At 44.7% G+C, this 72089-nt stretch overlaps 1 protein-coding gene across 1 annotated transcript; it reads right to left on the bottom strand.

Moving 5' to 3' along the window:
- Window positions 1–34106: 34106 nt before the first annotated feature.
- On the bottom strand, window positions 34107–58737 carry LOC117357711 (25-hydroxyvitamin D-1 alpha hydroxylase, mitochondrial). Its single transcript, XM_033938680.1, has 9 exons — window positions 58409–58737; window positions 53291–53481; window positions 46031–46227; window positions 41689–41889; window positions 40530–40693; window positions 39354–39520; window positions 38862–38943; window positions 38570–38767; window positions 34107–34743 (listed from the first exon to the last, which is right to left on the bottom strand). The coding sequence occupies exons 1-9, from the start codon at window positions 58610–58612 to the stop codon at window positions 34630–34632; spliced, it is 1518 nt and encodes a 505-aa protein (XP_033794571.1). The 5' UTR covers window positions 58613–58737; the 3' UTR covers window positions 34107–34629.
- Between the last annotated feature and the right edge of the window lie 13352 nt (window positions 58738–72089).

Raw genomic sequence — 72089 nt, 5'->3', positions numbered from 1 at the left:
CATGCTGGATTGTGCCCGCTATTTCTTGTCTTAGTTCCTTCAGAACCCTTGGGTGGATCCCATCCGGGCCCGGTGATTTGCCGCATTTTAACCTGTCTATCTGTTTCAGGACATCCTCCTTACTTACCTCTATGTGCTCCAATTTTTCTGCCTGTTCCCCACTCATGAGCTCCTCTGAGTCCGGTATATTAGATGTGTCTTTGCTCGTGAAAACTGACGAGAAGAACGTGTTCAACCTCTCAGCTATCTCTTTATCCTCCTTAATCACTCCCCATCGTCCAACGGCCCCACCTCCTCTCTCGCTGGTCGCTTCCCCTTTACATAACTGAAGAATGCCTTGAAGTTTACTGAAGAATGCCTTTCCTTTCCTCCCTCCCCTCCCCCCATGTACTGGCATATCTTCCTCCCTCTGAGATTTCAGCCTTTCTCACTCTTCCCCACTGCCTTATGTAATCTCTTTCCATGCCATCTCCTTCCCTGCCTGCCCTTTTGTAAGGCATCTTCCCTCCCCCCCACCCTCAAGATCAGCACCCTCCATCCATGCCCCCCGAGGTTTTATAATTCCCCAAGGTTTTATAATTCCTCAAGGTTTTATAATTCCCCATATTCCCTTCCCCTTCATCTCTCTTTCTTTCTTTTTGTCACCACCCCCACATTGTCAGCACAGCGTTCGTAACTTGCTGCTCTTCCTGGCGTCAGGCTTTCCTCTCTGCCAGGTCCTGCCTACTTCCTGTTTCCGCGAAGGCAGGACTTGTCAGAGAGGAAGGCCCAACACCAGCAGAGCAGCGAGTTATGAACACTGCAGCTGCCTCTGCTGGAAGGGGAAGGAGTTTTCTTGATGCTGGCCCCGGAGCACCCTCTTAAGTGCTGATTTGCCGTGACAATGACAACTCCTGATGCTACTCCCTCCCCCCACCAGCAAAACCCCAGACAAAAAGCCACCCGGATGCCTGATGGACTGCCTGGGAGGAGCCTGAAGTGCCTCAGCCAATCAGTGCCTTAGGTCCCTCCCCGTGCATCAGATGATGCGCCGGGGCAGGGCCTAAGGCCGCTATTGCGCAGTGGCGGCCCGGGGAGTAGGAGCAGGAGGACTTTCCTCCTGCTCCCAAAGATCAGCATAGGAGCAGGAGGGTCTGGGCACTCCTCCTGCCCCCGAAAATGGAGGAAGCACCCCTTCTGCTCCCAACTATTTTAAAGATACTGGGGTGGGTGGGCTGGGCCTGACTGCCTGGGCCGACCAGGGGTGGGCCGGGGGGTGGGAGGCCTAGTTGCAGGAAGGACTGAGCACTCCTCCTGCTCCCAACTTTTTGTTGCCGGGGTGGGTGGGTCATGCTGGGAGAGAGGCGAGGGCCGTGCCGGTGGGGGGTGGGGGGACAGCTGTGCTTGGGGCCGGATTTGTGTGTGGGGGGGGGGGGTACATTCTTTTGACAGGCCTGCCTGTCTTTTTTATTCATTTTTTTTTATGGGGCAGATATTTTGCGTGTGTAATACATGCAAAATATCTGTGCCATGGGAAAAAATAAATAAAAAAGACAGGCAGGCCTGTCAAAAAACCTGCAATCCTGACAGACTGACAGGTCTGAGCAGTCAGGTTTGCTAATAGTAAAACCCAATTCAAAATAGCCAAGCAATTGTTAGTGAATCAGTCGCTTGGCTATTTTCCATGGGGTTTTGCTAATTTGTATGAGAGGATCGCTAGAGGCTATAGTGAATGGGGTTGGAGGTAAATTTGGTCGCAAAGGGCTCGCAAACCGATCGGTACTCGATCGGTTTGCTTAGTGAATTTGGGCCAAAATACATGTAGAAACACATGACTAAAAAGTCCTATAAAAGTGATGTCCTTATTGTGAAAGGATCCAGTAAACAGGATGTGTAAAGTAGTTCAAAATGCAAAAACAAGGTACACACTGAGCAGGAGATCAGTGTGTACCTTGTTTTTGCATTTTGAGCTACTTTACGCGTCCTATATGCATTTACAAGTTCTTATTTGGAAAGTTTCCATAACATGAAGTAACTTTTCATAACTGAAGCATTAATTTATGCATCAAAAGTTAGATTACGATCTAAAAGGATGCCCAAAATTTTAATTACTGGGATAATAGGATAAACAATCCCATTCAATGTTATGAAGTCCTCTTTAATTTTGTTGTATGACGAAGCCAGGAAAATTTTTTTTTTTCTATATTGAGTTTCTGTTTAAAATCTTTCATCCATAGTTCCATTGCTTACATTATTGAATTTAGAATCTGCAAAATATCAGAAGATAATGAACTAAGGGGAACAACAATGGTTATATCATCAGCATAACTGTAAAATTTAATTTTGAAAGGAGCTAATCTGTTACCAAGGAGGCCAAATAACAATTAAAAAGAGCCGTGACAGTAGAGTACCCTGAGGTAAATATTTATTTATATTTATGCATATAAATAAATAGATACTAGCATGCACACATTTTTTGTGTGCTTATATGTAAGTATGTAGCATTTTAACCTAGTAAACATCAGCAGATAAAGATCTTTATTGGTCAACAATAGGCCTGATGTGGCCACATTTTGGCAGTTGCCTGCATTAAGGGTAGAGTTTCAGCTTTGTACACAGAAAGGACTTAACATGATAGATGATTAAACAAGACCACACAGTCTTATCAGTAAAGATCAACAGCTCATCGTCTTCTGCTTTGGGACTTGTTTTCTCCTTTTCTCTTTTATGCTAGGGCTCAGGAGAAATAAAGAAAATGAGGATGAAGAGGGCTGCAGGAGAATGAAAAACTAAACAAGCATATATTGGAAAGCACCACTGCTCTAAATACCATTTCCAAATTAGGGGTAATAGCTTTGATTAGGGACTATCCTGAAACTAGTTCTGGGTTGGGCATATAAATCCCTTCTGCTCAGATGAAGTTCCTTGAGCTGCCATAAGATGGCAGCAAAGGACAATCTCCTACAGTGCAGACCCTAACAGGCCTGTGTAGCCCACAAGGGTTTGCCTCTATATCAGGAGTTTCAACTCAGTCTTCAGATACAGTCAACTCCACCTAAGTGCACGTCGGTTAAGTGCACGCTTTGGTTTGTCTGCACCCTACCACCACGGTCCCGTTTTTTGTTACATTAAAGTCAATGGACGTAAACTCCGGATATTTGCAATTCGGATAAGCACACTTATGTCATTAGGTCCAACCTCTATTCTTTCACGTTACGTTCACTCCAGTTAAATGCAGTCATGATCTGAGTGGGAATGGCTAAGCTTCACACAGCAGCTTAAGCGATGGGACAGCTGAGAAAGTGATTGCTGGGACAGCCGGAAAAGTGAGTGCTCCGCTTCCACTCAAGCTGTAGGGCATAACTTTCCTGCACTTTAGACTCCAGCAGCCCACGCGCCATATTTAAACTGAGCTAGCTTAGCTACAGCCTCCCCCTCCCCCCACTCATATTAAGCGCACACTCTGTTTAAGCGCACGTGGTGACCTGGTCCAAGGAGTGTGCAATGAATGTACCTGAGAGAAATTTGCATGTGCTACCTCCATTTTGTGCAAATCTATCTCTTGCATATCCATTGTTCCAGGAGGGAGATTTCATGTCAATTTTGGATTTCTGACAAATCTATTATGAAGCATTATGGATCCTGCAGCAATGATCTCATTGGTTAGAAGGTTTGGACAGTTTCCTGGAGGAAAAGTCCATACTCTGTTATTGAAAAAGACATGGAGGAAGCCACTGCTTGCCCTGGATCGCAGGAATGTTGCTACTCTTTGGGTTTTGACCAGGTACTAGTGATTTTGATTGGCCACCATGAGGACGGTCTACTGGGCTTGATGGACCAATGGTCTGACCCAGTAAGGCTATTCTTATGTTCTTTAATCAGGAACTACAAACAGCATACTGCTTTAGGATGTAAGTTCAAAACCAGGCCTGGACAATAAGTCTCCCTTCTAGAGCTAGGTAATTTAGCATACCTACTTCCTTCCATTATTATGGCAATCTCATCACAAGTCTGTTTCTTATTGTAAGCAATCTTCTCATTCATCCCTTCCTTTCCAGTCTTCTAGGAACTTCCTCAAAGAGATCAGTTGTAGTTAAGCCATGCTGCCTAGAGCTGGATTGAGGACAGATTGATTTCAGTGGAAGTAAAAGCCAGATGTCTCAATCCATCCTCCTTTTTCTGGAGCCATATGGTAACCCTAGGCCTAGGCAAACTGGATGCATGCCTAGCCTAGGGCCCAAATATTTAGGAAGAGCCATCTTTGATGCAGAGCTATTGTTAGTAACTTGTAATTTTTCTCTAAAATCCAACATAGTACTGGAAGACTGGAGGGTGGCTAATGTGACGCCGATTATTAAAAAGGATTCCAGAGGTCATCCGGGAAATTATAGACCAGTGAGTCTGATGTCAGTACTGGGCAAAATGGTAGAGACTATTATAAAGAACAAAATGACAGAACATATTCGAGAAATCATAAGTGTCCACCCTAAATAGTCCATGTCATATTAACAATCCTTGTGATATAAAATAACAAAGTGGAAAGGAGACTTTGGTATTTTATATCACAAGGATTGTTAATATGACATGGACTATTTAGGGTGAACACTTATGATTTTCACTGGGTGATTCTCACTGGAATAGATGTTTATCCCTGACAGACACTTTGGGACGTTTGTACTGTTTAGAGTACCTTCAACTCAGCAGCACTCAGATAAGTACTTTATTTAAATTTTTTACATACTTTTTTGTTGATTATACAGACCTAAGTATCTTATCAGAGTGCATATTCAATCTTTTGCTGCTCCATTTAGTATGTTCTTATTGCTTTTGATTTTGGTGGTACTATGGAGAACGATATGTGCCATGGTAGTTCTCCAGTTCATTGGTCTATGACTGGTGAGTTTCAGCACATTCCGGTGAGTCTGAGCACATTAACATAAGAACATAAGCAGTGCCTCTGCCAGGTCAGACCAGAGGTCCATCCCGCCCAACAGTCTGCTCCCGCGGCGGCCCAACAGGTCATGACCTGCCTTAATCACCAGAAGGGGCCCCCTTGCCCCCTAGGTTTCTCATCGAAGTCCTATCTTCCCATCAATGTCCTAACCCTCCAGCCTTGCACCTGCACGACCTGGTGAGCTGTCTATACTTATGCAACACCCCAGCACCTCCCTCAGTACCCCACGATCTCCTTTTCCCTCAGGAATCTGTCCAATCCCTGTTTGAATCCCTGTACTGTACTCTGCTGGATCACTTCCTCCGGGAGCGCATTCCATTTGTCCACAACCCTTTGGGTGAAGAAAAACTTCCTTGCATTGGATTTGAACCTATCTCCCTTCAGTTTCTCTGAGTGCCCCCTCGTACCTGTCGTCCCTTTTAGTCTGAAGAACCTGTCCCTGTCCACCCTCTCTATGCCCCTAAGTATTTTGAAGGTCTCTATCATATCCCCCCTGAGCCTCCTATTTTCCAGAGAGAAGAGCCCCAGTTTATCCAGCCTCTCGGCATATGGGCAGTTTTCCAGCCCTCTTACCAGTTTCGTTGCCCTCCTTTGGACTCTCTCAAGAACTGCCATGTCCTTCTTGAGGTGCGGCGACCAATATTGAATGCAGTATTCCAGATGTGGGCGCACCATCGCTCGATACAGCGGCATGATGACTTCCCGCGTCCTGGTTGATATGCCCTTCTTGATGATGCCCAGCATCCTGTTGGCTTTCTTCGAGGCTGCTGCACACTGTGCGGATGGTTTCATGGATGGATCCACTAGCACACCCAAATCTCTCTCAAGTCCGGTGTCTTCCAGCAATCTCCCCCCCATTTTATACTCGAACAACGGGTTCTTTTTCCCTATGTGCATGACCTTGCATTTATCTACGTTAAAGCGCATTTGCCATTTGTTTGCCCAGTCCTTCAGCTTATCGAGGTCCCTTTGCAGTTCCTCACACTCCTCCCTGGTCCTAACTCTGGCGCAGAGTTTGGTATCATCTGCAAATTTTATAACCTCACACTTTGCCTCCGTTTCCAGGTCATTGATAAATATGTTGAAGAGTAGCGGCTCCAGCACCGATCCCTGCAGCACACCGCTCGTGACTCCCCGCCAGTCAGAATATTGGCCCTTTACTCCGACCCTCTGTAGTCTACCTGACAGCCAGTGCTTGATCCATCTGTGTACATCCCCGCCCACCCCATGGTTCCACAGCTTCCTAAGCAGCCTTTCATGTGGCACCTTGTCAAAGGCCTTTTGAAAATCGAGGTAAATGATGTCTATGGGTTCCCCTTTGTCCACCTGACTGCTTATTCCCTCAAAGAAGTACAGAAGGTTTGTCAGGCACGACCTTCCCTTACAGAATCCGTGCTGGCTTGTCCGCAGTAGGCCATTTTTCTCGATGTGCTCGCAAATGCTGTCCTTGATCATTGCTTTCACCATCTTCCCTATAACTGAAGTCAGGCTCACCGGCCTGTAGTTCCCGGGGTCTCCTCTCGAACCCTTCTTAAAGATAGGTGTGACATTCGCCAGTTTCCAGTCCTCTGGTACCTCTCCAGTTTTCAAGGATAGGTTGCAAACATGCTGAATTGCGCCCGCTATTTCCTGACTTAGTTCCTTTAGAACCCTTGGGTGGATCCCGTCCGGTCCCAGTGATTTGCCGCTTTTCAGTCTGTCAATCTGCTTGAGGACATCCTCCCGACTTACCTCTATATGCCCCAATCTTTTGGCCTGCTCCCCATTCATGAGCTCCTCTGAGTCCGGTATATTGGACGTGTCCTCGCTCGTGAAGACCGACAAGAAGAACGTGTTCAACCTCTCAACTACCTCTTTATCCTCCTTAATCACTCCCTTCCTATCCCCATCGTCCAATGGCCCCACCTCCTCTCTCACTGGTTGCTTCCCCTTTACGTAACTGAAGAATGCCTTGAAGTTTTTCGCCTCCCTGGCCAGCCCCTCCTCGTATTTCCCTTTTGCTTTTCTAACCTCTCGGTGGCATTCCTTTTGGCATTTCCTGTGCTCCTGGTGATTTTCCTCCGTTGGATCCCTCTTCCATTTCCGGAAGGACACTTTCTTGTGACTGATTTCCCTCTTTACTTCAGGTGTCATCCAAACCGGGTCTTTTGACCACTTGTTCTTGCGGCCTTTCCTGAAACTGGGGATGTACAGTTTTTGCGCTTCCTGCAGTGTGTCCCTGAGAAGGGTCCAGGCGCTCCCTACAGTCTCCATCCTAAAGCCGTTCCTGAGCTTCCTCCCCACCATTTTCCTCATAGCAACATAGTTCCCTTTCCTGAAGTTGAGCACAGTCGTTGCGGTCCTCCCCACTATGGGTGACCCCCTTTCTAATGTGAATCTGATCACGTTGTGATCACTGTTGCCTAGTGTCCCTCCCACTTCTACCCCTCTTGCAGGCCCCCCTAATCCGTTAAGGATGAGGTCAAGAGTAGCACCCCCTCGCGTCGGTTCCTTGACTAGTTGCTCCATGAAGCAGTCCCTCACAGCTTCTACGAATCCTGCTTCCCATGTGGAGTTGGAGTGTCCCGTTCTCCAGTCTATCCCCGGGTAGTTGAAGTCCCCCATCACTGTTACACTTCCAGTCCTGCATTCCTGTCTCAGTTCTGCTTCCAAGTCGTGTCCTATTGTTTCTGACGCACCAGGCGGGCGATAATACAGCCCCAGCTTTATGTCTGCACTCTTCTTTCCCGGCAATTTGACCCATAGCGATTCCAGGTCCTCTGCCTTTGTTGCCGTATCAATCCCAATCGAGTAGATATAGTCCTTTATATACAGCGCTATGCCTCCCCCCTTCTTGTGGGTCCTGTCCCTCCTGTAGAGCTTGTACCCTGGCAGCACCACATCCCATTGATTTTCCTCTGTCCACCAGGTTTCTGTAATTCCTATTATATCCAGGTCCTCCCTCTTGGCCATGACTTCCAGTTCACCCATCTTAGCCATGAGGCTTCTTGCATTTGCGTATAAGCACTGTAGGTCCCAGTGTTTGTCCTCCACCTCTGCCTTTACCTGGGCCGCCTTCCCTTGGGTCTTGGGCCGTTTTCCCGCTCCCGGTGCCTCTGCTGTGCCCTCCGCCTTTACCCTCGCAACTCTCTTCCTCCCCATGTCCCCTCCATCCCACCTCCCCGCTTTTCCCCGGGGAGTACCAGCCCCCTCCAGTGCTATCGTCCCCTGGGCCTTGGTTTGTTCCCCCTTGCCTTGTGGCTCCCCTTTTCCCTGTGGCTCCATCTTATTGCCTTCTGTTTGCACCCTGGTGCCATCTTGTCCTCCTGAATCTCCTGTTTTCCCCTTCCCCTTAGGCTTCTCCCAGCAAGTTGCTGTTACCTGGTGTTTCTCTCGCTGTCTGATCGCGAGTTCCATCGGACCCCCATCCTCCTCCCTGCAGTCAGCCCGTTCAGCATCTTTTCTGGATACTGCTGTCCGAAGCGTCATCAGGTCAGCTGTCGGCTTTCCCCCTCTCTATAGTTTAAAGCCCTCTTGATCTCCTTCTTTACGTTGGCTGCTAGTATTCTTGTTCCCACCGTGCTCAGGTGCAGGCCATCCCGCCTGTAGAGCTTGCTCTTTCCCCAGAAGGACGACCAGTTCCTCACAAAGTGGAAGCCCTCCTCCTTGCACCACCTCCTCAGCCACGCATTCACCTCCTGGAGCTCGGCCTGCCTCCTTGCATCTGCCCTCGGGACCGGCAGGATCTCCGAGAATGCTATCCTCTGTGACCTCCGTTTCAGCTTCCTTAGAACATATACATAAGCATGGATTAATGAGAGAAAGCCAACATGGATTTAGTCAAGGGAAATCTTGCCTCACCAATCTACTGCATTTCTTTGAAAGGGTGAATGAACATGTGGATAAAGATGAGCCGGTTAATATTGTGTATTTGGATTTTCAAAAGTAATTTGACAAAATACCTCATGAAAGACTTCTGAGGAAATTAGAAAGTCGTAGGATAGGAGGTAATGTCCTATTATGGATTAAGAACTGGTTGAAAGACAGAAAACAGAGAGTAGGTCTAAATGCTCAATTTTCTCAAAGGAGAACGGTACACAGTGGAGTTCCCCAGGGGTCTGTGCTGGAACCGCTGCTTTTTAACATATTTATCAATGATCTAGAGGAACCTGTACTACAGCTACATGATGCAGAGTTCCATGTAAGGAGTCACTGCCCAGGAAAAAGATCTAGGTGTCATCGTTGAGGCTAGAGAAGGTAGACAGGGACAGATTCTTCAGACTACGGGGAACCACAAGTACAAGGGGGCACTCGGAGAAACTGAAAGGGGACAAGTTTAGAACCAATGCCAGGAAGTTCTTTTTCATCCAGAGAGTGGTGGACACATGGAACGCGCTCCTGGAGGTTGTGATAGGGCAAAGTACGCTACGGGGATTCAAAGAGGGATTGGATAGATTCCTGAAGGATAGGGGGATTGAGGGGTATAGATAAAAGTAGAGATAGGTTAGGAAGAGTATAGATAGAAGAAAAAGGGGGATTACAGGGCTAAGTCAAGGAACACCTGACAGGTCATGGACCTGATGGGCTGCCGCAGGTGTGGGCTGCTGGGCGCGATGGACCTCTGGTCTGACCCAACGGAGGCAACTTCTTATGTTCTTATGTTGAAACCCTTAGCGGTAGCTAAGAAAACAAATAGAATGCTAGGAATTATCAGGAAAGAAATGGAAAAGAAAGATGAAAATGTTATAATGCCCTTGTATTGCTCTATGGTATGGCTGCACCTTGAATACTGTGCACAGTTCTGGTCACCATATCTCAAAAAAAGATGTAGCGGAATTAGAAAAGCTACAGAGAAGGGTGACAAAAATAATAAAAGGGATGGGATGACTTCCTAAGGCTAAAGCGAATGGGGCTCTTCAGCTTGGAGAAGAGATGGCTCACGGGTGATATGATAGAGGTTTATAGACTACTGAGTGGAGTGGAAAGGGTATATGTGAATCGCTTGTTTACACTTTCCAAAAAATACTAGGACTAGGGCACGCGATTTGAAGCTATTAAGTAGTAGATTTAAAACAGACCGGAGAAAATATTTCTTCACACAACATGCAATTAAACTCTTGAATTCGTTGCCAGAGAATGTGGTGAAATCAGTTAGCTCAGCAGGGTTTAAAAAAGGTTTAATTTCCTAAAAGAGAAGTCCTTAGGCCATTATTGAAATGGCTTGGGGAAATCCACTGCTTATTCCTAGGATAAGCAGCATAAAATCTGTTTTGCTACTTGGGATCTAGCTAGGTACTTAGGCCCTGGGTTGGCCACTGTTGGAAACAGGACACTGGGCTTCATGGACCTGTGGTCTGTCCCAGTATGACAGCTCTTATGTTCTTAGTACACAAACAAAATTATGCATGCAATTTTTAGCACTTTTTATTGAATTGGGGGGTTTCAGTACTGTGTGCAGTTCTGGTCATCTGGTTCCCATAAGGATATAGTGCAACTAGAAATGGGTCAAAGAAGGACCACATCCCTTATGAAGAAAGGTAGATAGGTCAGAAAACGCAACGGAGAAGGGGATATGACAGTAGCTGATGAGATCATGAGAGAATGGAATAGTTATATAGGGGCAGTTATTTAACCTGTCAAGCAACACAAAAATAAGAGAATGTTCCATGAAATTAATGAGCAGCAGATGAAAGCAAATCAGAAAAAGTTTTTTGGGGGGGTTTTCCCATGCGGCCCATAGTTAAGCTGTGGAAGGCATGGTCAAAGTGATTAGCATAGCAGGATTCAAAGAGACTGGATAAGTCCATAAAATGATTAGCCAGAAAGACTTGGGAGAGCCATTGCTCATCTCAGGAAATGAGCTATGAGAAACATCTGTTGGGGGGGGGGGATTTTTCCAGGGACTTGTGATCCAGAATGGCCATTATCACACAGGATGTTGGACTCAGCATGGCTCTTCTTGCATCTTATTTTTATTTATTTATTTTAGGTATTTCTATACCACTTATCAAAGTGGTGTACAATCAGGTACTCAAGCATTTTTCCCTATCTGTCCCATTGGGCTCACAATCTATCTACTGTACCTGGGGCAATGGAGGATTGAGTGACTTGCTCAGGTTCACAAGGAACAGCATGGGATTTGAACCCACAACCTCAGGGTGCTGAGGTTGTAGCTCTCTAGGCCACTCCTTCCTCTTAATGTACAATGCAGTGGGCATCATGTTCAAACTTTAGTCTGACCAAAGGCTTCCTCGCAGAGACGGGGATCACTTGGAAACTTTACTGGACTAAAGAGTCTTTTTATTAAGGTACATTAACGGAATTAGCATGCAGCCCTAAATACTAAGAAGTCCATTTTATACCTATGGGCTTCTTACCATTTAGCATGCGATAAATCCATTAGCACACCTTAAAGGACTCCTAAATGACAGCAATTGCAAAGATAGTTTTTTTTTCTTTTAGCTCTGCATCAAGTAAAGCCACATCGTAATCCCCCATAAAGTGTTTTCTTCATGCCTCAAAAGCAGGATTGTGCAAGATAAGATGGCTAAGTTGAGACCTTTGCACTCTACATGAGCCAGGGTTGTCCTTTGCAAGATTCTATTCTCACAATGGCCACTGGTGCACCTTTACACAGTTTAAAACAAGTCAGCAAGACACTGACAGCCAGTTTGCTGCCTAATGAGGAGTGCTTCCTAGTGACCCCCTGGGCTGGAGGTGAATAGTTTACTCAGGTTTTGGATCAGAGATGCAGTCCGGATAGCGCTGGTGTTTGGAACAGACTGTGTTGCCTGGAAAGATTCCAGCTAATTGGTAACTTTCACAGCTGATGTGGGTCTAGGACAGGGGTAGGGAACTCCAGTCCTCGAAAGCCGTATTCCAGTCGGGTTTTCAGGATTTTCCCCAATGAATATGCATTGAAAGCAGTGCACGCAAATAGATCTCATGCGTATTCATTGGGGAAATCCTGAAAACCCGACTGGAATACGGCTCTCGAGGACCAGAGTTCCCTACCCCTGCTCTAAGAGGACAATTCTATAACTGGGTTCCACCATTTATGCACCCCAATGCTGCACTCCGAGCCCCTGTTGTAGAAGGGCCTCCGTACATCAAGATGCCGTTAGAGACTAGTAACCTAAGTCAGCACTAATTCACCTAAATCAGGGGTAGGGAACTCCGGTCCTCGAGAGCCGTATTCCAGTCGGGTTTTCAGGATTTCCCCAATGAATATGCCTTGAAAGTAGTGCATGCAAATAGATCTCATGCGTATTCATTGTGGAAATCCTGAAAACTCGACTGGAATGCGGCTCTTGAGGACTGTAGTTCCCTACCCTTGGTCTAGGAGAAACCCAGAAGCAGGAGCAGTAGGTGAATGCCCAAAGCAGTGAAGTAGCCAAATGGCCGATTTAGGGTGGGCCCAAAATTTCATCTCTTCCCCTGTCCACCTCTTGCAGCCCCCCAAACCAAAGGTGGGCTGGCAGGGATTTGCAAGCCCCACCAGCTGAAGACCTCTCCTGACAGAAGAAACACTTAGTTAGTTATTTATTTATTTATTTATTTAATTCGTTTTCTATCCCGTTCTCCCCAAAGAGCTCAGGTTGACATACATAATATACAGTTAACAGGTTACAATTTGTCATAGTTACAGTACAAGTTGTTTTGGGGGGTTTATACAAGTTTTTATCCTAATTCGACACATACTAGTGATCTAATACCAATATACCATATATTCTCGAATATAAACTGGGATTTTGGGCCTAAAAAGTTGGCCGGGTCCCAGTTTATATTTGGATAAGCACTCACCCGCTCCCCTCCTAGACTTTTGCAGGCCTCCGCAGGCCGCCAGGCTCCGCACCCTGTACCCCTGCCCTGTCCATCATATAACTGCTGCTGGAATCGCTGGTAGTCCAGAGGTGTAGCGGGCAGAAGCGAGCTTTCCGCACTCCTGCCCCGCTGCTAACCTGGTCAGTTGCTGCCATGAATTCTGGACCGGCTTCAGCCACTGAGCGGTACCAAGCAGAAGCGCGCTTTGGCACTGCTGCTCAGCACTGAGCGGCTTCCTGAAAAAGTCAGGGAGGGGAGCGGGTGGGCGTAGCCTGAATATAAACCAGGACCCCCATTTTTGGACCAATTTTTATGGTGCCAAAGCATGCTCCTACCCAGTACCGCTCAGCGACTGAAGCCAGCCTGGAACTCGCGGCAGTGACCGACCAGGTTAGCAGCGGGGCAGGAGCACGGAAAGCTCGCTCCTATCTGATACACTCTGAACTACCAGGGATTCCAGCGGCAGAGGTACAATGGACAGAGCAGGGAGGAGGGATAGGGTGCAGAGCCTGGGAGGGAGGGAAGCAGGCTGTGTGCAGTGACTGGCAGGGGAGGGAGGGAGGAGGCGCTGGGTGCAGATCCTGGCAGGGCAGGGTACTTGAACATTAAGCCATCCAACTTATATTTTAGTCAACCATTTTTCCTCCTTTATGGAGGGAAAAATGGGGGTCTCGACATATTTTACTCGACTTATATTCGAGTTTATACGGTCAGGGCAGGATTAATTTTTCGAGTATACTGGGGGGGCCCTGGCCCTGCCCCACCCCCACCCCGCCCCATTTATCTGTTTTCTTATTCACTTCTATTTCTTTTTTTTTTTTAATTCAAAACAAACAAAGATTAGCATACCAGTGCACAGTTTTTCTTATAAGCAACCCCCCAAACATCTCTGAACAAATCCTCCTTCCTTCCCTTCCCACCTACTTATCCAGGACTTTAACTCTGAACTCTTTCCATACATATATAAAAGTGTTCACATATATTGTAAAGCAGTAATACTATCTGAAATATTGTATAAGTCTATATTAATAACCAAGTTTACAACGCCTCTCAACTGCCTCACTCTAGTCTATGTCAACCAACTGTAACCCATATGTATTTTTTTTTTTTAATCTTTATTCATTTTCAAACTTACAATAAGTGTGTCAATAAGTTAAAACAGATTAACAATAAGTATATCACTTAATAATCAATAGTACAAATGATATATTCTTATCTCCCACCCTTCCCACCCCTTCCTATTATATAATCAATACCTTGTACAATATGTAATCATAAAATTACCCCCCTCCCCCCTCATAATTGAACCTGTAAATTTAAGGGGAAAATGTCATCTAATCAGTACAATATTTTGTTAATGGCTCCCACACATCTTGAAATTTCCTGAAACATCCTCGCTGTATTGCAATTCCATTTTATAAATATGACATAAGGAATTCCACCAGAAATTATAATTTAATCTAGTCCAGTTTTTCCAATTATACGTAATTTGCTGAATGGCAACTCCAGTCATTATAAGTAATAATTTGTTATTATTTGAAGAAATCTGACTTTTTGCTCTCATTGCCATACCAAACAGCACAGTATTATATGATAATGCCACTGGATTGTCTAATAAACAATTAATTTGGTCCCAAATTGATTTCCAAAAAGTCATAACAAATGGACAATAGAATAATAAATGATCTAAAGTCCCTGCTTCGAGATGACAGTGCCAACATCTAATAGACTTAGAGCTATTCAATTTTTGTAACCAAAAAGGGGTCCATAATGCTCTATGTAATAGAAAAAAAACAGGTTTGTTTCATAGATGCCGAAACTGTACATCTCATCCTTCAAGTCCAAATTTGTGGGCATTGAGGCGCAGAAATTTGATGCTTGATCTCAATGCTCCAAATGTCTCTCAGACCAGTGTTTGGTTTCTTTTTAATAAATCCAGTCAGCAATTTATACCACTGGGAAGCCTGGTGACCCAGAAAGTCCGCTTGAAAGCATAAGAACTCCATACTATATTGATTATTAAGGTTTTTCCACTCAGGGAACCCCACCTGTATATGTATGTATACATATGTATGTATAAACAACCAAATCTGTAACTCCTCTAGTATGTTCCACTCCATGTATGTTAACTTGTAACAAAACAACAATGCAAGCGGTCCACCAAAGAATCCAACATGAAACAAAAGAAGATTGGCAGAAAATAAGGCGATTCAAATCAGGTTTATTCAAGATGCTCCCAAGAACCATGCCTGATGCATTTCACCAAACAAGGCTAGTCAACGCTAACAAAAAACCATGTCTTTCATACACACAGAACACAGATACACCCTCACCCTGTATGGAATAATCGCAATGTTGCAAACTAGATGCACATTTCCTTACGAGAGGCATAGAGGGATATGGGTGACCAAAATTACGCCAGGTGTACACCTGGCTGGGCCTCCGCGTGTGCGGATCGCTGGACTTGATGGACCGAAGGTCTGATCCGGAGATGGCAGTTCTTATGTTCAATGACAGAGGGAATCACCAGCAGGAGAAAGCCGCAAAGCAGCCTGTTTAGAGTGCTGCGGCTGCCACGCTGCTGGAGGGAGGTTTCTCAGTCGGCCGTCTCACGGTGGGAGGTTGGCGGGATTCGCATGAGAGGGAGGGAGAGATAGGAGGGTTGGGTTGGGGGGAGCAGGAACATGACGATGCTGCTGCTCCATACTATATTGATTATTAAGGTTTTTCCAGCAAGGGTAAAGCCCTAAAGCACCACACCGGCGTGCTCCCTTGATCATTTCAGGCCCTAGGCCTGTGCCTAGCCTTTAATCTGGCCCTGTATATGGTACATAATATGCAGTTTACAGGATAAATTTGACATAGTTACAGTGCAAGATTTATCAATATAAGTTTAGATTCCAATGTGACACAGGAGAGAGAGAGAGGTATTCGGGCAGCACACGAGGCAGGAAAGGGTTGAGGAAGCGCGAGGGCGAGCGGCAAAACCCAAACACAGCTTCGGGGAAGCGGCGAGTAGCTCCGCCCACCCCCACCGCATCAGCAGTAGGCGCCGGGCCCCTCCATAAAAGGAGGCGAGCCGACGGTCAGGCCACTGCTGCAGGAGAGAGAGAGAGGTATTCGGGCAGCACACGAGGCAGGAAAGGGTTGAGGAAGCGCGAGGGCGAGCGGCAAAACCCAAACACAGCTTCGGGGAAGCGGCGAGTAGCTCCGCCCACCCCCACCGCATCAGCAGTAGGCGCCGGGCCCCTCCATAAAAGGAGGCGGGCCGACGGTCAGGCCACTGCTGCAGGAGAGAGAGAGAGGTATTCGGGCAGCACACGAGGCAGGAAAGGGTTGAGGAAGCGCGAGGGCGAGCGGCAAAACCCAAACACAGCTTCGGGGAAGCGGCGAGTAGCTCCGCCCACCCCCACCGCATCAGCAGTAGGCGCCGGGCCCCTCCATAAAAGGAGGCGAGCCGACGGTCAGGCCACTGCTGCAGGAGAGAGAGAGAGGTATTCGGGCAGCACACGAGGCAGGAAAGGGTTGAGGAAGCGCGAGGGCGAGCGGCAAAACCCAAACACAGCTTCGGGGAAGCGGCGAGTAGCTCCGCCCACCCCCACCGCATCAGCAGTAGGCGCCGGGCCCCTCCATAAAAGGAGGCGAGCCGACGGTCAGGCCACTGCTGCAGGAGAGAGAGAGAGGTATTCGGGCAGCACACGAGGCAGGAAAGGGTTGAGGAAGCGCGAGGGCGAGCGGCAAAACCCAAACACAGCTTCGGGGAAGCGGCGAGTAGCTCCGCCCACCCCCACCGCATCAGCAGTAGGCGCCGGGCCCCTCCATAAAAGGAGGCGGGCCAACGGCGCGCGGCGAAGGCGAGCGGCAAAGGCGCTCGCCTTAGCAAGAGCGCCTTTGCGAAGGGCCTTGAGAAGGGCCTAATCTAAACTCTTCATTCTACCACTCGATCAATCACACTCATCCTCTTTTCTTCTTCTCACACCCATACACCTTCTTACACTCTAAGCTAATCCTCCCTTGAACCTCTCAGACCCTATATATAATTAAAAAAAAAAAAAAAAAAAAAATTTTTCTTTAATATCTCTATCTACATCTTTCTCCTTACATACTCTCTGACATCTCAACCTTTCTCTCTACAGGAATAAATCCCTCTAACTTGGAAATGGCGGGGAGGACATGGAGTACCAAAGCTACTATCAGGATCGACACTCCAGCATCCAGAGGAACCCAGGGGATGGTCGAGGTCTGTACACAGAAGGCAGAGAGAGACATGGATCAGAGGGTAGAGGTCTCAGTGCAGACCGAGACCTTCCCCCCCCCTCCCAAAGTGCACTACAGTCTCTACGCAGACAGAGGAGATGGGAAACTTAGACGAGGATATCTTGCAGGAACTACTGAGCCTCAGGGAGGAGGTACAGCGCCTAAGAAGCATAAGGGATGACGAGGCCTTCATCGACGACGCCATCCTGGAACTGTCACACATCACTGAGAGAACCCACGACAGGTCCATCCTTGACACACCCAAACCCACAGCACTGAACACAACGATTGGAGTACAGGAGATGATTGGAGATGCTGGTCCCTGGCAACTAGTAACCTCCTCTACGGGCAAGCGAAATAAACCCACCTCATTCTCACTCTCTTCTTCTTTTTCTTTTTCTCAGCAGGATAGCCGTTCATCTATACCACAGCTAACTCTCAGAAATAGATTTCAGATCTTACAGGATGGAACCACCGAGGAAACAGCGGAAGAGACTCATGAGGATACCCAGCTCACAACATCAAATCCAGAGCACGCAGACCGACCCCCTCGGAAGGAACGAAGAGTGGTAGTCATTGGTGACTCCATGCTAAGGGGCACCGAGGGACCAATTTGCAGGCCTAATTTGCAGTCAAGAGAGGTCTGCTGTCTCCCTGGAGCCAGGATCCAGGATATTACCACTAGCATAGACAAAATTCTAAAACCTAACAATCATTTTCCCATGTTTCTCATCCATGTAGGCACAAACGACACTGCAAGGAATGACACAGAGAACATCCCCAGAGATTTTGGAGCGCTGGGAAAGAAGCTGAAGCAGATAGGAGCACAGGTGGTCTTTTCGTCAATTCTTCCAGTGAGAAACAGAGGCAGAGCTAGAGAAGAGCGTATTCAACGGACTAACGAATGGCTCCGCGAATGGTGCATAGAAATGAACTTCGGATTCCTGAACCACGGCGAGACGCTCCAGGGACTGCAGGGACCAGACGGACTCCATCTGACCAGAAGAGGTAGAAATGTATTTGGACATCGATTAGCCCGCCTACTCCATAGGGCTTTAAACTAGGTAAGTTGGGGGAGGGTACATACTTATATCCCAGAGCAGTAAGAAACCACCCTGAGGAGGCAAGTGGCATTCACACTACCAAGTCTAATGTAAGTACCAAGGATACCCACAATATTTCAGGGAGAAAGATCACTGATAATTTGGGAGCCACACTAACTCATAAGGGAATCTCTTCACAGATATGGAGGGCTATGTATGTTAATGCACACAGCTTGGGCAATAAAATTCTAGAATTAGAGACTGAGATAACAAATGCCGATCTTGACGTGATAGCGATATCCGAAACTTGGTTCACGGAATCGCATGGGTGGGATATGGTTATACCAGGGTACAACCTACTTCGTTGCGACCGAGTGGGTAAATTGGGAGGAGGAGTAGCACTATACACTAAGGAAAGCATCAAAACCACCAGAATCACAGATATTAGATACACCGGGGAATCCCTCTGGGTGAACCTGGCCAGAGGGAAAGAAAAATGCCTATACCTTGGTGTGATATATAGACCTCCCAGGCAACAGGAGGACAAAGACAGGGAATTAATCGAGGACATAGAGAACATCACACTGCGCGGAGACTCAGTAATGTTAGGAGACTTCAACATGCCAGATGCAGATTGGAACACACTCTCCGCGACTACGGGTAGCAGCAAAAGAATATTAAGCTCCATAAAGGATGCACGTCTCAAGCAATTGGTGTTGGAGCCCACCAGGGACCAGGCATTACTAGATCTAGTCCTCACCAACGGAGATAGCGTCACGGAAGTCTCAGTAGGAGACACACTAGCCTCCAGCGACCATAATATGGTATGGCTCAACCTTAAGAAAGGTTTCCCTAAGACAAACACAGCAACAAGGGTTCTCAACTTTAGAGGTACAGACTTCAACAGCATGGGAGATTTTGTCCAGCAGGAGCTACATAAACAAGCAAAAACTGAGAATGTGGAGGACATGTGGTCGTCTCTGAAGTCCATACTACACGAAGCAACAGACCGATACATAAAGATAGTAAGTAAACGCAGGAGAAACAAAAGACCCCAATGGTTCAGTAAAGAAATTTCAGACCTAGTTAAACAGAAAAAAGACGCATTTATCGCCTACAAACATTTAGGCAGAACGGGGGCGAAAGAGGACTATCTAGACATATCTAAAGCTGTCAAAACAGCAGTCAGAGAGGCCAAACTCCGAATGGAGGAAGAGCTAGCACGGAAAATTAAGAAAGGGGATAAATCTTTCTTCAGCTATATTAGTGACAGGAAAAGAAACAAAGATGGGATAGTACGCCTGAAGCAATCGGACAGTAACTTTGCAGAATCAGACTCTGAGAAGGCAGAATTACTAAACCAATACTTCTGTTCAGTATTCACCCGAGAAGAGCCAGGAGTTGGTCCACAGCTGCAGACGGAAGATAACCAGAAAGACCCGTTTCAAGATTTTGAATTTACACCCAGTAGCGTCTACGACGAACTATCAAGACTCAAAGTAAACAAAGCCATGGGACCAGATAACCTACATCCCAGAATGCTAAGGGAGTTAAGGGAAGTCCTGGCAGAACCATTATCTGTTCTCTTCAATCTTTCCCTAAGCACAGGAAGGGTCCCCTCGGACTGGAAAACCGCCAACGTAATCCCACTCCACAAAAAGGGCTGCAGGACAGAGACAGCAAACTACAGACCAGTGAGTCTCACGTCTATAGTGTGTAAACTCATGGAAACACTGATCAAACAGAATATTGACACAATCCTAGACGAAGAAAAACTGCGTGATCCACACCAACACGGGTTCACCCAGGGTAGATCCTGCCAATCTAATCTGATTAGCTTTTTTGACTGGGTTACTAGACAACTGGATGCCGGAGAGTCACTGGACGTAGTGTATTTGGACTTCAGTAAAGCATTTGATAGCGTCCCTCATCGAAGATTACTGAACAAGCTGAAATCGATAGGATTAGGAGACACACTAACTACATGGGTTGGGGATTGGCTGAGCGGCAGACATCAGAGGGTAGTGGTGAACGGTACGCCATCCAAAGCATCGGACGTGATAAGTGGAGTGCCGCAGGGCTCGGTCCTGGGTCCGATTTTATTCAACTTATTCATAAGAGATATGACGAAAGGACTTAGAGGAAAGGTATCACTGTTCGCCGACGATGCCAAACTTTGCAACATAGTAGACAGAAGCATATTACCTGATAATATGACACACGATCTACTGCTGCTGGAACAATGGTCAACTACTTGGCAGCTTGGCTTCAATGCTAAAAAATGCAAGATAATGCACCTGGGAAAGAGAAACCCGCGTAGAACTTATGTACTAAATGGTGAGACCTTGGTTAGGACCACAGCGGAACGCGATCTAGGAGTGATCATTAGCGAGGACATGAAGGTTGCCAATCAAGTGGAGAAGGCTTCCTCCAGGGCAAGACAAATGATGGGGTGTATCCGCAGAGGTTTCGTCAGCAGGAGACCTGAAGTTATGATGCCATTGTACAGAGCCATGGTGAGGCCTCACTTGGAGTACTGTGTTCAGTTTTGGAGACCACACTACCGAAAGGACGTGCTGAGGATCGAGTCGGTTCAGCGAACAGCAACCAGGATGGTCTTGGGGCTCAAGGATCTCACGTATGAAGAAAGACTAAAGAAATTGCGGCTGTACTCACTTGAGGAAAGAAGAGAACGGGGAGATATGATTGAAACATATAAGTATATCACGGGACGCATCAAGTCAGAAGATGATATCTTCCGGCTCATGGGACCCTCGACCACCAGAGGGCATCCGCTGAAAATCAGGGGAGGGAAGCTCCATGGAGACTTCAGGAAGTATTTCTTCACCGAGAGAGTTGTGGATCATTGGAACAGACTCCCACTCCAGGTGATAGAGGCCAGCAGCGTGACGGATTTTAAGAGAAAATGGGATACTCACGTGGGATCTTTAAGGGAGTAAACTCAGGGGGGGGATACTTGGAATGGGCAGACTTGGTGGGCTATAGCCCTTTTCTGCCGCTTTTTCTATGTTTCTATGTTTCTATATTGATATTCATTTATATTTCTTTGTAATCTATCGGCCTTAGGCAGGGGAGTTAGGTGAAGGGGTAAGTTTTATTGCTTTTCTAAAGTTGAGGAGTTCTTTAAAGGATCTGATCTTTGGGGGCAGTTGATTCCAGTGGTTTGGTATAAAGTGGGAGTAGGAATGTCATTTGGCAGTTTATAGTTGAAGGGCATGGCCAGGGGACATTTTGAGACGTATTTCATCCTGGGAGTGGTGGAACCTGTTCAGCTTAGTCATCATGTAGCCTGGCTCCATGTCGTTTAAGGTTTTGAACGCAAGCATCAGGCCCTTGAAGACACAAAGTTTGGCTACATGCAGCCAGTGAGCCTACGATAAAGCCTGGGGGACAGGATCAGGGGCACATAGGTTTTTTAGAAGTCTGACTGCCGCATTTTGTACCCACTACAGACATTTTATATTCTTTGCCGTGAGACCGTTGAATAGGGAGTTGCAGTAATCCATCTGTGAGAGGACTAAGGCATAGAGTAGTTGGGTGAAGTCAGACTCAGAAAATTAGATCTTTTTTTTTTTTTTAGTTGACATAGATAGTAAAATGAGGAAGATATCACTTGAAAGATGTGCTGGAGTTAAGGAGTATTCCTAGGCTGCGTGCTTGGTCCTTCACAGTTATGGTAACTGAATCCCAGCGTAGCGAGGGATGGGCACGATTGTAGTGTTTCAAGTTTATTAGGTTTTTATATGCCACCTATCAAGGTTTTCTAAGAGGTTTTACAATCAGGTACTAAAGCATGTTCTTTGTGGATCCAAAGGAGTTCTGTTTTGGAGGCAGCGGTTTGGGGACACATAACATAACTTTATTCTTCTATACCGCCATAATCAAACGACTTCTAGGCGGTTCACACTGAAGAGAACTGGATAATCAGCAAATTACAAAAAGCAAATAACAAAAGTACAACATATTCAAGAATAGACAGAATAAGATTATTCAATTTAGTGTAACTTCTGTTTAAGAGATGAATCTATCAAACAATACAGTTTTAATTTATTTCCGAAAGGTGCCGTAGGTCTGCTTGGCTCCATTGATGTAGTTACCTAACCAAGACTGCTGTTTACTTGCTTGAAAAGTGAAAGTCCTATCCAAAAAGGACTTGTATTTACAGCCAATGATCCTTGGATATGCAAATAGATTACAATTTCTGGTTGTCCTTGTAGGGCTATATAGCACGAAATGAGGCAAAAGATAGGTAGGAGCTAATCCCCAAACCAGCTTGAAACAAATGCAAGAAAACTTAAACATTATTCGTGCCTCCATTGGCAACCAATGCAGTAGTCTATAGTAGGGACTAACATGGTTGCTTTTTTTCACCCCAAATATCAGGCGAACAGCCGTGTTCTGTACTATTCTTAATTTCCTCACTGTTTTTTTAGGTACACCCAAGTAAACAATATTGCAGTAGTCCAATATAGATAGAACCAAAGACTGCACCAATAGTCTAAAAGATAAAGGGTCAAAATATTTTTTCATGGTCTTTCATTTCCATAGTGCAAAAAAGCACTTCTTCACCACTATATTTGTGTGTTCAACCATAGTCAGATGTGTGTCTAATGGTGTAAGCATTCCTTCTGCTAGGACAGCATTTTGCAAACTGTGTGCTGCGGCAGATTCCAGGGGTGCCGCGAGACCCCTGGGGAGGAGAGGCGCCGGCACTGGCTGACTGCTTACAGGGCGTGCCTCTCATAGCGATAATAGTAGGCTCAGGGCCGCGCCTGGAGGACATCCACACATGTACGGATGTTGATGTAATGATGTCACATAAGTGCTTGATGTCACCACATTGACGTCTGTGCATGTCTCCAGTCGCAGCCCCGTGTTTCGTGTGTTGTGGCTTCAAAAGGTTTGTGGCACAGTGTACTAGGAGGAGGTCTTTGGCTGATGGAGCTTTGTGACTACACCACTGTGTGTGTGTGTTGTGTGTGTGGTGGTGGTGGGGAAAGCTTGCACTACAGCTGTCTGTGGTGGGGCAGTGTGTGTGTGTGTGAGAGAGAAGCAGGGCAGAATTAATGCATAGGCAAACTAGGCATGCATCTAGGGCCCAAATGTTTAGGAGGGGTCCTCTCAATTGATGCCAAAGACCTGGTAAGAAAGTTGTAGGCAAAAAAGAATGGTTGGCTGGGGGGAAGCCAGAGCAGTGTATGCTTCCCATCCTCTGACCATTCTCCAGGCAACTGCGGAGACACCCAGCAGCATTTCTTCCCTGTTATGCCATCCTTTGCTGGTTTTCCTCTGCGATGAGAACCAAGGGGATCCCATTTTGAAACTTTTGAAATGCATTTATATTATGATGGGAGGCCCAATGGGCTTGTTTACCCAGGACTTACCAAAGGATTAATCCTGCCCTGGAGGGCAGCTTGCACTGCTGCTATAGGGTTACCATTTGCCCAGGTGACTCCAGACATGTCCTCTTTTTAGAGGAGGTGTTTTTTTTTAATTTAAATTAGGAGAATGTGTGCTTGTCTGTTCTGTGGTGGAGCTGTGTGTCTGCAGAGTTGCCAAGGAGGCTGCACCACTCAGCGGGAGATTCAGGGTTGGCACTCAGCCTGCTCTGCCCAGCCCCACCTATCGTTCCACCCAGCCACAGCCGACTGGTGGCCAGAGGCAAAAGGATTTGCGTCCCCGTGCCATGGCAGCAGGAAAGGTCTTCATGAAAGGTCAATGTTGCTGTGGGATTAGCGTCAGCGAGAAATGACCTTTTATGAAGACCTTTCCTGCTGCTGTGGCATGGGGAGGCATCCCATTAGGAGATCCAGGCCCACTGGCAGGAGGGCAGGAGAAGACCCCTGAAAACGAGAGACTTGGCAGGAGTGTGTGTGTGTATGTGAGGGAAGCTGTCTGTACTGTATATGTGAGTGAGGGAATGTGTACGTTTGTGGTGGGCCACAGTGTGTGTGAGAAAGTTGTACATACCAACAAACAGAGAAATTAGAAAGCTAGTGCCCTTGATATTCTGACCCAAAAAGATGGAAAGCAATTCCTAATAAATAAAAAATAAAATTGTTCTTGACTTGGCATTTTTCGGGAACAGACTTAACTTAAAAGTTAGAATATTGCAAAGTAAAGCACTTATAGTTCATAAAAAGCCTGAGGAGGGGTAGCCAGCTTCCTTGATCCGTCTGTTTTGGCGGATTTCTGCATGACCGATCAGGCAGATAACACTTGGTTTGGTCACACCTTCCTGATCTGCTGAGTCAGATTATTTGCAGGACCTGCCAGCACTGTGGTATCTTCCCTGGACGAGATCCAGAGAAGAGACTTCAGGAATTTAGACAGTTCAAACACTGCTGCAAGGAAGATGGAAGGCAAAATGGAGCTCTGCTTGGAAATCCGTAATGAGAAGGAACTTGGGAGTAAAATATCTTACAAGAGCCAGGTTCAATAAGACATCCAGCAGAACTTTCTTTTGAATTTAGCCTTGTACGAGGCAGAGTTCAGCAGAGTCCTCCCATCTCAGCCTGAAGACAGGGCTTGCTTCTGAAAGTTAATCATTGGAGGAGCAGTAGAAATACCAGGACAATCCTTGCCACCTCGGCTCTGGCACGCTTCCCCTCCGGAGACATCCTCCACTGAGCAGCTACAAATTCTGCTTACTTCTGTTGAAAGGTAAACAAGAGGCACAGGTTTATGACTTCTGCTCTCCCTTCTTAAAATTCGAATTCCTCAGCAGTATTTCAATATTTTCAAAACATTTCCAAGGATTTAGCTCCCACCCTTTTTCAGTAGCACCTAATTCTCTCCAGTCATAGTACATGGGCTTGTCATGCCACTGGGGCTTGTGTGCACCTGAGAAGCTGAAAGCTATGCCGTAGGTAGTTTCACTACCAGCAGGGCCTCCCAAGGCGGCCAGATTTCGGTGGCAAAGTCAGACTAACGATGTACCACCCATCTGTGCAGCAGCAGATGGGCAGTGTTGGAGGCGAAGGATCGTATTTGATGCAACAATGGCGACAATATTGAATTTATACTGCAGAGAAGGCCCAGCAATCTACGTACTTCTGTATTCTGCCATGAAAACTTGATGAACACGAGTCGATGGCACCTAACCAGCTAACTCATCCCCTCTGTCAGGAGGATGTCATTTACTAGTATTCCTTCATCCAGTTATTTCTGCTGTTTCATTGATATGAGTGGGGTTCTTTCCTATCATTTTGATGGCGTTCCTTTCCTCCTTTTGTTTTAGTCTGTAAACTGCCTGCTCGGTTTTAGCAGTATAATAAATTCTTAAATAAATTCGGTGAGTTCCATTGAGGTTTGTACGAGGGGCTTCAGTGACTTGCCTGTGATCACATCTAAGTAAGTTATGGGCAGGTGGGTAAGAAGGGGCTCTAAGGTAATGGTCTTCCTCAGACATCACAGTGGAATACACAGGGCTGTTTTTCAGGGGGTACTCAGGGGTATTGTGTACTTTTGCCATTGTCTGCTAAAACTGACCCAATGACCCATGGTCCCCAAGTATTAATGAAAGAGTCCGGGCTCCGCACACTAAATCTGCCTTTCCATAGATTCTGTGGCTGGTGGCAGGGGGCCTGGTTATAGTGGAGTCCACATATAGGAGCCAATATTCAGAGAGATTTAAGTGGGCCAGTGAGATTCTAGCCTGCGTAAATCACTTATGGCCGCCAAACTGTCGATATTCAGTGGCACTAAGATGAGCAGTGACACTGAATATCGGCTCTGACTAGCCCTCCAAAAAGTGGTCCAATCAAGGGCTGGGGAGGAGCCAGGGCCTGGTGACATAGGCATTAGAATGGGGGGGCCAAGGGGGTCATGGCCCCCCCCCAAAAAAAAATGGTGATAGGAACGTCGAAGCAAGTTCCAGAAGCTGAGAAGAATAAAGAAAGTCTACTTTGGGATGAGGCAGGGAACGGGATTTAGAGAGTGCAGGAGTTGTGACTCCAGGGCTGCTTCTGGGATGGCTAAATAGCTGGCCAAAAGAGGCTTTAGGCTGCAGCAACTGGGGGTAGCTGGGTGGATGCACCCCTCACCCACCCTTAGCAGCTGCAGTTCTGGCCTCTCTCCTATTACCCCTGCTACTGCAGCCTAAAGTCCCTCACCATTGTCAGATACACTGTAGATGGGTGAGGGATGGAGAGAGCAGTAGCTTCTTATCCTCTCCTTCCCTACAGCTGTACTATGCTTTCAACTAGAGAATGTATTAAAATAGCCCAATGTTGTTTATGAAGTTGTCTATGTAATATACACCATCAGTCCACAACGGCATATAATAAACTTCAAAGTGCCTAATTTCTAAGTGATCTTTTTTCAGATAATTTCTAAGTACCTCTATGGCATTTTTTGGTTCTGTTTAAATCAGGTGACTCATTAACCACCTCACTGATGACATCAGTTCAGTGGGAGGAGCCTAAACTAGTGTCATCCATTCTATTTCTAAATTTAATCCTCCTGGATGCACCGTATTCAGAGTGTATATCCAGCGTTGTTCTTTGAAATTTAATCTGTTCTCAATGTAACCACCCTCCCACCCTTCTTTTATACAATCTATGACCCTCCATCTTAAATCATCTATGGTGTGAGCTTTTTCCATCCAGTGCTGGACTAGAGGTGCCTGGATGCTCTCTGTAGCTATACGTGACTTGTGTTCATTTAGTCTAATGTACACTGGTCTACTACTTCTCCCCACATATATGAGCCCGCATGGGCATGTGATGGCATAAACTACATTATGAGATTTGCATGTAGTTAGCATACGAGCTTTAATCTTGATGTCTCTGTTGGGAGGATTCCACATATGGCTGGATATACACTCTGAATACGGTGCATCCAGGAGGATTAAATTTAGAAATAGAATGGATGACATTAGTTTAGGCTCCTCCCACTGAACTGATGTCATCAGTGAAGTGGTTAATGAGTCACCTGATTTAAACAGAACCATAAAATGCCATAGAGGTACTTAGAAATTATCTGAAAAAAGATCACTTAGAAATTAGGCACTTTGAAGTTTATTATATGACGTTTGTGGATTGATGGTGTTGAACTAGAGAATGACACGTGAGTGTTATCCGTGGCTAGCCATGGGTAGCCACGGGTAACCCGCCGAAACGGGAATGAAAAAAAAACTGGTCGCCATGGGGATGAGGAGAAGGTCATTTGCCACTCCATGGGGCGGCGAATGGCCTTGTCCCCGCAGTTAACTGAGGATCACGTGGTCCAGCAGCTTCCTTCCTCCGAATCGTGGTCCAGGCATCTCCCTCCCGTCTTCCCTGGCTTATTTTTATTTAATTCTTAACAAGCCGCTGGAGCCTTGAAGTCATATGTGGCTGCAGGAAAGTCCTCCTCTGACGCAACTTCCTGTTTCCGGTTGCATCAGAGGAGGACTTTCTGGCAGCCGCACGCGACTTCAAGGCTCTGGCAGGAATAGAGAACCGAAAGGTTCAGGGTTTGGCTTCTGTGCTGGGCTCGATGGGCGACTAGTTAGGCCGCTCTAAAGCAGAAGCAAGGCAGTCAATGATCCGCGGTGCGGCGGACTCTGGAGCTGGCCCAGGGCTGGCCATGGCGCTACAGCTCATGGATCACCGTGTGCAGCAGGTGACGAATGTCGAGAAGAACAGCCTCTGGCTGTACACTCACCCGCTCATCAAGCTCCTCTTCCTGTGCCAGCGCAGCAAATGCAAATTCTTCAGCTTGACAGAAACTTCAGAGGACTACACAGTCATGGTGGACGAGGAGGGTTTTAAAGGTACAATGCACACACATGCATATTATGGTAGGCTGACTTGGTGATTTGGTGGCTAGTGCTGTGCAGAAGATCTGGGTTTGGTACCTGGTATCAGGACTCTGCTTCATGGATTGGCTGGGGCTGGAAAAGCCATAAAGGCAGTTCATATAGTGCTTTTAAGCTTGGGAACCTTAGAAACCTAGCAAATATCAGGATACAAAAGGGAAATGGGTAGCTGGTTGTAAGAAAGGTTTGGACAATTTCCTGCAGGAAAAGTCCGTAGTCTGTTATTGAGAAAGATGGGGGAAGCCACTGCTTACCCTGGATCGGTAGCATGGAATGTTGCTACTCTTTGGGTTCCGGAATCTTGATACTCTTTTAGATTCTGGAATCTTGCTACTCTTTGGGGATTCCGCATGGAATGTTGTTACTCCTTGGGTTTTGGCCAGGTACTAGGGACCTGGATAGGCCACCATGAGAACGGGCTACTGGGCTTGATGAACCATTGGTCTGAACCAGTAAGGCTATTCTTATGTTCTTAAAATTAAAGTAAGCCAGTAAAGCTAAGGGGAAAGAAGGGAGGGAGCTGCTGGACAGGGTAGACAGGAGCCAGGGAGGGGACTGCTGGACCAGGCAAAGGGGGGGTGGAGAGGAACAGACGCTGTACACTTTGGTGAGGAATATATGTGGGGGCAGTGACAGGGACCGAGCTAACGGTGATGGGAAGGGGATGGGGATGGGGATGGAGCTCACGGGGATGGGACAGGGACAAGCTCGCGGAGACGGGGACAAATTTTTCCCCCCATGTCATTCTCTACTTTGAACACAATATGTGCGATATATACATGAACATAAATAAATAAATATGAGGGTAAATCAAAAAATAAAGGCAAAATACATTTAACAGCTTTAATAGAAGTAACTGTGAGCACTTTTCCACATAGTCCCCATGCAAGACAACACATTTGTCGTATTGTTCTGCAGTTTTTTTTGTCTGCTCCCAAAGCCAGGTGAGCACTACTTCCTTTACTTCATCCAACTTTGTCTTTTGCTCTCCAGTGACAATTCTCTCCAGAACACTCGGATCTTCTTCTTATCGTCTCAGGAACTGGGTCGAAACTTGCAGATCAGTAAGCTGTTTGTGAACCCATCGTGCGCAGACTTTCCTGCGTCCCAAGTCATCATGCATTATGGCAAAGGGCGACGAAAATGATAGGAGGCTTGCGCCAGAAGACGTATGAGGAGAGACTGGAAGCCCTGAATATGGATACCCTAGAGGAAAGGAGAGACAGGGGAGATATGATTCAGACGTTCAAATACTTAAAGGGTATTAACGTAGAACAAAATCTTTTCCAGAGAAAGGAAAATGGTAAAACCAGAGGACATAGTTTGAGGTTGAGGGGTGGTAGATTCAGGGGCAATGTTAGGAAATTCTACTTTACGGAGAGGGTAGTGGATGCCTGGAATGCGCTCCCGAGAGAGGTGGTGGAGAGTAAAACTGTGACTGAGTTCAAAGAAGAGTGGGATGAACACAGAAGATTTAGAATCAGAAAATAATATTAAAGATTGAACTAGGCCAGTTACTGGGCAGACTTGTACGGTCTGCGTCTGTGTATGGCCGTTTGGAGGAGGATGGGCAGGGGAGGGCTTCAATGGCTGGGAGGGTGTAGATGGGCTGGAGTAAGTCTTAACAGAGATTTCGGCAGTTGGAACCCAAGCACAGTACCGGGTAAAGCTTTGGATTCTCGCCCAGAAATAGCTAAGAAGAAAAAAAAATAATAATAATTTAAATTGAATCAGATTGGGCAGACTGGATGGACCATTCGGGTCTTTATCTGCCGTCATCTACTATGTTACTATGTTAAATGCAGATCCATAGTTGATATCCACATTTGCAGCCAGCTGAGACACCGTTACCCATCGGTCTTCTCTAATCAAGGCATCCACCCTGTCAATGTGTGTATGATGTTGATGGGTAACCAGAATGACCTTCGTTGGTTGCACCTGTTCTTCCAACTTTAAACCTTTTTGCCCACTCATAAACCTTTCATCGATTCATGCTACTATGTCCATACTGAGTCAGTATCAGATGGTAAATTTCCACAGGTTTCACTCCCTCTGCCCACAGAAAGTGCACTACTGCACGCGTTGTTCTTCGATGGTGCAATCATGCAGTGGCTGCCACACGATGAAAGGCCGAGCGCTGCACTGTGTATGGACAAACTATCCAACAAGTAATATACGAGTACATATGTTGCATTTCGTTAGCTCTGTTCTGGTTATTGCATAATTTAATAATTGCCTTTAATTTTAGATTCACCCTCATAATTCGTCATAACAAGCATGGCTCCTAGGTCCTAAGAAAATGTGTCAAGGCCTGCACTAATGGACTTCTTTAATGCATAATTGAAAGATATTTGTTCCTTTCTATAGATATAATTCTAAATAGTAAACACTGCTGATTAATATTAGCTCTTGGAGAGAGTGAAGACCCTGCATTATTTCTATATGTAGCTGAAAATAAAACCACCAAAAAAGAAAAAGAAACCAAAAATATTACGCCTGGCTGGGTTTTTTTTTTTTTAAACCTCTTTTCTTTCAGTTGTATGATGTACCCTTATTATTGCTTTAATATTTTATTCAATATAGAGTGTCTTTGCTTAACCTTATGTTTTACAGGTGATGCTTTGCTCCAGGAGTTCTGTGGATGGAATTTGTCTACAGAGCCGAAATCCTGTTCAATAGATGGAATTGATATTCTAAGCCAGGGGTGTCCAACCTGTGGCCCGAGGGCCGCATGCGATCCAGTGAAGTATTTTGTGCAGCCCCGGTCGAGAGCGATGCAGTGTTTTCCTCTACTGCCCCTGGGTGTTTACTGTTTTGCCGGCTCCCTCCTCTGTCTTGCTGCAGCGTTTGCGCATATGTGCGGCCCCAGAAACATTTTCTTCGGCCAATGCGGCCCAGGGAAGCCAAAAGGTTGGGCACCCCTGTTCTAAGCCATTACATGGATAAGAATCTCTTGCCAAGTTAACTGGCACTGAGCAGGCCCTGGGGGATAATGTCACTGGATATTACCTCTAACTGCTAAAGCTGAAACCTATTGTGTGGGTGGACCCGGGGTCAGAGTCAGCACTTAACCAGAGAAGTTCTGGTATTCAGCCGTAACTAGTTAAGTTAACCAGTAAAATATGACCTCATGAACAGCAGTTCTATCTTTGGCTGATTTAGTTTAACCAGTTAAGGGCTACATATTGGCACTTATCTGGTTAAGGGCTGGAAGGCCACACATACCCAGATATTTAATGCTGGTACCCAGCTAGGGCCCAACCTTGAATATTCGGGCATAATATTTGGTGGCTGCAATCAGTGTCTAAAAAAAAGCTAACTGCTGCCAGCTGAATATTACGCCTAATGGTTTTACTGATATATAAGTTTCAGCCTTTCTGTCTAATTTTTCATGTCTTAAGTGGCTCCAGGGAGGGGTCCCACAACCACTGGCAGCAATTTATTCATATTGGAAGGCACACCATTAGATGCCACTCTCTAAGTCTAATGGATAATGTTATGGAAGGAGTTTCTGGTTAACAAAGCTTTTGAGAAATGCCTTTTCCTCTCTCTGCCCCCCTGCAAAGCACCTGGGCTCTGGAGAATGGATCTCATTGGTTGTGGAGGTCTAAGACTCAAAGAGAAAAAGTTCCACATAACAGAAGTGTGTTGGTGTTGGTGATGGAGTTTCCTTACAGTAAATCATAGAACAGAGGTTCAAGGAGCAGGAGCCATAAGGAAAAGCAGAGTGTTGTTGGAATTGCTGGCTAAGTGTGTGCTGGCTATAAACCAGGACAGGGGCTTGCAACTCTGCTGGAGTTTTGAGATAGACTGCACAGGTCACTGATAAATGGATGTTCAAGCAATGAAGAAAGAAGAATGGAGGGATCCTATCACTATCATTTTCTTTGCTTTTTGGCTATACGAAGTAGGTTAATCTATGTCAGGGGTCTCAAAGTTCCTCCTTGAGGGCCGCAATCCAGTCGGGTTTTCAGGATTTCCCCAATGAATATGTATGATATCTATGTGTATGCACTGCTTTCAATGCATATTCATTGGGGAAATCCTGAAAACCCGACTGGATTGCGGCCTTCAAGGAGGGATTTTGAGATCCCGGATCTATGTTGACTTTGCTTTTTGCATTGTGTCTAGTGGTCACCCTGTTATTTGTGTATGCCTCACCCTGCTATTTTTTTTGCCTCACTGCTGTTCATTCTAGGCACAAGAATTCATTGGTATATACGTTTTTACTTTTTAACATCAAATCTCACTGAACAGTTATTTTCTTCAAGCATCTTCAAGTGGAAGAGTAGCCTAGTGGTTAGAGAATTAGGCTGAGAACCAGAAAAGACCAGTTTGAATCCTGTTGCTCTCCCTTGTGATCTTGGGCAAGCTAATTAACCCTTTATTTCCTCAGTGTGACAGGATATGCTTCCCATCACCAGGATTCTCAGACCTGAAGGGATCTGTAGTAGGAAGCTGTCAACAGAAAACAGCATGGGCTTAAAACTCAGGAAGAGACAATACTGAAGAGCTCATTTGCATATGGACGCTGCAAAGATACCTGGGAGCTTGCCACTCACCCTGAAGGAAAAGAGATTAGAAAACAAGATTCCTAGGGCTAGTACCCTAGAGAGAGTTTGTTATGAGCTCTCAGGTAATCCTTGAGAAGATAAATGCTGGCATTTGCCTAACCCTTTGTAAGCCAAAAGGATCCTCACATGGCTAGCTTGTGGCTAAGGACTTTGCTTGTGGGGTCCAGAGCAGGCCCTAGGGTACTCAAGAGTGACCAGACTGACCAAAGAGGTGAATTATTATGCTCAGGTACAAATTTAGGTTATGAGACCTCAAGGGACAGGGAAATACCTCAGACACCTTACCTTAAGCAACTATTGAAAAAGTGTGAAAATAATATCTAGAGTGTTGGTGGGTAGAGGAGAACTCTAGAAGGCATCTTCCCCCTGGACCAGGATGGGTGAAGACTGCCCTTTTTCCAACTTTGGTCCAGAAGTTACACAGACACAAAAGGTCCCACATGCAGGGTAACCCAGGATAGATGACAGCCATGAATAGCAGTCAGGGTTACAGCAAATCCACCACTAATCCCAGATTAACTACTGGCACAGCAATCACAGCTCAATGTCATGGTTCACTTCATCACACACTTCTTTAACAATCAAGAGTGTTGTTATATTCTCAGAAAAGCACAGTTAAGTTTCACAATTTGTAGGAAAGAACTAACCAACACAGTCTCGCCTCAAAATAAAAATGCAGATGAAATTTATTACAGTATAGCAAAAATAAATAACATTCAATATTAAACTACACATTCTATAAACATAAGTTCCAATTTATAAAACAAAAACATAGTCACAATATGTGGACATAATCTTGGTTACCAAATAATTTATATACAGTTATATCATCAAAACATATATAACAATACAACCAATAAATAGTAAAAATACAGAACATAATTTAAATAATATTTATACAAATGATCCCGAGTTTACTTACATGACAAACTGTTGAAAGGAAAAGAAGCACTCCCATTAGCTAGTATGGCGGCATCAGGAAGTGATGTCACAATCAGCACAATGTCTCTCCACTATGTGCAAGAAGTAAGATTGTGTGCATCACTTCTGCGCTGAACTGGCAGTGTCTATACTTGTTGTGGAAGTCCAGAAAAGGATTGCCACCCTACCAGAGCTGCCCAGTTCCAGGAAGGAGATTTTTTTTGGCCTGTTCTTGTTTAGAACTTAAATCCCAAAGCAGTGTGGAATTTGTAGTCCCCAATTATACTCATTGAAAACAGTGCTGCAGGTGCCATAATGCAACAGGATAGGGTTGCCAGAAATCCAGGACTGGTCTTTAGTCTCTTTCTTGTAACAAGGGAACTTGGCAGGTTTGCCTCACCCAGGTCATCTCAGAGGCTGATCCAGTCCTGGACTTGCTCCTTGGCATGCATGGAGTTGTAGGTCTGATCTCCTTATGAAAAGTAGAAGTAGATCTCTGTGCATGACAAAGGGTAAGACCAAGCTTGGAGCAATCTGTTTGGGGTGAGATTGCCACTGTATATCCTGATTAGATGATGCCAGATCTCTCAGGGTGATCTGGCATCATCTAATCAAGATATACAGTAGTATGGTACAGTGACCATCTCACCCCAAATAGATTGCTCCAAGCTTGGTCCAGAATGCTCCAAACTTCACCTGGGAGAAGTCCTGGTGTAATTTCTAATTTCAATTTCCACATGAAAGGTCTGACCTTATAATTTAATTTAGATAATATTTTAAAAAATGGTCCTGAACTGTCTCAGTCTGTTGGGATAGAGCTGAATGGGGGTGTCAGTTTTGCCCCTGCTCTAGGCACCTCTAAAAAGCCACTCTCTTTGTGATTAATGTCTGTGAGATCATTCCTACATGGTAGAAACTCTGCATATTTTTAAAGAAAGCTGGCATGCCTTACAATCCCTGAGACTTCCAGTCCTACCACAAGAGAGTGTCTGCAGGCTCTGATATTCCATTCTTAATCAAACCCAAGTGCTAGGCCTCCGTAACCCAGTTCATGAGGCCACCCTTGAACTTACATGGAAATACATCATGGAATTTGTTGGCCCTATCTCTTCTACTTTAAACTGACCTACTGGCCTCAGAAAACATCAGGAGGAGGGTGTCAAAGAGCCAGTGCCGTCCTAAAATCTCCCTGCAGAGACCAGATCATCTAGTAGTTATACTCCCACCTAAAAGTGGAACAGAGTCAAGTTCTGCCATCATGGTAGTCGGTGGAGGTTAGCGATGTATAAACTGGAGGTTGATTTCCTTCTCAGGCACTAGCAGTGTCCTTGTCATGGGTCGCACTATGTTGTCCTCATGCTCTGGCCTGACCTCAAAATGAGTCAAAATCTGAAACAGAGAACCATGAACAGCTGATTAAAGAAACCAGAATGATTCCGAACCACCGTGGGAAAACAGCCGTGCTGCCACAAGAGATGGATTAACTAGAGAAACAAAATTGGTTTTATGCAAATTAAGTTGAAGAACAAATGGCTGCGTCCCTGTTATTTTTCTGACAAAGATTAATAACACATGCCTATTTCTGCCTAATCTGCCATTTGGCTTGTAGCACAATCAGCTGCCTTCCTTCAATAGCAGAGACAACTTACATCCCCCTTCCGCAATCCTACATCTTTGGCTTGGAAAATTAAAAATGTTTACGTCTCTGGGATTTTAGTGCTCTAGAGAGCCAGCCAATTTTTCACAATGGCCAAGTGAACTGCCACCTTTGATAAAACTTGTTCTTATGGGCTAGCCATTTCTGCTTTACCAGAAGCCTTTTGGTTTGGATGAATCCCTATGTGGCCCTGAGGTGGCATAGTGAAATGCCTACATTATGTGGACAAAGGTGCAGTGCTGCAAACTAACAGCTCGAGATCAGTGGTCAGAAACATTTGCTTTTTGAGGACTTCACAGCGCAAGCATCAGCCCCACATCGTGCAATAAGCTCCTTATTGCATTCAGGTAATGAACCAAAGAATTTGATTCTCTATTCAACTTCTGGCTCGGGTCAAGATTTTCCAAAATGGTTTGATTAAATCATGTACCAAGAGTTGAAAGACTTTCTCAGGTCCTTGGGAGCTGATGTGGAGCAGCCTCATCCTATACTCAGATATTTCCAAGGTGAATACTTGGTTCAGTTGATTCATGTTATATTATTAACTTCTATCTAAATGGATGCTTCTCCCTGGTGGCCTTGGAGACCAGACATTATTTTGAATTACCACAAATGCTGCAAAATACTATTACAGTCGATTCTATGGGTAGAGGCTATTTTCTTGACAATGCTGTTGGCATCTCTCAGCAGTGGCGCTGTGCTGCCCTTTGGACTGGTTTATAATTGCCCTGGGATGATTAGAGTGGATAACTGACATATGCTTCCTGGCGCACAATTTTCATCTTTTACCAGTGCTGAATAGCCACTGGGTTACAATTACTTATGGAGCTGGCAATTGTCTTCATGCCCTAGTGCACACATGTCAAACACAAGGCCCCGGGGCCGAATCCGGCCCGTCTAGCTATTTTATGTGGTCCACAGTGACTGTGCCACATCTATGCACCTGACCATGCAGCCCCAGTCCCAGTGGTGCCCCAAGCTCCTCACCATGCTGCCTCAGTACCCATTTGCAGGCAGAAGGACCCAATCCCAGTGAAAAAGATGCTGGAGCAGGGCACGCCACACAAGTGCCTGACCGCGCCACAGGTGTCTGAGGGTGAGGAAGGATCAATATTTCTATTAAGACTAAGTACCTTAAAAATAATTTGGCCCGCGACTTAGCCTGTGTTTTAGATTTTGGCCCTTTATGTGATTGAGTTTTGACACCTCTGTCCTAGTGGGAATTAAGTTCTTGCCTACATCTTTTAAGTTCACTATGGCTCTTTTGTGGAGCAAGTATGTCTTTTCAATTCAGACATCTTCCATGTGGGAGAGAATGGATCGTGATGATATCAGTTATTTACACCTATGACTGAGTTTTCTTATTTGGATATGTTGTTGGTAATGGGCCGTATAGAAGGCAATACTGGTTTGGGGTGGGGGAGCTTGTGCAGAACTTGTGAGGAGGGATTTTCTGAAGATAAGTATAAATGGGATGTTTTTGAGGTCATGGTATATGTGGATTAAGTATGCATATGTTGGGGTGTATGTGATTGGCGGTGACTGGATTGTGATAAGACTGGCTGGGGCTTTTCTTTGGCATGGGGTTGCTTTATGGTATCTTCTTTTTGTATGTGGTACAACAGGTTATTGAATTACTCTGGATGTTTGGAAGGGGACGGGGTATGGTTGGGGACAGGGTGTGGTTGGGGCCCCTTACATCTTTTGGAGTAACTTGCAAAATCTATGGTGGCAATTTATTCCAATAGAATATGGCTAAAATTGAAATAATTTCCTTGAATGTAGATGGGATCCTCTCTACATTCAAGGACAAAAATTCTCACTTATTGGAGGTGAAAAGGAGCGGATGTTGCATTCCTTTAGGAAATTCATCCGTTGCGTTCTAATACTCTAAATTGCGCCAACAATGGGTAGGGGGAGGTGCCCATATCTAGCTTCAATGGATGACAATTGGGGGGGGGCTATACTACTTAAGAAAGGTTTGGCTTGGAAATTACATTAATTAAAGATCCACAGGGGCAAATTACTACTACTATTATTTATCATGTCTATAGCACTGAAAGGCACTATTTGTCACCCAAGAGACTTTAAGGATCAACAGACTTATAAAGGTTCTGTATAAATATTTTGCTTCAGCTCTTTCTTAAATTTTTTTTTTTTTTCTTAGTTTTCTCACATTTGGTAACTTTGACATTTCCTCATGGTGTGGACTGTATATTTATATTATTCATGTTGCATTGATTCTTCAATTATTTGCATTTTCTTGATACTCTGTATCTATTGTTAGGTGCCATCGACTCGTGTTTGAGTCCTAGTGACTTGATGATCTTTCATCATCAAGTTTTCTTTGCAGAATACAGATAAGACGAAGTTTTTTGTTGTGTCACTGCATAAGATCATTCACGAGCTATCGATAAGTATAAACTTAACACTATATACAATTCAACCAACAATTAAAATATTGGGAGTCGTTCTGAATCAGCATCTGACCATGAAAAAACAGATAGATGCTGTGATACATAAGGGTTATTACACATTATGGAAATTGCATACCATTAGATCGTATTTTGAGTTTTCTGCTTTTAAACTTCTGGTACAATCTTTATTACTGAGTCTTTTGGACTATTGTAACATTGTTTACTTAACAATTCCCAAGAAAGATATGGTCAGACATACATTGATTCAGAATACAGCGGTCAGAATGATCTACAGTCTTAAAAAGTATGACCGTGTAACTCCATTTTATCGTGAGTTGCATTGGCTTCCAATGGAGGCTTGTGTCCTGTTCAAGTTGGGTTGTTTCTGTTATAAGGTTATGTATGGTACCGCTCAGTTTTACATGGCTAATAAATTTTCCTTAGCATCGTATAAATATAGTAGAAGATCTCATGCCCTGTTGACCAGTACAGGGCTGCAAAAGCAAGAAATTTCTTGACCACACTCTTGCATTCCAATCGGCTTCCCACGAGAGAGTTATTGCTTGGAGCTTGTTCTTATAAGCATTTCAGAGCCCAATTGAAAACTCATCTTTTCTCAAAACACTTGGTCAAATAATTTTCCCTGCCATCATTGAATTGTTTTTAGTTTATAATCTTTTGTAAACCACGTAGAACTTATGGTTACGCAGTCAAGAAGTACGATGTTATGTTATGTTAGATTGCTGGGCCTGTCTTTTGCAAAGTATAAATTCAATGTTGGCGCCATTGTCACATCAAACACGATCCTCCGCCTCTAACACTGCTCATCTGCTGCTGTCCAGATGAGTGGTACATTGTTAGTCTGACATCTCCGCTGAAACCTGTCCGCCTTGGGAGGTGCTGCTGGTAATGAAACTACCGATGACATAGCTTTCAGCATCTCAGGTGCATGCAAGCCCCAGTGGCACAATAAGCCCACGTACCATGACTGGAGCTGTATCTATTATATGTTGAAAACGTAATGAAAAAAATCCATAGCTGTTTCCTACTTGGGGTTTTTTTTTAAGTAATAATATAATAATGACATCAACAGCTGCTACCTGCCAACCACTGACCCAGGCACAATTCAGCATTCACTCACCCTGGCGAGAGCTAGGTACACCTCCAGCTCTGCAATCCTCCTGCCAATGCAGCTCCTCTTCCCGAACCCAAATGGAATGGAGGCATAGGGGTGCTGGGACTCGTCCTTCTGTAGCCAACGCTCTGGCTGAAACTTGTTTGGGTTTGGGAAGAACCTTTCATCCCGGGAAGTGGCGTAGTGGCACAGGGAGATCAGCGTCTAAGGAGGCACAATAGAACCATCCATGTCAGATGCCACAGTCTACAGGTGCCCTGTTTTGTTCATTTCAAAGGGATTGCATGTGCTCTCTCACCTTTTTCGGAATTGTGTATTCCCCTACCAGAATATCCCGGTCAGAAATAACCCGAGCATTGCCAGGAATCACTGGATATAACCTGTAGAGGGGAAATGGGCATTAGCAAGCACAAGGAAGTGTAGTAAGATCTTCATGAGACATTATTTATAGTATTTATATACCACTTATAACGCTGGCACATTCAGGTACTCAAGCATTTTTCCCTATCTGTCCTGGTAGGCTCACACTCTATCTAATGTAGATGGGACATTGGGGGATTAAGTGACTTGCCCAAGGTCACAAGGAGCAGCATGGGATTTGAATCCACAACCTCAGGGTGCTAAGGCTATAGCTCTAACCACTGTGCCACACACTCGCACTCTGGGACCAGTCAGGTAGTAGAGAGGGGAGCTGGATGGAGGGAAGAAAGGAGAAAGGCTGTGTATGACGGCTCCCTGATGAGAATCAGAGGAGAAGGAAAAATCTGTGTGGAGAGAAGGGAAACATCACCTGAGCACCTCCTTCATGACAGCTTTCATCATAGGCATCCTGGCAACATGTGAAGCAGAGGGAATGGGTTCACCCTGAGCTACTTCAGAGATCTCATGGTACAGTGCTGTCTGAATATGTGGGTGACGTGAGAGCTCGTAGAGGCTCCAGGAGAGTGCGCTCGAGATCTAACCGGATGATAAGAAAGAAACAGCGCCATTTAGAGACTGTGGCTAGTGAAGCTGGAGAGAATTCATCATGGCAGGATGTCTGGCTGCCTCCTAGATACTCCCACTATAGTACACACCCCATCTTCCACCAGTCACTTTGCAAATGTTAGCAAATTAGGTGATCTCCCTGACCTCATAGAGATACTGCCATGAACTGGGACAGAGGGAGTTCAACAGTGCTGTGTACACTGACAACAATAAAGAAATAGTGAATGTTATATGATTAGCCAGAGCTTTGAGTGATCTGCTTATTTAACTAAAGCTATTTAGAGTATAGTTTACCATTTAAAGCCTCTGTTAAGAGTTTCATAAAATCTGTTTCAGAGTATAGTTTAGCATTTAAGTTGCTGTTTTGTCCAAAAGAACAGTTTAGAGTACAATTAGCAGTTAAAGGAAACCTGTACTTATCCCTGAGGTTAAGAAGCATATAATTATGCAACTTTTTAGGACTTTCCAGGTTTTGTGACCTGGACTGATGGTTGGAAACAGGATACTGGACTACATATCTTGGTCTGACCCAGTAGGGCAATTCTTTTCTATGAATGAATTCTTTTCTATGAATGAAAGTGTTCCTGTAACACAAGTAGTGTCAAGCAGAGACTTCACAGAGGAACTGAGGGTTCTCCTGTCTGTCACAGAACAGCAGGGACTTTGTAGAGGGATCAAGTATGCCTTGAAATAGAGAATGACACGGTGACAAAATTCATCACCGTTCCCGTCCCTGCGGATAACCGCGGGAAATAATCCCATGTCATTTTCTAGTGTCTATTTCAACCTCAGTCCTTCTATACCAGCATTCTTCAAAGCAAAGTTTGTGGGTCAGTGGTTGTGGCCTTAAAGAATGAAAGAAGATGGTTTCCCACGGTTATCCGCGGGGACGGGAACGGTGATGAATTTTGTCACCGTGCCATTCTCTACCTTGAAACTAAACCAGGGTCTGGCACTGGCGTGTATGTGCTGGACTCACCGTGTCTACACCTGCTAGCAAAAGCTCGGTCACATTTCCATACACGGACTTCATGGGCAGCTTCTCCTGAGCCAGGTAGTAGGTGAGATACTTCCCTTCCACTTTCTCTCCCCGTGCCACTTTCTCTGCAACCTCAGCCATTCTCTTGTCGATGTGTCCCTTCGCTGAAAATCAAAGGACTCTTTCAAACATGGAAAGGGAGTGTGCAGCAGGCAGGAGGACTACGCCTGGCTATCTTTAGCAATAAGGGGAACTGGAAGAGGGTAGGTTATGGCTCTAAGGATCTTTTCATTTTACACGTGTCTAGCAGTCTCCTCCTGCTTCTGCTCAATTGCAATCAGGGCTGGGAGCCTTCACTCTTCACTGCTCATTGATTGTACTCTACATCTTCTCCCAATTTAATTAACACCGGCTTTCGTCTGGGATAGAAACCACAGCTATGGCAAAATTCAAATGCATTTGGGACAGACACAGAGGGTAATGGCACGAGGAAAGAAAGGAGGGTCTGTAATGACACAGTTAGAAGGTGGCAATGCACAGACTGAATGGCTCAGAAGGTCATTGTCTTTTAACAGCTCTACACTATTATATCATGCATGCTTGACAAGGTGTATTTGGAATGTTCCAAAATGGAAAGGGTAGGACAGGGGTGCTTCCCTTCTCCAACAGGAAGGTACAAGTATATAGGTGGCTCACACCTATGAGTGGTCCTGAGCCACTGATGCTGGCACCCTTGGCATTCTCAGTTTTGCACATGCTCAGTTCAGGTGTGAAAACTGAGTATGTGTGGGGTGCCAGCAGCAGCAGCTCAGAAATAATGCTGCTAACAGCAAAGATTATCTGAGGGGAGGATTGTTTATTTTTTTAAGGGGGGGGGGGTTCTTTGAAAGATGTCTTCAGTTAACAAGGCATAGAAATCCCTGCCAGCTAAGGTATGCAAATTTTAAACTGAGCTGATAGAAGGAGGGGAAGCAAGAGGCAGAGTACAAACGCATCATGCCCACACATTTTGCTGGTTGGCTCATCCAAAATATGGAGTTTGACTATACCACTGATTCACATAGTCCTGAAAAGAATCAGGGACCAAGGAACAAATGGGGGGTAGCAGGAAGTCCTAAGCCAAAGAGGGATGACACTCTATCCCACCTCTCTTCCTTACCAAAAGCAAACATATAATCCCAGGAGTCGCAGAACTTCTGCCAAGGCTTCTTGAAGATGCAATGCAGAAATTTGGGCATTGCCATGGTAAACAGCGTCATTACAAACATGGTGTTGATAGATTGAATGAATCGCTCTGTCTCCTCTGGCACATTTGGTTCCAGACAGCCAATCCGTGTTTCAAAGAGAACTGAAGAAATACCTGTGGAAGACAAGGAGAGGTTCAGAAGCTGGCAGAGCTCTCTCATAGCGGGGTGGAAGAGAGAGAGAGGAAGGGGTGAATGAGCTCTTGGATGCAAACAGAGAATGACAGAAGATGAAGGCAGTTACTGTCAGATGTCCACCCTTACAGAACACATCCTAAACTTCATATTCCATTCTCACTATGCAGTATAATGAATATGTTTTACAAAGACTTTAACCAACCTACAGAGTGGATATCAGCTGGAAGTAATAGAGACACAATTTTAAGTGGGGGCCCGAAGACCCAATATCCGCTCCTCGCATTTCTAGTCCCGGTGGTGTTTTGCTTTGTCCTCATTCCCCCTTCCTCCATTTTTTAAATTCTTAATTTAAAAATGATGTAAACCATTTATTGTCTATTTTTGATACAGGCAGTTTATCAAAATTGAACCTTCAGCCTAAAAACATTGGGGTCCTGTCACTAAGAGGCGCAATGGTAAGCACTAACTTGCTTACTGCAAGTTATAAAAGCAGTACCGTGGGGTGCTCTCAGGCATCCAATGGTAATTTCAGGATTGGTGCATGTTAGCCATCACTAAAAAGGAAAATTTATTTTTTAGTGCTGAGGGCTTGTTTGGGGGTGGAGAGTGGGTGTGCTTATGCTAATCAGCTAGTATGTGGACATTGCTGCACCCTAACTAAATAGCACAGAATTAGCCTGCACAATTGGTGTCAATAACAGCTTATGCGCTAATTTATTTAATTTTCTATACCCCCTTGCCAGTCAGGTTTTCAGGATATCCACATTGAATCTGCAAAAACTTGATTTGCATACACTGCTTCCATTATATGCAAATTTCTTTCATGCATATTCATTGTGGATATCTTGAAAACCTGACTGGCAAGGGGGTACTTCAGGACCGAGTTGAGAAACACTGTAAATCCCAAGGGAGCTCAGAATTAATTTATTCAGTTACACAAGCATTTTCCCGTCTGTCCTGCTGGACTCACAGTCTATCTAATGTACCTGGGGCAATAGGGGGATTAAGTGACTTGCCCAAGGGTCACAAGGAGCAGCGTGGGTTTGAACCCACAACCTCAGGGTGCTGAGGAAGAAACTCCAACCACTGTGCCACATTCTCAGACACAGTATGATAAAAGATAGCATGGCAAATCCTGACAAAGATGGCAAAACATGGTTAACAAAGCGTGGTAAAAACATAACATGACGAAACTAAAAACAAAATGGGGAAATTAGCATGTGGCCATTAGTGGCAAAACAGTGAAATTTGCCTTTTACCAGCAGCGCTAAAAGTGGCCTCAGCACATGATTGGGGATATCACAGGCTACCTTTTAGAGCTGCTGATAAAAGGGCTCCGTTGTTTGTGATCTCCCATTTTAAAGAAAGATTCATTTTCTGATTGAAATCCCTGGCTCAGAGGAGCACTGAAAACCTATTTATTCTACAAGTTTGTCTGATCCTCCAAGCCCCTAACTCATTCTAAAAGCCCCTCCGCCCCTCTCCTCCCGCTTCTTTCCCCTTTCCCCCCTCTACTCCCACCTCCCCCTCTCTTTCCCTCTTCCCCTTCCCCCTTACTTGTATTGATAATTGTCCCCACAATCCCACTTTGTAACTATCCAAGTTTCCAAGTTTATTATAAGTTTTGATTAATCGCCTATTCCAAATTCTAAGCGATGTACAGTTAAAAATTACAAAATCGAGAGAAACAAACATGACTAACAAAATTATTACTAAACATATTAAAATTCAATAAGTACGTACAAGGTCAAAAAGAGGGAAAGTTAGGCGAGGAAGTACAATTCAATTCAAAAGTAACTTCTGTTTCCACTATTGTACACTGCCTAGAACCGAAAAGGTTCATTATCCACTTTGGACCTTTCCGCTACTGTATACCGTCTTGAACTGAAAAGGTAGGATGGGATATAAATAAAGCTTTATTATTATTACTAGTCTTTAAGCCCGTTACATTAACGGGTGCTAGAATATATGTATGTCTGTCTTTCTTTCTGTCTCACTCCCTGCCCTTGTGTCTTTCTTCTTTTATTTCTGTCTCCCTCCCTCCTATTATTTGTCTTTCTTTCTATTTGTCTCTCTTTCTGCCCCCTATGCAGCATTTATCTCCCCTTGTCCACTTTCCTGTACAGTAGCCATATCAACATTCCCTCCCCCTCCATTTCCTTGTGCATCAGCATTTCCCCCCTCCCTACATCCCTGTGCAGCATTTTCCTCCCTCGGGCTAGAATATATGTGTGTGTTTCTGTCTTTATTTCTTTCTCTCTCTGTCTCCTTAGCCACTTTTTCCTGTCCATTCTCCCTTCTTTTTACCTCCCCTGTGTCCACGACCACCCCTTCACTGCTCCCCTTATCCAGCAGCAGCCCTTCTCCCTTTGTTTTACCTCCCCCCTGTCCATCACTACCTCTTCCTTCTCCCCCTGTCCAACAATAGGCATCCCTTCCTTTTTCCCCCTGTCCATCATCACCTCTTCCTGCTCCCTCTGTCCAGCAGTAGGCCTCCCTTCATTTCCCCCCCTGTCCATCAGCATCTCTTCCTGCTCCCCCTGTCCAGCAGTAGGCCTCCCTTTAATTTTTCCCCCTGTCCATCAGCATCTCTTCCTGCTCCCCCTGTCCAGCAGTAGGCCTCCCTTAATTTTTTCCCCCTGTCCATCAGCACCTCTTCCTGCTCCCCCTGTCCAGCATTAGGCCTCCCTTCATTTTTCCCCCCTGTCCACCACCACCTCTTCATTGCTCCCCTTATCCAGCAGCAGCCCTTCTCCCTTTGTTTTACCTCCCCCCTGTCCATCAGCACCTCTTCCTGCTCCCCCTGTCCAGCAGTAGGCCTCCCTTCATTTCCCCCCCTGTCCATCAGCAGGTCTCCCTTAATTTCCCCCCCCCTGTCCATCTGCACCTCTTCCTGCTCCCCCTGTCCAACAATAGGCCTCCCTTCCTTTCCCCCCCCCTGTCCATCATCATCTCTTCCTGCTCCCCCTGTGCAGAGTTTTTTAATTACTCGGATAGAGTCCTTGCGGCCCCCCCCCCTTCCCTTCCCTTCCCTTCCCTTCCCTTGTAAGTCGGCGATTCAAGAAGCCTGTGCAGCAGTCTTCACACGCTGCTTCGGGTCCTTCTACTGCGCTTATTTGCTCTGCCGCGTCTCTGATGACATCATCAGAGACGCGGCAGAGCAAATCAGGGCAGTAGAAGGGCCTGAAGCAGCGTGTGAAGACTGCTGCACAGGCTTATTGAATCGCCGGGTAGGTATTCGGGTCAGCGGCAAGGGAAGGGGGGTGAGCGGCAAAGAACTCCTCTGGTCTGTTGCGGAGGGCGGCCCGGCTCGATTTATTGATTCGTTGGGGGGGGGGGAAATGCGCTGTGTTGGGGGGAAGGGTAGGCAGACGCGGGGACCATCCAGTTCGAGAGAGGAGCCGGGGGTGAGAAAGGCCGCCGCAGCTATGGAAATTTTTTTTTTATTTGAAAGCCGCCGCCGGGGCCGCGCATGCGCAATTGTTTTTTTCGCGACAGCTCAGGGAACACGTTTTTTTTAGTGCGCATGCGCGGCTTACCATTTTATTATATTAGATTATAATTATTATTATTACAGAATAACATAACAGGGAGAATAGAATCCAAAGTTCAAAATTCTACAGCTGATATCATTAGACAGGACCAAAAACATTAATTGAAAGTATTAAGGTGCAGAACACAATCTGAGCTTCACATTCTATTTTCTTTTGGCAGCAACAACAGTGAATATCTTAGGTAAAAAAAAAAAAAAAGTATTGTACCGATTAGATGGCATTTTATTTATTTATTTACTTTTCCCCCCCCCCCACCTTAAATTTACAAGTTCGATTGTGAGGGGGGAGGGAAGGGTAAATTTATGTTACAAATTGTATAAGGTATTGATAATATGATAAGAAAGGGTGGGAAGGGTGGGAGTTAAGAACATATCACTTGTACCATTGATGATTATTAAGTGATATAATTATTGTTAATTTGTTTGAATATATTGTTACACTTATTGTAAATTTGAAAATGAATAAATAATTGGTGGGGGGGGAAAAGAAACCCCAAAACAAAAACTAGTCAGATCAAAAGTGGGAGGTGATTGGGGAGGGAAAAGTGTAGGGTTTTAAGAATCACCTTCTAAGCCAAACTTGTAGAATTCACTGGCAATGTCTTTGATCAACGGGCTCTGACTCTGGTGTTGCTGGTACTCCAGGCGCTTGATCAGGTCAGTGACCACATCGTTCAGGGCTCCGCCATATGCCTCCACTTCCTTGGGTTTTAGCATGTGCTTCCCGAGAATACTGCGCAGCCTCTGCCACTCCTCTCCCTCACTGGAAAAAAGAGACACAGCCAGAGTTAGAATCCTCTGGAGACCTGGATGGTTTTATTGAAAAAGTACAAAGTGACATCAGGACTTAGTAAAGCAGGCCTCAAGATAGACCCTCCCTTTTACAAAACTGCAAAAGTGTTTTTTAACCACGGCCAGCGCACTGAATGCTCTATGCATGTACCAATGCTCATAGAGTTCCTATGAGAGTCAGGAGCAGCGCATAGCATTCAGCGTGCCAGCCGGCGCTAAAAACCACTTTTGCGGTTTTGTAAAAATAAAAAATAGGGGGGGGGGGAAGGGGAAAATGTAAAAAAGCAGTTATGAGAAATCAAAAATAGAAGTATGGCCCTGTGAAAACATAAGAATAGCCATACTGGATCAGACCCAGGGTGGATAAATAAAACAAAAATTAGAATTTTTGGATTTAAATTGGATTTCTTTTTTTAAATAAAATGCTTTTCTGAGTTCCCTAAGGTGCCTCACTGCCCTGGTGGGATGTCTGTGTAGCCAGTCCATGAAGATGATGTCCCCTCCCATGTCCAAATGGGCTTGATTTGGAAATTTATGTATTTGAAAATGGCCCAAAACGTTAGATGTCCTTAGGGGCCAAGACATCCAAATAGATCATTTAAAAAAAATAATTGGACATCTAGCAGTTTCAAAAATGGATGTTTCTCCACCCTTACTTTTGGACGTCGTGCAGGATATGTCCAAAATCGGACTTAGATGCACTATCAATAATGCCCCTCCACATCTTTTTTGAGAACTGAATACAATACTCAAGGTGAGGTTTCACCATGGAACAATACAGAAGCATTATAATATTCTTGAGTAGATTCAAGGCGTATGAATATCACAGTGAATTATGAATATAAGTTCAAAACCAAGACTGGCCAAAAAAGTCTTTCTCCTAGAACTAGGCACCTTGGCAGTTCTGGACAATCTTCTAGCGCAAGAAGTCAAAATAGGGCCACAAGATGACTTGCAGAGATGAGGTCGTGAGCTGAATTACTGGACCCTGAGGAACAGGTTATGACAGGCAGAATCATTGAGTAAACTGGGAGTGCTGGGCTGCTGACTGTCAATATTACTTTAAAAAAAAAAATAATTTATATTCTGCATAACCTACAAATCTATGTGAATTACAAATTATTCAGACACTCAAGCATTTTTCCCTAACTGTCCTGGTGGGCTCCCACTCTATCTAATGTACCTGAGGCAAAGGGGATTAAGTGACTTGCCCAGGGTCACAGGGAGCAGTGCTGGATTCAAACCCACAACCTCAGGCTGCCGAGGCTGCAGATCTAACCACTGCACCACACGCTTCCACATGGGGGTGTTAAGAACCTCAGAGTAGCATCCCCAGAGGGCATGAAAGGACGAAATGCTTGTCATCATAAAAGAAAACTAAAAGGTGCAGCCAAGAATGGTACTCTTGCATCATTCACTAAACCAGGGCATCCTGGGCGTGGTAGAGGCCATCAATCCAAAATCACATCACTGAAAAGTTGCAGGAGGCAGAATGGACATTGTGTGCGTATTAACCTATGCAGTTATCTCTTCCTAATCTTTAAATTAATTACATCCTTCCTTATGTGCAATCCTTTCCTCATAAAGCCAGAAGTTTGGTTCTTAACTATCTCTGAGGGGTCTGATGAGTGTGTGTGTTGTTGTGTCTTTGCAGGGGTTACGTTCCCTTTTTTTGAGGTCCTTGGTATTTGAGTTTAAACTTATGCGGAGAGGAATTAACTGACAGGGCAGGGCTCCAGAATTTATTTATTATTTTATTTAAAACATTTTAAATCCGCCTTTATCTAAGGCGGCTCAAAAATTTCCATACATAGTAAAATGAACATTTTAAAAAGAAACATACATCAGGTAGAGAGAAAAATAAATGACACACCTATCTCCTACGATATTAGCAAAGGGGAGGGAGGTATAAGAATTTAACCTCCTTTGTTTGGGAGTTGATATTTGACTCTGGGGCCCCTCATATATTTTGTCTTTTCACTTACAGTTCATTGGTTTCTGTTTCATTTTGAGTAGGATTCACAGAAGTCCAGAATTTCCCGGACATATCCTCTTTTTAATAATAATAAATAATAATAATAATAAATTTATTTTGTATACCGCCATACCCAGGGAGTTCTAGGCGGTTCACAGTTGCAGTTGACAACAAAAAAAAATGAACAAATCAATTATAAAAGTTAACATGCTGGTTATACGTCTACAATTTAAGTGAAGGGAACAAGAAAAAAATACATGCATTTGTACAAAAAGTACATGCAGAAGTACATGCAATAAGTACATGTAGCAATAAGTACATGTAGAGGAATGTCTGGGCGTCCGGACAGCTTTTCATAACCTGGCACTTTGTCCAGATTTTGAAAAGCTTTTGAGATCGGGGCCGAGTCTGGAGGGTGACATCGCATGCACGTGTGCGACAATCGTGTCGCGTCTGCCCGTGCGCACATGCCCTCCAGACTCGGCCCAAAGAGACAAGGTTGCGTGGCGCTGGGGTTGGGAGGCAGAACGGGTCGGTGCTGGGGCGGAACGGGGATGGAATAGGGCGAGGGCCATACAGCCTCTTTTTCCAGATGCAAAATCTGGTTATCCTAATTTTGAGTGTGTGGTGCAGGGGTTAGAGCTACAGCCTCGGCACCCTGAGGTTGGGGGTTTAAATCCCGCACTGCTCCTTGTGACCCTGGGCAAGTCACTTAATCCTCCCACTGCCCCAGGTGCACTAGATAGAGTTTGAGCCCACTGGAACAGATAAGGAAATATGATAAAGTACCTGAATGTAAACCACTTAGGATATAAGTGGTATATAATAAATAAATAATAATAATAAAAAATCAGAGTAAACCAATTTGATCTTAGTGTATATTGGGGAGATTTATTTTTGAAATGTTTGGTGATGTTCCTTGTATTTTGCTACTGGTTTCCATACTATTGCTTTTTGTAGATTTCTATGAAGCTGTATACTTTGCATTATGTTTTTAAACCAAATCAAAAGTGTAACCCTAAATTACTCACATCCTGCTTTCTTCTTCCAGGCAACAGGGCAGACAACCAAATTTTTCACTGACACCGAGTTAGATGAGGAAAAGTGTGACTCATAGTGCCAGCGTCATCGTGTACCCAGATCCATGCCTGGTGCTTCCCCGTTCTCATGCAATTACGAGAGAGTGGCGTGATGCAGAAGTATGGGACAGGAAGATGTGTTCAGAATGGCACAAGTATTTCAACTGCCAGATCAGCTCAGAAACCACGTTCGGGCCTAGTCTGCTACCTTGCTGTTAAGAGCAGTAACAAATCTGTCTTTTTTTGGTTTTTAAAAAACCTTAGAACTTTGCTGAGGTCTTTTTCTACACATACATAAGAAATTATACTGAGAATTTGTTTAATTTCAGATTATCTGGGTTTTTTGGTTTCTTTTGCTAATATATAATCACAGATTGGGTGACTTAGCACTACTAACGTAGTCACTACATGTTGCTCTGTGGAGGACACGGGTTCAATTTCCAGGTCAGGTCTTTAACGCTGGGACTAGAGATGCTGCACTTAGAAAGTAATTCTATAACAAAGTGCCAAAGGTAAGAAGGCACCTGGAGCCATATTCTATAAACAGCACCGTATGTTAGGCGATGGTAGGTGGCCTACCAATTCCTAACTTAATTGTTTTAATTGGCTCTAATCAGTGCAGTATTTGACCATGTCATTTAAAACCGATTAAAAACAAGTTAAAAAAAAAGTAGGTGCCGGAAAACGTCTACAGTATAGGCACTGAAATTGCATCAACAACAGGACGCCTCACGGCACCTCATGCCTAAGTGGGCATGGTTAGGAGTGGAGTGGGACTTAGGCGTCTGCAATGTAGGCGAGTAAAACCCTGGCCTACATTGCAAATGCCTAAGTTTTCTGGTAGGCGCTCTTAGCTGTGATTCTTTAAACGGCACCTAAATGATAGTCATTTTTGTGGACTGCTGATTTAGAGTCATCCATTCATAGAACAAACACACTCAATCTATAATACTAATAAAGGTAAGGGAGCATAAAACAAGGAGTTATATAGGACGGTCGACAATACTGCAAGATACTGAGAAATACGAAACATTGGTCGCTGAAGGCCTGCTGAAAAAGCCAAGTTTTTATAGTGGTTTTAAACCTTTTTAATGAGAGCAAAAACTGAGCTTACATTTACCCCCGCATTCTATATTTAGCACCCAAATTTCCACGTGTAATTTAATTGAGTAACAAGTCAATAACTAGTAGTGATTGGGTTCTAACGACCAATTATTGCAGTTGATTGGCTCCAATTAGGATTTCAACTAGAGAATGACACGGGGAAAAAATCTGTCCCCGTCACCACCCCGTCCCCGGCCCACCATCCTCTGCACCGCCCCATCACCGACGTTCCCTTCACCGCCCTGCCACCGTCATCCCTTTCACCGCCCCGTCACCGCCACTGCCATCCCATTCACCGCCCCATCACCGTCCCCGCTGCATCCATATAAGCCTTAGTACTGTAATATTTAGCTTATTCCTTTCTTATAAATCAAAGTTCCTGCTGCTGAACTAGAGAAAGAGATGTTCAGCTGGCAGGGCTTTGTTTATAAATTTTTATCAACACAACTAATATACTACTTTATCCTAAAGCAAAAAATAAATAAATAAATAGAATTTCTTTTTCTTTTTTGTTGTCTGGTTTCTGCTTTCCACATCTTCTCATTCAGTTCCTTCCATCCACTGTGTGTCTTCTCTCTGCGTCTTCCATTTTCTGTTACTGTGCCTCTCCCTTCACCCCCCCCCCCCAATTGGTCTAGCACCCATCTTCTTCCCTCCGCTCCCCCATAGTCTGGCATCTGTCTTCTTCCCACTCTGTCTTCCACATTTCCCTTCAGGGTCTGTTCCTCTCCACCCTCCTTCAATGTGTGTCCTACTCCTTTCCACCACCACCCTTCCCTCCCTCCTTTACCAGCTGTTCCTTTCTACCACCCTTCAGCTCCTCTCGTGTGGCCTATCTATCTACCTTCCTCCCTCTTATTTTCATGGCACGTTACAATGTAATTTGTGCAAGCCACTGGAGCCTGCGAGCTCGGTCCCTGTCCCATCCCCACAAACCATCTCGCTTCTGTGCTCCTATTTTCCCCATTTCTAATATCTCCCCTATGTATCTGCCATTGCCCCCCCCCCCGTGTCCATATACCATCCCCATGGCATGTCCCCTTTATGTCTCTGTCCCTATGCCCCATGCACATAATTTCCCCTCTTTCTGTTACCTTCCTGTGTCCAGATTTCCCCTATCTTCCTCTTCCATACCTCTTCTTTTCAACCCCATCTAGCTTTTTTCCCTCTTTCTTCCCCCCCCCCCCCTGCTTCTAGCATCTGGCTCACCTGCCTGTCCTTCCCTTTCTTTCCTGCTGTGGGTTTTTCTTTCCATCTTCATCCCCTTGGCCCAGAATCCTTTTCCCTTTCACTCCCTCCTTCCAGTTTGAGCCTGGTTGGGCAGAAGTAATGCACTGTTCCTTCATCTCCAAGGTAATATGCTATATTAATATGGTATTGCACCTGGTAGGTTTGCAACCACCACTTCCTCTTCCCTCAACATGCAATAGAGGTAGACAGCTCATAATAGTGAAAGCGGTTTCTAGAACTGCACATCTAGATAACCAAAGTTCCAAATAAGCAGGTAGGGTAGATGGTGTTATTTAGTACAAAACATTCATTCTTCTTACACCTTAAGTACCAACCACTACTCCAACAAATAATGAACAATGGCAACTAGTGCATTACAGGCGATTGATGTGGCACATGTTGTTCTCAGCGTTAACCAAAAAACGATGCTCTCTAGTATTCTGCGGTCCTGCTCTCAGTGCTTCAGCCATGAACATAGAACAGAAATATTTGTTAAGCAATTCAGCCTTTTCTTTATCAGCTTCTACTTGTATTTCTCCCCTTCACTTTTCAGTCTCACAATGCCATTTTTGCACTTCTTCCTATCACTGTTGCCCTTACAATAACTTCTTTCAGTTTTGCCCACTGCATTTCTACTCCTTCCAGTCGTTCCCATCCAGACAACATTCAGGGAGTGGCTCAACGTAATCCCCCATCTCTTCAAAGTTAGTTTTTTTCAAATCTAGAACCTTTACTTATGAATGAGCCCTCTATATCTGTCTTAATATTAACCCGTACCATGCAGTGATCACTGGATGTCAGATGATCACCCACTGCGACATCAGAAACACTTTCCCTGTTTGTAAGCACTAAGTCCAGTATGTCTGCATCCCAGCTACTTGTTTATGTTGCCTACACCTAAATGCAGACCTGTTTATATATCCTTGTTGGAATGGCGCTGCCAGACATCCAAAGACCTGTGGGCTTTCAAACAAAGAGGAAGCGACTGCCTTTCTACCAGGACTTTACAAACCTGTTCTATGGACTCTAAAGCCAATCCGGTTTTCAGGATATTCACTATAAATATTCAGGAGACACATTGAATGCATCAAAGACTCCTCTATTCAAATTTATCTCATGCCTATCATGATGGGTATCCTGAAAACTTGTCTCTCTGTTGGGTCCCCGGATATGTTTCAGAAGCCTTGCTCTACGAGTATCTACTCACGCAGCCATAGAAAAATACTTGAATCCACACAGGAATTTTTTCACCACAAAAGAGAACACCGTACCTGTATCTCCACACAACCAAATGGCAATGGAATTAGTCTGAGCATCAAAACTGAGGAACTTCTTGCAAAGGCAGAGGAGGAATGGTCCACTTGAAAGGCTAAATTACCTCCTTACGTAAGTCACAGGTCAAGAGGCAATATGGTGAAATGAGACTACTCTACCACATCTGGAGGGAAAAGGCAGATCAGAAAACCATTTTTGAGTCTGCCTATTGTTCAAGGATAGCCTCTGTACTGGATCTTTCTGAAGCCAACTCAGGAGCACTGAAATGTGCTCGCTGGTGAAAGAAATATGTTCGGTGGATGAACATGAGGAGAAGAAAAAAGCTGGAGGTAGCCTAGAATGTGAGGAGTGAGTGCATGTGAGGTACTCACGCTGTCAGGAGTCCATATGCATGACCTCGGCACTGCCTGTAGTCCTTCCAGGAGGAGAGGTCCGATCTGATGGGGTGCTTCCCTTCTTGTCTCAAGACCTGTTCAATTAGGGCAGGATCCGCGACATGGACAGTCAGGATGGGCCCAAACCTCGCCTTCCACACAGGGCCAAATTTGGCTTTTCCTTCCAGCTAAGGTAGGGGAAAATGATTTACACAGACATTTAGTTAGATTCAGCTGGCAACTTTTCCAGCAAAGTCACTTTTCTATAAAAACAATTCAGCCAAAATTCTCATTGAGCTACTACTATTACTATTAATTATTTCTGTAACGCTACCAGACGCACGCAGCGCTGCACAGAGTCACAAAGAAGAAAACAGGGTGTCATGGATAGATTTAAGGGGAACGGTTAATTATAAAGCTTGAAGAAATGGAAATACTTCTGTCTGACAATGCAAAAGGACAATGCTTCTTAACTCAAAGCCATTTTCCTAGTGGTTTAAAGACTTTAAAGGGGACAATTCTATACAGTGGCTTCTAGAGGTTGGCACCACGCAGGCATATCAACGGCGCCGTGATTTGGTATTTCGATTTCTACAGCATGTGCACGAAGCACTGTTTTATAAGGCAACACTAAAATGCCCTAGTGCCTAACTGCAAGGGAGATGCACTCTTGGGCGGACCATGGGTGTGTCTCACAGTTATGCAAGTAATTTACAGAATACTATAAATTATGCACGTCGGCCGTATACCTGCACTGACATAGTGTAGGAGGGTGCTTCTACACATGGGTGCACTACGGATGACCTTATGCTAGTATTATAGAATGGAATCTAGGTGTCAAGATGCCGTCATAGAACTGGCACTAAGAGTACAGCATTGGAGCACTTAGATTGAGGTGGCAGCATATGACGTTGGAGCGCCTGACTGTGGTACCAGCATACAGTACTGGAGCCCCTAGACGGAGGCACTAGACCATGGCATTGGAGCGCCTAGACTGTGCCATTAGTGCACAGCATTGGAAAATGTAGACCAAAATGTCAGTTTATAGAATTGATCTCTTAGTGTATGGCAAAGTTTCCTTGTTCCATCCACGCAGGCATATCAGCCCTGGACTAGAGGACCCTGCATACCACCAATTGCTCCAGATTTGAGGATTTAAATTGAATAACTTGCCTTTTCCAGATCTGAGCTACAATCAGGTACACAGATAGACATATAATCTGTATGCTGTACCTGAAGCAGCAGAATGTGAAATGGCTTGCCCAAGATCCAAAGAAGCAGGGAGAAGATTCAAATTAGAGAATGACACGGGGACAAATTTGTCCCTGTCCCCGCAGGAACTCAATTTCCTGTCCTGTAAGCTCTGCCTTAACCGCACATGCCTCGAACACTTATGATTTTAAAGTGTTTGAGGCTTGTGCAGATGAGGATGGAGCTTGCAGGGATAAGGCAGGGACAGGAAAAGAACTCGCGGTGATGGGATAGAAAAATGTGTTCCCGTGGGGACGGGGAAAAAAAATTTGTCCCCTGTGTCATTCTCTAATTCGAATGCTGATCTTCCTGCTTTCTCAGCCTGCCACTCTAACCAGGAGGCTATTTCTCCAAGACAGATAATCCCAGCAGGGGTGTTTGGGCAGCCAGGAAGGCATGGCTCCCAGCTGAGCCTTCCAAATTGGGGAAAGAAGAACTTGTTTCCTGGAGAATACAATATCACCCACAGGCTTGGATAGCTCAGCAGTCTAACATGCTATATTTAGGACATTTCAGTCCCCTTAGCTTCCCCCTCCCACATACACAGAACCCATTTATTAAGATGTTGCTATAGAAGACTTGTCCAAGTAACTTTGGCACTTACCCGGACAAATCTTTTTGCTTGGAAACCCCCTCCCCCCACTCAACCACTCCACCTCGCTTTCATATACTGTATTTTACCTGGTTTAGAGGATGTGGAACTTGGAACATTCTGGGGACTTGGCTAGAGTTTAGGCAGACAGTGATGAGTATCAAAGCTTTCCAGGTGAAATCTAGTCACGAAGGAAAGCTGTTCTAACATTATCTGGATAACTTGAACTATGCTCAGTGAGTAGTTTAACCAGATAATTAAGGCCCACTGAATATCTGATTCAATTTTCCAAATAAACTTTAATTCTGGCTACTCTGCTGAATACAGATTTCTAGGCTTTTTCTGTTATTTTTGTGTCTATGGGAAATAGGAGCTAAGGCTCATAGACCAAGAAACCTGAGGGACCAAAAGCTGAAAGAGGCAAAATGGGGGAGAATTAATGACAGGCTTATAATCTATATTAGGACAGAAAACCTGTTCCAGTACTGAATAAGGACATCCAGCTTTTAATTCTGCAATTGAACAGGTACTAATTTTTTTTTTCAAAAAGGAAAAAAATAAACGATGCACATAGAAACTGTTGGCAGATAAAGACCTTATGGCATATCTTGCCATCTACTATCCCTTTCACTAACACTCAATGAAGTTACAGGGAAATACTTTTAAAACCAATAGGAGGAAATATTTTTTCACTCAGAGCAAATCTTGGAAAACTCTCAGAAACTTCTCCATACAGGGTTTTAAAAGAGAGACAGCCTAACTTACTCCCCGTTTTATAAAACCACGCAAGAGATATTTAGCGCCGGCTGGCACACTGAATGCTTTGTGCTGCTCCAACGATCATAGAGTTCCTATGAGCATCAGAGGTTAGTGTGCCGACCAGCGCTAAAAACCTCTTGCACAGTTTTGTAAAAAGGGGAGGGGAGAGGGTAAATTCTACTCAGTTCCACAGGGAGTCAATGCAGCTCCAAAAATAGTGACGTGACATGATCAGATATATATATTTATAGTACTCTATATTAATCAAAACTTTTTCATCAGATTAACAGAGATTCCTAAGGAGTTAAAAGAAAACCACATTGCCAGAGGATGTGGTAAGAGCAGATAGCGTAGCTGGTTTTAAGAAAGGTTTGGACAAGTTCCTGGAGGAAAAGTCCATAATCTGTTATTGAGAAAGACATGGGGGAAGCCACTGCTTGCCCTGTATTGATAGCATGGAATATTGATACTCCTTGGATTTTGGCCAGGTACTAGTGACCTGGATTGGCCACTGTGAGAACGGGCTACTGGGCTTGATGGACCCGGTAAGGCTATTCTTATGTATTCATCCCAGGCTTTCTTGAATTCAGATATAATTTTTGTCTCCACCAGGAGGCTGTTCTATGAAGTATTTCTTCAGATTATTTAATATTTTATTTATTTACAACATTTATGTAACACTTAGATCAAACTAGATTACAATCAGGTATTCTAAGCATTTTCCCTTTCTGTCCTGGTGAGCTCATAATCTAACTATGGTACCAAGGGTAATGAAGGGTTAGGTGACTTGCCCAGGGCCACAAAGCGTGGCATTGGGCTTGAGCTTGCCACTGCTCCTTTCCACTCCAAAGTTCCTGAATCTGTCTCTTTTCACCTTCATCCTATGCCCCCTCATTGCAGAACTTCCTTTCAGTTGAAAGAGATGTTCTTCCTGAATGTCTCTGTTGGAATATACACTTTCACCAAAACAGTATAATAAATGTCGCAAAAAAAGTGAACAGTACTGTTACCGTTTCAATAAAGGGAGTTTCAGATGAATGGAGGAAAAAGCCTCAGACTGGAACCCTTCCACCACCACAATGGTGGTCCAAGGTGGTTGGGCGAACACCTCACTGGCAAAAAAACCTCCAATCTTGCTCCCACAAATTGTAAACTTAAAGCAGGGCTGTTTTGTGCAAAAAGATAGAGGAAATATCCACTTATCTTATCAGTTGATCGGTACACCGACGGTGGCCAGCGTTTCACATATCTGCTGCCTCAGGGTGTAAAATGGTCCGATCGAACTTTAAACAGGACGCAGAACAGTATGTTATGTTTTAAGGCTCCAGGTGATTAATTCTTGGTCGCAAAGCCACCTGCAGAAGCTTAGTTAACAACAAGCAGATGATGAATGTATGTTGTTGTTTTTTTAATTTTTAATACAGTGCAATAGGACATGAGGCTGTTCTGTGACAACCATTAAATTCTATGGCACTGTTTCCCCTATTCTGCAATCAAAAAGTAAGTCAGAGCAATCTAGAGAAAGATCCTTTTAAAAAGAGGGGTGCATAAAAGTTAGCAGAAACCTCTCCTTCCAAATGGGAGGAGGTCTCCCTCCCTTATTCGAAGCGGCCTCTTCCCTGTCGTTGTCCAGTCGCTCGGGTGCTGAACGCAGCAGCTTCAGTTTGCTGTAGCCCAAGCTCAAGCGTTTCCTTTGGACACGCGTTTCCGGGAAAGGATATGAACAACGAAAGAAGCCAGTAAAAAAATCGTCCCAGTCTGGGACGATTCGGATAATAATTCCCCTCTTACGAAGAACCCATGAAAGCGTTTGCGATGCCAACGAAATGATTCTATAACCCTGGTATTGTATGTATGCATTTCTTCACTGCTCTACAGCTGAATTATTAGGATGATGTATGAAAGGGGTGGTCCGCTTTCTTAATCTCATGCTTCTTCTATACATTGATAAGAAAACAAAAATCGATCCCTCTCGCCATAGATGTCAGCTTTTCACAAAATGCCTGGGGGTGCTAAATTCGACACCCAAGAAAGGAGTTTGCTCAATAGCAGGAGTGCCTGTTCAAGCACCCAAAAGCATCCTGGTACCTATCCGTGCCTTCTCTTCCTAAGTAAATCACGTTCCACAAAATGTGAAAAGATAACTCTTATCAGCACACTATAACAAAACATTTTGAGTGATAAGTATTCATATACGAGAAATTGTAATGCATTAACAGGCTCTTCTAACTTTCATAAAATGAACTTTATAATGATGTCTTCACAAAAAAATTACTTCCGCTAAGGATATTATTATTATTTTTTTTAAGTGTATTTGTTTTCAGCAGCACAACCCATTGTAGGTTCATTAATATAACAATGTGATTGATAGATTTCACGCATAAAACTTTGCCGTCATAAGAACACAACCGTTGTCTACTCTACTACACCTTCTGAAGCGTGATGCTTAAAATGAAACACTGTTATAGCAACAGGCTATAATCGCAAAGGCTGCAGAATTCACGCTTTCTTACCTGTAGCTCGTGCAGTCTTGACAAGCCCTTTCTGCAGAACAGATCAGCAAGAAAACTGAACGTTGTAGGGCCGGGGATGTCATCTAAGGACTTCTGCCTTTTGACCACTGCCTCCGGGCTCTTGCTGCCCACTTCAGCCCACGCCTCTGGAAAACACCTCAACAGCAGCGATGACCTGCTGGCCAGCTTCAGTGTCTGTGGCATGTTTCCCCGGGCCGGAGGAGAACACAGTCAGACATATGCACAAGGGGATTCCTAACATCTCCCCCCATTGTCCCGCCGCTCCTATTTATACGGAAAGTTGGAAACAGAAGAGCGCAGAAATCTCCCGGCCGCACGAACTCCATCATCACCTCGTGCTACAGTCCCACCCCCCTCCGGCTCCGCCTCCCAGCCAATCGCGTTGGCGCTTTCTGCACGTGCCGAAGGCGGGGCTGAGGGGGGGGAGGGTTTATGAGAAAGAGGCGTGGTTTTACGCAGCAAGAAGGCGCGTCGATCAATGAGAAGAGGGTGGGTGTGGCTACCGGCCAGGCGAGACAGTCCTATCACTTGTGCTCTGGCTGAGTTGGAAGGGTTGCTGTGGGATGTACAAGTGACTTGATCACTGACAGCTCACCTGCTTCTGGCTGGCAAAAAAATATTCCTCCTTCCTCTGGAGACGGCTCAGCTTTCTTCTGCACGTTCACAGACAGTTAGGTCTATGCAGAAAAGGAACCCGATGATACTATTATTGCTAATTGCATAGCGCTGCTAGGTGTAAGCGCGTCTCATTAAGAGACACACACATACTTAAACCAGGGTTGTCCAACGTCGGTCCTGGAGGGCCGCAATCCAGTGGAGTTTTCAGGATTTCCCCAATGAATTTGCATGAGAACTATTGCATGCATTGCTTCCATTGTATGCAAATAGATCTCACGCACATTCATTGGGGAAAGCCTGAAAACCTGACCTGGTGAGGGCCGAGGTCCCTACTCTGGGATCATCCTTTTAAAAACCAGAGTCCTAGTAGGGAAAGGCTTACTACTTCTACACTTCTCCCTCCTTATCCACGGGGGTTAAGGGCAGAGCTGGCCTGCGAATATTAAAAATCCGTGAATAATATTCGGGCCTGTTCTGCCCCTAACCCCCACTTCCCCCCGGCTATTTTAAGCTCTGTAATCCCCCCTTAAGCCTTACCTGGTGGTCTAGTGGGTTTGCCGGGCAGGAGCAATCTTCCCACAGGGCAGGAGCTTGGGAAGATCGCTCCTGCCCCGAAAACCCGCTAGACCACCAGGTAAGGCTTAAGGGGGGGGCTTACAGGGCTTAAAATAGCCCAAAAAATTAAATTTTTTTGTTGTTGCTGTTTATAAATTGCGAATAACTGAATCCGCGAATGCTGAAATCGTGGATTTGGAGGGTGAAGTGTATTAATCATTTCTATAGCACTACTATATCTATGCAATGCTGTACACATTATATGTAGGTACTTTCTCAGACCCTAGTGGGCTCACAATCTGTTTTTGTACCTGGGTCAATGGAGTGTTAAGTGACTTGTCCAGGGTCACAATCAGCTGCAGTGGGAATTGAACCCAGTTTCATAGGACCAGAGTTCAAAATCCTCAAAGTTGCTGGATCCTTGACCACTAGGAGGCGTATGGTAGTGGTGGTTAGGGATTCCCTTCTGAGGGGAACAGATGCATCCATCTGCAGACCAGACATGATCTCCCGTGAGGTATGCTGTCTGCCTGGTGCCAAAATCTAAGATGTTATGAAAAGCTTGCCAAAACTCATCAAGTCTAATGACTGTTATCCAATGCTGCTCATCCATGTTGGCACTAATGATACTGCTAGATACCCCTCCTAATGTATCAAAAGTGACTTCGCTACTCTGGGAGAGAAGGTGAAGCAGTCAGGTGCACAGGTGATATTCATGTCGTTCCTCCCTGTTGAGGGTAAAGACCCAGGCAGAGAAGCTTGCATCCTGGAGATGAATGCATGGCTACGTAGATGATGTCATCAAGAGCATTTTGGCTTCCTGGAGTATGGGATGATTTTCCAAGGGCTGTTGAGCAGAAATGGTATACCTCAGTGGTCTCAAAGTCACGGCCCACCAGGTACTATTTTGAGGCCCTCGGTATGTTTATCATAATCACAAAAGTAAAATAAAACAGTTTCTTGATCATATGTCTGTTTAGCTATAAATTACAATATTATTAATAAGACAGCCAAAAGGAAAGATTTATAAACTATAAAGAGTTTTCCTTCATGCAAAATTGTCATTTCTTTAATAAGACATTAGCGATTTTTTTCTGAGGCCCTCCAAGTACCTACAAATCCAACATGTGGCCCTACATAGAGTTTGAGTTTGAGACCACTGGTATACGTCTATCAAAGAAGGGAAGAAGTGTCTTTGGTGACAGGCTGGCTAATCTACTGAATAGGGCTTTAAACTAGAAGTGATGGGGCAGGGTCATCAAATCTCCCAGGTGAGTATAAACCCTCAGGTAAGTGAATCACTAAATACCTCTATACAAATGGGAAAAGGGGCAATGTCTGGAAAGCAGTATATACTAATGCTTGAAGTATGGGAAACAAGGTTCTGAATCTAGGCTGTGATGGAAGAGGCTGAGTTGGTTTTAGTGGCGATCAAAGACCTGGTTCACAGAGAACCATGACTGGGATATAATTATATCAGGCTATAATCTGTTCAGGAAAGACAGGGTAGGAAGAAAAGGAGGGGGAGTAGAGTTATATGGTAAAGATCATATCAAAGCCACACAATTGGAGGATCTGCAGGGTGAGAAAGAGGCATTGTGGGTTAATCTGGAAAGAGGGAATGGAAAATGTATTTACATTGGTGTAATATACAGGCCTCCTTCACAGACAGAAGTGGACATAGATTGAATAGCACCAATTGTGGGGGTCGGTCAAGGATATAGGCCTCGCACACCGCTGGCACTTCTTGAACCCGGGCTGAGGGGGCATGAAGGTAAATACGGCCTCCGCCAAATCGAAAGCGGAGGACTCGATGGTGACTACAGGCCCCACCGGGGCAAAACGGAAAACTCAAAAAACGAAGAGTTGTTTTGGTTTTTTTGTTTTTTTTAAAAGAAAAAGAAGTAAATATGGAACGAAAAAAGATTCCAAAGGAAAAAAACGCGAGCAGGAAGGCAAAAAAGAACGGCCGTTGAAAAACACGTGTCTTCTTAGCTCTGCGGAAACTAAGAAACTGGGGACCGCGCGCCTCCGTCGGGCGGGAAGGCACTCGCGCAAGCGCGGTGCGGCCTAACTAGAACTTTCTAAGTTCTTAGAGTGCAATCACTCTAAAATTGTCCGTACCGGGGCTCCGTCAGTGCCGTCACCCATCAGTCAAGAATATCTGTCTGCTGTCCCTGGATAACACCTGTTACGGTAAGTAACTGTGCTTTCAGAATATGTTGATTGGGGTCTCCCTGTTGCAGGGTCTTCTAGAAGTAGGGAGATCCTGGATTCTCTACAAGGAGAACTGTTCCCATGGTAATGAAACCCACGCAGGATGGGGCCAAACTGGATTTACAAACTGGGAAAGTGTTTCTGATGCTACAGTCTTAAAAAAAAAAACTAACTTTGTTCAGATGGGGGATTATATCAAGGAATTGTCTGGATGGGAACATCTGGAAGAAGCAGGAAAGCAGTGGGCAAAACTGAAAGAAGCTATTGTAAGAGCAACAAACCATTTTGTAAGGAAAATATGTAAAAGTAAGAGGAAAAGAAGACCGCTTTGTTTCTCAAATGTAGTAGCTAAAAAGATAAGAAAAAAGGGGGTTAGCTTTCATAAACTATAAAAGATAACAGAAAGAGGAAGAAAGGCTAAATTATCTGGAAGATTAAGAAAGGCTGGTCGAGTAGTCAGGAAAGCAAAGATGCAAATGAAAGAAAAAAATAGTTGACATGGTAAAACAGAGGGACAAGACACTTTTTAGGTATATTAGTGATTGGAGGAAGTGCAAAGGTGGCATTGTGAGACTCAAAGGTGAAGGGGAGAAATATGTAGAAGCTGATAATGGTAAGGATCTAGCTACTTGGGACCTGAGTTGGCCACTGTTGGAAACAGGATGCTGGACTTGATGGGCCTTTGGTCTTTTCCAGTATGGCAAGTCTTATGTTCTTAAGGTTGAATTGCTTAACAAATATTTCTGTTCTGTATTCACAGCTGAAGCACTAGGAATGGGACTGAAGAAGAGAAATGTAAGTATAGATGGAGGTGAGGTAGACCCTTATCGATTTTCAGAGTATTGTGTTTGGAGAAACTAGCTAAACTGAAGGTGGACGAAGCATTGTGGGCTGATTGGTGTACATTCAAGGGTACTGAAGGAACTTAGGGAAGTTCTGGTGGCTCCGCTGGCTGACCTTTTCAATGCTTCTCTAGAATTGAGAGTGTTACCGGGGAGCTGGAGAAGGGTGGATGTGGCACTCTCCACAAAAGTGGAAGTAAGGAACTACAGGCCAGTAAGTCTGACTTCTGGTGTGAATAACATAAGGATGGACCTAGCAAAGCTTGAAGAATGGTCTGAAATATGGCAGCTAAGATTTAATGCTACGAAATGCATTTGGGCTGCAAAATCCCAAGGGAATGGTACAGTTTAGGGGGATGAAGAACTTTTGAGCATGAAAGAGGAGCAGAATTGGGATGGAAAGGCACAAGTGTGGGGGTGTGTGTGAGGGGGGGGGAGGGGGCAGAGAAGTGCTGGTGCCCCCACCAAGATGGCACCCGGGACAGTCTATCCCCCCACCCCTCTATTACGATGCTGGTCAGGCCAACAAAAATGCTGTAAATGGTCTGCACAGAAAGGTCAAAATATTGTATCAAGACTTTGACCTTATTCTACAGATCATGTACAGTAGTTTGGCCTCACTGTTCCAATCAATTCATCATAATTTTGCTAGTGACACATCTCTTAGAAACTCTTGACACCTTTTTCCATTGTCCTCATGACTCCTGTGCCGAAACATGGCCACACCAAGTCCACCTATTTTTTGTGCCAGGACCCTTGTTGATAAACACAGAATTAATTTAAGACGTTAGCTACTGGATTGGACTTCTATCGTTTGGTTAATTTCCTCACTTTTTCACCTCATTGTCATTTGTCTAGGGATTGTATCCTTCTTCTTTATATTTACCTTGAGAACCACTGGATCAAGGTCTCCTGTTGTAAAGAACTGTGTGAAATAGAGGTGGGCAACCATGATCCTCAAGGACCACAACTCAAGGTTTTCAAGGGTTTCCATAATGAATATTCATAAGTCTATTTGCATAGGCTGGAAACTGTATCTGCAAATTTATCTAATGCATTTTCATTTTGGAATCTTGAACACCCAACTTGGTCGTGGCCCTTGTGAATTGTGGTTTCTCACCTATGGTGTGGAAGCTGGAATACAAGAGCTTCTGCAGGCTTTTAGAAAAATAGCAATGGCTTCGTTTGTGGAAACAGCATCTTCCAGCTCTTCTTGCTACAGATTTGATTAGTGCAAGCCAGGAAAGTTTAACTGTGTGGTTTTGAGATGTCTTCCCAAATAACTTATACCAACAATTCTCAATGCAGTCCTTGCAGCACACCACTTGGGTTTTCAGGATATCCACAATGTATATGTATGGCATAGATTTGAATGCAAATCTATCTCATGTATGCTCATTGTGGATATCCTGAAAACCTAGTAAAGATTCCATATGGGAAAGGCGCATATGTGCAATTTGCTGGAGACATGTTAAGTCTGATTCCTCATATGTGCTTAATAGTCACCGATGTTACAAGAGCGCCAACCACTGGATGTCAATTGTAACACCTGAGGCAGGCTTTTAGGCCGAAACACGGACCATGTCAGGTCTGCTACATAGATTGGTTTCAACGTTTTGATTCAATATACAATACAGACCATTTTATTTGTTTTAATAAACCTTAATTGCTTTATCTCTGGTTGATGTGTACTTTTTTCACTATTATCAGTTTCCCATGGGGTTTGTTTCTTTGTTTTTGGTTTGCATTGTATCCTGAAAACCTGGCAGGCTAGATGTGCTCAGAGGACTGGGTTGAGAACCACTGACATATACAGTAGTGAGTTAACAGACAGCTCCAGGTCTTCAGGGGCAGGCTGATCCATGTCCTGTTTTTTTATTACATTGCATGCATTGAGATGTATTTCTTATCTTCTTACATAAATAAGAACATCAGACCTGCAAGTTTCCACATCCAAGGGGGAAAACATAACTATAATTTACAGTGTGACTCAGCTTAGGGAGACTGTAATCATGACAAAATGCAGTGACTTTATGTTTCATTAAAGCACAAAACTGACCTTCTTTAAAACTTGTGTTTAATTTAAGTGAAATTCAGTAAAGGCTCAAATATCATCAAATGAGTGGAAAATGTAGATTATTTTAGACCTGGCAGTTTTTTCTAGCTCTTTTGGACTTCCAGTCTATCAGAGCCACTGCTGGGATCTGATGCCTTGAATCTCCATTCAACTAGCCAGGGATTTTCCCTTATTCTATACCCCCCCCCCCCACTCAACACCCCCCAAGTTCAGTTATTGCAGGAAAATTAGAACATGCACCAGGGCTTCTTCAAGAATCCTAAATCCAGCCACTAGGTGTCACTGGTGTGTCATGACTTTGATTCCTACCCCCTCCTCAGCTCTTCTAGCTCTGAGTGACTAGGAGAATTGAAGACCTGATCTGGGAGAGAAAGCCAGAATCCTTTTAAAAGCCAGTTCACAGCAGCACTAAGGTACTGCAGAGCTGCCAAGTAATTCAGCTCCAGGAGGTGGACTTTTTGGCCAGTTCTGATATTGAACTTATATCCCCTGATTCTACCAATTCAGATCAATGCTGCAGGTCCCAATAATCAGCACCCTACCAGGGCTTTGTGAGTGGTACGGCCACCCAGGCACAGATGTGGAAGGTATGCAAATTATTCCAAGTTCACAGTTTCCTTTCATTGGCACTGGGGAAGCAGGTAGGGCAGGGGGTGCCAGTGAGTGAGTCACATAGGACACAGCTGTGACTTAATACAATTCTGCTTTTATTGCATCATGGCAGGGCTGTCAGAAATCCAGGTCTGGCCTCAAATCTCCCTCCGAGTAATTTGGGGAATTTGGCAGCTGTGTCACCAGCCTCTAAATATGTGTATTAAAAATTTACATTGCAAAAGGCTTGTGAAGCAGCTGAATCAAACACTGAAATAATTCGTGCAGAAACTGAACAAAGTCATTATCATCCTCTGTTGTTCTTCAGACTATTAATTCGATTCTTAGGAGAAACATGCTTGAAATGTTTTTCAATGCTAGCTTTCTGCTCCCACTATGATTTTTCTCCAATTTTCGTTTTACAGTGCTGAATCTGATTGGACATGCAGTTTTCTATGATGTAAACAGACATGCATTGATGAGCAAAGCTGTTAACAGAAGACCTTCTCCCCCCCAAAACTTGTAGTCTGAGTGATAAATTAATGAGGTGCACAAGGTGTTTGAGGAGTTCGGAAGCTGCAGCACTGAGAGGCCTATGCAGAAAGCAACCGTGGGCTTAGCAGCAGGGTTACCAAGGGTTGGGCGTCGATTCTACACAACAAACAATGATGAAAGGACTTGTGCAAAAAGTACACTGACTAATCCGCTCTGACGAATGCGGGCCGACAATTGCGCGCATGGACAAGTGCGCGCAGGACAGCCCTGTGACTGAATGTGCCATAATTGGATATGTGGAAGGCCCTGATTTGGTCAAACTCCTCAAGCCCCGTCCCTTGGGAGGGACTTGAGGAGTCTCAGCAAATCAGGGCCTTCATGTTAGGGTAAGGTTAATATCATGATTAGGGTTCCCATAATCATGATATAAACCTTACCCTAACACTAGATAGCAAGTGAATCTTTACAATGTAATGGGGTGTTACCCCCCCAAAAAAAACCCCCAAAAACGAGGGTTATTTTGTAACCCTCGAAAAGACAAAATAGTATCCACTGCCACAATTGTCCGTGCGCGCAGTTGTCTATGCGTGCAAATGTCAGGGCGCATAGTGTCCACCACCGCAATTGTGCACGCACTTGTCCATGCACACACTTATCCGTGCATGCAATTGTCCTGCGCTCATTTGACAGGTCACTGTGCAAGGGTGTTAACTTGCACAGAAGACACAATTGTAATCTGTTTTAAAATATATGCCAATGAGCTACTTGAGGTATTCTGTGCTATGCAGAACTCACACTGTCCACTTTTTTTTTTAATTATTATTTCAACTTCTTACAAACATAGCAAGAAAATAAGAAAAATCTTTTAGTCCACATCAATAAAGAAAGAGGAAAAAATACAAATGAAATACAAGAAAAAAAAGGCAATTATATGCAAGTTATTTGCAACTTATCTATACCTCTTCATTAATATTATCCCTTTCTTATTAAACCCTCCTCCTATCTGACAAGATTAAGAGCTCCTTTCACTAAGCTGTGATAGCGGTTTTAGCGCAAGCGCTAGATGCTAACGCCGGCACTGAGCTGGCGTTAGTTCTAGCCATGGAGCGCGGGTTTAGTGCACACTAAAATTCTGCGTGCGCTAATAACGCTATCGCAGCTTAGTAAACGGAGCCCCAAGAGAAAAATATATTTTTAAGATGGTTTAGATCAGGGATGTCCAACCTTTTGGCTTCCCTGGGCCGCATTGGCTGAAAAAAATGTTTCTGGGGCCGCGCAAACGCTGCAGCAAGACAGAGGAGGGAGCCGGCAAGACGGTAAAGACCCGGGGGCGGCAGAGGAAAACACTGCATCGCCCTTGACCGGGGCCGCACAAAATACTTCACAGGGCCGCAAGTTGGACACCCCTGATTTAGATTCTTTAATGAAAAAAGATTCTAATTGATTTGCTTCAAATAATATTTTGTTCAGAAAATCTAATTAAGGTTGCTTCAATAGCAAGTACTCTAGATTTCAACTACAAGGACATTTTCCTACGGTTTTGACTGGCATTTGCTATATCTGGAAACATTTGCATTTTTCCACCACAAAAAAAGGAAATCCTTTTATTTTTTAAAGTAAGACTTCACAATTATGACCTAACTGTATTAATAACTCTCCTGATTACCTGTACTAACAGTTCTATTAAATGTCCATATCTAATCTAATCTAATTTGGTATTTCTGAGTCGTGCTATGCCTAAACAGGTTCAAGGCGACTTACAATTTTTTGAGTTACAGCGTGAATATACTACTTGATAGTAGTTTGAGGAGGTCAGAATTAGAGAATCACACGGGGAGACATTTGTCCCCATCCCCGCAGGAACTCAATTTTCCCGCCCTGTCCCCACGAGTTTTGTTGCTGTCCCTGTCCCTGCCCCTGCCCCATTCCTGTAAGTTCTGCCTTAACCACACAAGCCTCGAACACTTAGGATTTTAAAGTGTTTGAGGCTTGTGCAGATGAAGCCACAGCTTGCAGGAATGGTGCAGGAACAGGAAAAGAGCTCGCCGGGATGGGACGGGAAAATGAGTTCCCACGGGGACGGGGAAAAATTTGTCCCCATGTCATTCTCTAGAGACTCAGAATTATGGATAGGGTAATAGAGAAGAGATTGTATCAAACTGTCCATTGTAATTTCCTGGGTAACTGACCCAACCTCTCGTAATATAATCTGACCTTGAACTGAATAGGTAAATGTGGAATAGAAAACCTGCATATAGCATATAACATATCTTTCTTCAGCATAAAGGTTACTTAAAGAGTGGTGTGTTCTGTAAATTGATCTTGAGAAGTTTCCAAGAACTTCCAAAAGATTCAATTGGACCCAACATATCAGTAGCACCTTGTTTTGAAGGACCTATACTGCTAGCTTAGGTAAATAATAATATGAGGTAATAATTATCTTGCCAGTTTCCGGTAACAATAAGGCTTTCTTATGATATTGAACGCTGTCCACTTTTGATGGATGCATAACATGAAATATTTTCTGTGAGCATCCAGGAGAGTGTAGAAGGTTTTGCAGAGATTTCTTGTCAATCATTCTCATTTAAGTGCTGGTTTTTTTTTTCTTGTTATGCAAGCCGAAGGAAGCGCGTGCAAGTTTAAAAGGCAGATAGTGAGTAACAAAGACAAGCATGTGTCTGAACAACACTGAAAGTGAAAGACGTCAGTGCCTGTCCTGCCCCTAAATATGAGCCTCCCAAATTTTCAAGTGCAGACAATTTATGCAAAGCTCGTATTTAGGCACAGAAAAACAAGTGAAGATTGTGCTGATACTTTCATTTTTGGTTGGGATATATGCACAAGAAACTGTGATTACTTTATCTTTGATCTTTATTAGGGTTGCCATCTCCGTCCCAGTCCCACCCTAGCTCCTCCCCCCACTGCCTGCTTTGGTCGGGCAGGAGGCAATCCGCGCATGCATGGATTGCCTCCTGACCAACGCGATTGAGAGGAGGCTTTTCAAAGCCTAGACGAAGTGTTGGGTTTTGAAAAGCCATCCGGATCCCCGGACATGTCCTCAAAAGGAGGACATGTCTGGGAAAATCCAGACGTCTGGTAGCCCTAATTTTTATTGGAAGTTTCAATACCACTACTAATGATTTGGGAGTCAATTTTGAGCGGTTTTCAAAGACATCTGTAATGGATATTAAAATACAGGTTCAGATGGATAAAAGAATTCCACCGTGATTGTTGTCTGCCTCCTAGCTGCTTGGCAAGGGTACCGTGTTTGCATTTGCATTAATTACTTCAAAACCTTGTGCCCATGTGTTCTGCATACTCCTCCATTTGTTGCAGGTTTGCCGCGCATGTACTTTGCATGCAGTTTGCTTCCTGAATTCTGCAGTTTTACTCTTGCCACATGGTAGCCATGTGCTCAAAGCTCTGCCAGGAGCCTGGACCTTCATTTGGACATACAGGGGCATTCTTCATGCCTTGGGGGTGGGGGGGGGGTGACCCCTGCTCCTTATCACCCAGCTGCTTCCATTACTGCCTGCTTATGTTCCCAGGATCCTGCTCATCTGCCTCTAGCAGCGGAATGCCGTCTTTCTTTGTTGCTGCTGCATCCTGCTCACCTGGAGTGTGGGGCTAGGGCAGTGGTCTCAAAGTCACGGCCCAGGGGCCACATGCGGCCTGCCAGGTACTATTTTGAGGCCCTCGGTATGTTTATCATAATCACAAAAGTAAAATAAAACAGTTTCTTGATCATATGTCTCTTTAGCTATAAATTACAATATTATTATTAAGACTTATACAAAAGGAAAGTTAAAAGGGGATAGATTCCGTTCAAACGTAAGAAAGTCCTTCTTCACCCAGAGAGTGGTGGAAAGCTGGAATGCTCTTCCTGAGGCTGTTATAAAGGAAAACACCCTCCAGGGATTCAAGACAAAGTTAGACAAGTTCCTGCTGAACCAGAACGTACGCAGGTAGGGCTAATCTCACTGTTAGGGCACTGGTCTTTTAACTGTTAAAGGAAAGATTTATAAAATATAAAGAGTTTTATCTCATGCAAAATTGTCATTTCTTTAATAAGACATTAACTATTTTTTCTGCGGCCCTCACAATTAAAGTTTAAAATCTTTCCTTTCTCAAAACTGACACATTTCAATCACTATATTGAAAATAAAATCATTTTCCCTACTTTTGTTGTCTTGTGACTTTATTTTTCTGTACTTTTAACTATGTTTCCAGGGCCTTCATGTCCTTTGACTGTTTTTCTCTCCGAATTCGCTTTCTCCTTGCATCCATCTTTAGCATTAACTTAACTTTCAATTTTTCTGCTTTCTTCTCAAAATCTACTTTTCCTATCTCTCTCACCTTCTCTCCCTATTTCCACAGTCTGACATCTCTCTCCTACCTTTCTCACCCTCCCTCCTTCCTTCCTTTCCCCTGGTCTGGCATCTGTCTCCTTCCCTACCTCCCACCCCCCATGCCCTGGCATCTCTCCCTCCCCCAGGGCCGGATTTTCCTATAGGCTAACTAGGCTTCAGCCTAGGGCCTCAAGATCAAGAGGGGCCTACATTCAAATTGTTAGCAAAATTAAAACTACACTATTCTAAAAACAGTGAACACTAAAACACTGAACCGAAAATAAGGAGAAATTCTACGCTTCGGGATCGGAACCGGCTCCGGCCGCAACGGGGCGCCGACTCGGCTTTTCCCCTTTCTTTTTCTCGCCCTGGGAGGAGGATCGGGGAGGGAAAGACGTCAGTCCGGAAACAGCTGGGCAAAGCCCAGCCCCGCGGGGAGAGAGGCAAAACGTGGATCCGTCAGGACAGGGCGGCCCAGACTGGCATCGGGTGGGAGGGTGGGGGGTTTCAGTGGAAGGGGGATGGGAGGCAGGCGGGCATCAGAGGGGGGTGAGGTGAGGAAGGACGCACTGGGGGCACTATGGACATAGGAAGGGGCAATGTTGTGTATTATGTTTGATTAGTTATTATTACAATACTATATATGGTGCTGAGAATAAATGTCCAAATAAGTGTTCTCGACTTTTTTTTATTTATTATCCGTGTCACATTTTTTATAAAGGTTAGTACCAATAACAACATGTTTCATTTAACATATTGATATATATCACAGTAATGATGTATTTTATTATGTCTCAGGTAATTTATAAATTTAAAAATGGGAGGTGAAAGGGCCTCATAAGTGGAATAGCCTAGGGCCTCTTTTCATCTAAATCCGGCCCTGCCCTCCCCCTCTATGGTCTGGTATCTCCTTTCCTTTCCCTCCCTCGGACTTGGCATCTCTCGTTACTCTCCTCTCCCTTGTCTTCCTTCTCCCTCCTTCCCTCTCCCCAATTGGGAGCAGCAGCAGGAGCAGCAGCATTTCCCTCCCTCCTTCCCCGTGCAGCAGCAGCAGCATTTCTCTTTCTCTCCCCCCCCTCCCCTCCATGTAGCAACAGCATTTCTCTTTCTCTTCCCCCTTCCCCCCTCCCCCCATGCAGCAGCAGCAGCAGCATTTCTCTTCCTCCTTCTTCCTTCCCTGGATATGATGATCGAGAGTCGGCTCCCTTGCTGCTGTCTATTTTCTATTCAAAGCTGCGGGTGGCGGCTCCTCCCGCGATGCGCGCCCGTGTCAGAAGCCTTATCTCTGACGTTGTGATGTCAGAGAGGCTTCTGACGCAGGTACAGATCACACAAGGAGCCACCACCCGCGGCTTTGAATGGAAAACAGACCGCAGCAAGGGAGTCGACTCTTGATCATCACATCCAGAACACGGGCCTGCAGAATAGTACTTTGGGGGCTGCGAGTTTGAGACCGCTGCACTAATCCCACTTTTCACAAAACTGATGAAGGGAGTAGTACAAATTCAATTGATGAACCACTTGGAACACTTTCAACTACTCCGTGACTCCCAATCAGGCTTCAGACAGTCATTCAGTACTGAGATGATAATTGCATCACTTATCAATGACCTATATAATCTATTAAGCAAGAGTCTAAACGCGCTTGTCCTCCAACTGGACCTGAGCAGTGCTTTTGACCTTGTGGATCACGACCTGCTGCTATCCCACCTAGATGCCTACAGACTATCAGGAAATGTACTGAACTGGTTCAAGGACTTCCTAAAATCTCGCAGCTACCAAGTCAAGATTGGGGACACACTATGGCATGGACCAGCGAATGCAGCATCCCACAAGGTTCACCATTGTTGCCCTTGCTCTTCAATGTCTACCTTGCTTCCCTAGGAGAACAACTCAGTAGTCTAAACATCTCCCAT

Source organism: Geotrypetes seraphini, chromosome 3, assembly GCF_902459505.1.
Source record: "Geotrypetes seraphini chromosome 3, aGeoSer1.1, whole genome shotgun sequence".
Classification (NCBI taxonomy): domain Eukaryota; kingdom Metazoa; phylum Chordata; class Amphibia; order Gymnophiona; family Dermophiidae; genus Geotrypetes; species Geotrypetes seraphini.
This window is presented reverse-complemented; position numbering and strand designations above follow the sequence as displayed.

Excerpts from the sequence above, each read along its gene's own strand:
- LOC117357711 (XM_033938680.1), bottom strand. The coding sequence starts at position 58,612 with ATGCCACAGACACTGAAGCTGGCCAGCAGGTCATCGCTGCTGTTGAGG. Across the intron at positions 46,228-53,290 it reads GCATATGGACTCCTGACAGC|TGAGGGAGAGGAGTGGCAGA; the intron begins GTGAGTACCTCA and ends TCTTTTTTCCAG. Across the intron at positions 34,744-38,569 it reads TGTACCTAGCTCTCGCCAGG|ATTTTGACTCATTTTGAGGT; the intron begins GTGAGTGAATGC and ends TCTCTGTTTCAG.